The sequence below is a fragment of the Nicotiana sylvestris genome, chromosome 12 (genome assembly GCF_000393655.2).
Source record: "Nicotiana sylvestris chromosome 12, ASM39365v2, whole genome shotgun sequence".
Lineage (NCBI taxonomy): Eukaryota > Viridiplantae > Streptophyta > Magnoliopsida > Solanales > Solanaceae > Nicotiana > Nicotiana sylvestris.
In genome coordinates this window covers 108,557,831-108,629,919 of record NC_091068.1, presented here as the reverse complement: position 1 = coordinate 108,629,919, position 72,089 = coordinate 108,557,831, and the positions used below count along the sequence as shown (strand labels likewise).

The 72,089-nt window shown below is 37.5% G+C and overlaps 2 protein-coding genes and 2 pseudogenes across 2 annotated transcripts; all 4 read left to right on the top strand.

Moving 5' to 3' along the window:
• The first annotated feature begins 33,276 nt into the window (after window positions 1–33,276).
• On the top strand, window positions 33,277–37,822 carry LOC104239082 (myosin-binding protein 7). Its single transcript, XM_009793610.2, has 4 exons — window positions 33,277–33,578; window positions 34,120–35,720; window positions 37,169–37,215; window positions 37,399–37,822. The coding sequence occupies exons 2-4, from the start codon at window positions 34,323–34,325 to the stop codon at window positions 37,499–37,501; spliced, it is 1,548 nt and encodes a 515-aa protein (XP_009791912.1). The 5' UTR covers window positions 33,277–33,578; window positions 34,120–34,322; the 3' UTR covers window positions 37,502–37,822.
• Window positions 37,823–42,695: 4,873 nt separating this feature from the next.
• On the top strand, window positions 42,696–45,985 carry LOC104239083 (arginine-specific demethylase JMJ22). Its single transcript, XM_009793611.2, has 2 exons — window positions 42,696–44,076; window positions 45,633–45,985. Exons 1-2 carry the CDS (start codon window positions 42,791–42,793, stop codon window positions 45,871–45,873), a joined length of 1,527 nt encoding a protein of 508 aa, XP_009791913.1. The 5' UTR covers window positions 42,696–42,790; the 3' UTR covers window positions 45,874–45,985.
• A 1,478-nt stretch (window positions 45,986–47,463) lies between these two features.
• LOC138884495 (U2 spliceosomal RNA) lies at window positions 47,464–47,570 on the top strand (annotated as a pseudogene).
• Window positions 47,571–48,077: 507 nt separating this feature from the next.
• Window positions 48,078–48,222, top strand: LOC138884496 (U2 spliceosomal RNA; annotated as a pseudogene).
• The last annotated feature ends 23,867 nt before the right edge of the window (window positions 48,223–72,089 follow it).

Sequence of the window (72,089 nt, the reverse complement as noted above, 5' to 3'; positions counted from 1 at the left end):
TAAAAGAACTCTCAAAGTATGATATACTTAATCAATAATGTAGTCCCTTATGAATGAGAAGAACTCCTTATTTATAGGAGTAAAAAACCCTTAAAATAATGTAGGGGGTTGCTAAAGAGTCATCTAAATTAGGTAGGGGCTGCTAAGGGGTCACAATAGCCATCAAACTTAGGTAGAGGGCTCCTAAGGGGTAACAAAAGCCATCAAAATTAGGTGAGGGGCGGCCAAGACCCTTTGAGGCAGATTTGGGCCTTAAAACAACTAGTTTGGGCCATTGGTTTGGACTCCAATTGGGATCCTTTTGAAACACCTCCTTTTGGACCTCTTTTAAACTTATTTTGAGCCCTTTTTGGTGGACTTCAAGGGCTGATTTGGTGACCCAATCTTCCTCCTCTTGGACTTCAATTTGGACCACCAAATAATTGTAAAACTTGGACAATTCATCTCCTTTGGTCTTGAGCTCTTCCTCTACAATTAAAAGCTTCTTTATTTGCCATTGAAGTCTAGCAAACTTAGTTTGCAACTCTTTAACTTGAGATCTTGTACGTGGCCTTGGAGCTTCCAAAACTCTATCCTTGTTCTTAATGCTATCACCTAGCCAATTCACATACTTTATCCTTGAGCTCTTCCTACCAATTAATAGCTTCTTTATTTTCACTTGAAGTCTAATGACCTTGTTTTGTAATTCTTTAGCTTGGCATCTTGTTAAAGGCCATCTTTGAGATTCGAAAGTTTCATCCTTGTCCTTTAATAGAGTTGAGCATCCTAGGATGCTATCAGAATGTTTGTTTAAGAGGGGGAGGATGTGATGACCCGGCCAGTCATCTCATGAGTTACTGCTCTATTTCCCCCATTTCTGCTTCTTATTGCTTTGTCTATCGGTTCTATATATGATCATATTGGTCGGCTCGGGTCCGGAGAGGTTTTGAGAAGGTTTGAGACGCTTAGTCTCTTTTGAGGAAGCTTAAGTTGGAAAAGTTAACTGGATGTTTACTTATGAGTTAGAGGGATCGGATGTGAGTTCCGATAGTTCGGATAGCTTCGAAAGGTAACTTGAGACTTAGGAGCGTGATCGAAATGTGTTTTGGAGGTCCGGAGTAGACTTAGACTTGAATTGGCAAAATTGGAATTTTGGCATTTTCAGGTTGATAGGTGAGATTGTGCAAAATTTTAGGTCATTCGGACGTAGTTTGGTATACTTTTTGATCAAAAGTGTAATTCGGGAGATTTTGGGAACTTAGGTCATTTGAAGTTTTCCCATTGCTCCTGCGGCTAGGGGACTGTAGGTGCGGTCTCGCAGAAGCGAGATTTGAGTCACGAAACGGAAAAGGCCTAGGAAGGCAGAAACCGCAGAAGCGGTTGAAGAGCCGCACCTGCGATGGCGCAGGTGCGGATTGGGCATCGCAGATGCAAAAGTGGAGGACTTAAGTGAAAACCGCAGAAGCGGTTCATGGACCGCAAAAGCGGTACCGCAGAAGCGGGGAATTGGCCGCAGGTGCGGAATCCCTGGGCTAGAAGGTATAAAATAAATCCTTCGTGATTTTTGAGTTGTTCTTCACAATTTCAAGTCGGTTTTGGAGCTTTTTGGGAGATTTTGAAGAGGGAATCAAGGGATATCGTCTGGAGGTAAAATTTTGAGTTTAATAATAGATCATATGGCATTATTTCACGGATTAGAGCGGTAGTTAATGGAAATTAAGGGTTAAAATTGGAAAAATTAGGGCTTGGTATTGGAGACCTAGACTTGAGGATTTGAGGGGCCATTGTTGGTCGGATTTTTGGGTCTTTTGATATGTATGAACTCGTGGGGAGATGAGGAATCTATTGATGTGAATTTTATCGAATTCCGAGACGTGGGCTCGGAGGTCGGGTTTTGGTAATTTCCGGATTTGTGTTGTAAATTGATTATTTTTGCATGGGCTTCGTTCCATTAGCATATTTTGACGTCGTGATTCTGATTTTGGATATATTTGATGCGAGTTGAGGACGATTCGAGGGGAAAAGGTGTCGCGGGCTAGAGTTTGGACCGGATTGAGGTGAGTAATGATTTTAAATGTTGTCCTGAGGGTATGAAACCCTGGATTGCACATCGTGGTGCTATATTGAGGTGGCATACACGCTAGATAACGAGCGTGGGGTCGGGCACCGTTGGGGATTGCGACTTAGTCCATCCCGAATGATTGTTTTATCGCGTATTTGATTGCAAACTATTTGCTATCATCATGTTTTGGGCTGAATGCCATATTTGGGCCTCGTGCCAACTATTTGGACCCTCAGGGAATTTTTACAGATATTTTCTCACTGTTTTGACTTTATACTTGAATTCAGTCATGCTATATTCTACTATTTTCATAACTCACCCATGTTTACTCTGCTTTTACACTTAAAATGATATTTTAAATGATATTTTGGGATGAGCATCATATTTTACTATTGCTCGAGTTGCTTATGAGATTCTGACTGAGTAAGGCCGAGGGCTTATGTTGTGAGGAAACACTGATTATGATTATGAGTCTGAGGGCCTGAGATTTGTACGCCATGAGGTGGCTTGTTGATATGAGGCCAAGAGTCTATGTGATTATGCCACGAGATGGCTTGATATTGCGCTTGGGCCATAAGGGGACCCTCCAGGAGTCTGCACACCCCTAGAGAGTGCGGGTACCCATTGAGATGTGAGATATAGCTCGAGGGGCTGGTGTTATCTATAATATTACCCGAGGGGCGGATTTTGTTGACATTGTGCCCGAGGGGAGGATTTTGTTGACATTGTGCCCGAGGGGCGGTTCTTTATGTATTTATCTTTCCTAGTTGCCTGTCATTTACCTTCTTAATTATTAAAAGGCATTTTCAAGGAGTTTGAACTGAACTAAAGTGACTTCACATATTTTTATTGCTTCATTGTTTTTACTGGCTTTTACTGCTTCTTTATAGCCTGTTGATGTGCATTTATGTGATTTCTTATTACTCAGTCTGCATTTATTATTATTACTCACTGAGTTGGAGTACTCACTTTACTTCCTGCACCCCGTGTGCAGATTCAGGCGTTTCAGGTCCTACTTGCGAGGGTTGAGAGCTTCCAGCAGATTTCGGAGTTCAGGAGGTAGCTGCTCGGCGTTCGCAGCCCCGTGCTTCTCCCCCTATCTCATTTATTTTCTCTTGTTAGTGTTCTGTAATAAATTATGTAGACTCTTTCAGACTTGTAGTTTCTATGATAGATGCTCATGACTGGTGATACCCCGATGTCGGGCTGTGTTGGTTTTGTTTTTGCAAAAATGTACTGTTTCACTACTTAATTGATGATTTAAATCGAGTTAAAGACTTAATTGTGTATTTTAGATTGTTAAAAGGAATTGGGTGTTGTGTCGGCTGACCTTGTCTTTACGAGAGGCGCCATCATGACTGGGTCCGGGTTTAGGGTCGTGACATCCTTCTAAGTTGGCACCAAGACCTTTGAAGAGAAAACGTGAAGCCAATCAAGATGATTGATAGAATTCTCCATCACTGCTATTTTTCCACCCTCTCATGATTGACTCTGTTTCATGTACTTTTGTTAAAATTTTGTATGAACTACTTCAGACCTGATTCCTACGGGATAAGTAGGCAGCCCATTATTGAGTTCGGTTTCATCATAATAAAATTTTTAGTTTCTCCCATTGCCAAAACTGGGGCAAGCATCTAGAAACCAGCAAAGTTCAACAACTTATAAGTTGATGGTCCGCGCCAAATACTTGTTGCATTCGCATCCTGCCATGACAACAAGAAATGCAGATTCAAAGCCAAAACTGTGATGTTCAATGCAAGCCAACCATTTTATATTATACTAACTAATTTTCTTTGAGTAAATCATGGGCAAGCTCTAGCCATTCTCGATCAAGACCATCTGCGTGATGGTCCAAAGCTAAACATCAAGCCTAAATCGCAAAACTCAGACAAAGAAAAGATGAAGCCAAGCAAGCATGAAGATAATTTTGTAACTCACAATTTTCCTTTGAGTGCAGGAATTTAATAATATTCGCTACTACAAAGGCATTTCATCAAGGTCTCTTCATCGCACCATTTGCTATTACAAAATCATTGCACCAAGCTTTTTGCGTTCCACTAATTTTCTATGAATCAGGCATCGCACCAAGCTCTTCGCACTGCACCAATTTTGTAATTTTAAATCAAGCATCGCATTTAGGCTTGTCCGTCTTTAATAGAAAATTTAGGCTCATCCGCCTTTAATAGGACATTAGGCACATTTGCCTTTAATTAAATATTTAGGCTCATCCGCCTTCAATAAGATATTTAGGCTTATCTGCCTTTAATTGGATTTTTAAGCATGTCTGCCTTTAATATGACATAGGCTCGTCCGCCTTAAATAGGACATTTATGCACATTTGTCTTTAATTAAATATTTTAGGCTCATCCGCCTTGAATAAGATATTTAGGCTTGTCTGTCTTTAATTAAATTTTTAAGCGAGTTTGCCTTTAATATAATATTTAGGCTTGTCTGCCTTCAACAGGACATTTATGCATGAAATATTTAGGCTTATCCGTCTTTATTTGGATATTTAAGCATGCTTGCTTTTATGATATTTAGGCTTGTCCGCCTTGAATAGGAAGTTTAGGCACATTTTGCCTTTAATTAAATATTTAGGCTTATTCGCCTTTAATTGGATATTTATGCACATTTATCTTTAATTAAACATTTAGGCTTGTCCGCCTTTAATAGGACACTTAGGCTCGTCCACCTTTAATAGGACGTGTAGGCACATTTTGCCTTTAGGATATTTAGGCTTATCCGCCTTTAATTGGATTTTTAAGCATGTTTTCCTTTAATATGATATTTAAGCTTGTCCGCCTTTAATAGGACAGTTATGCACATTTGTCTTTAATCGAATATTTAGGCTCATCTGCCTTAAATAAGATATTTACGCTTATCCGCCTTTAATTGGATTTTTAAGCAAGTTTGCCTTTAATATGATATTTAGGATTGTTCGCCTTCAACAAGACACATTAGCACATATTCACATGCTTTTCATCAATTTATTTCTGTAACGACCCGAACGGTTGTTTTGAGCTTTTGCACTTCGCTCTCCAGTTTTCGGGCATGACTAGCCCTGTGTGATGTATTATGACTTATGCAAATCGTCGGTTTTGGTTTTTAGGGTAAAAAGAATGGATTTGGAAGAACAATTCTCAGTTTGAAGCTTAAAATTTGAAAGGTTTGACTTGTTAGTATATGATCTCGGATTTGAATTTTTATGATTCGGTTAGATCCGTTAGGTGATTTGGGACGTAGGAGCATGATCAGAATGTGTTTTGGAGGTCCGGAGTAAATTTAGGCTTGAATTGGCAAAAATAGAATTTTGGCGTCTTCCGATTGATAGGTGAGATTTTGATATCAGGGTCGGAATGGAATTCTAGAAATTGGAGTAGGTCCGTTGTGTCATTTGTGACATGTGTGCAAAATTTCAGGTTATTCGGACGAGCTTTGATAGACTTTTTGATCGAAATCAAAATTCGGAAGTTTTTGGAGTTCTTAGGCTTGAATCCGATGGTGATTTGATATTTTGATGTTGTTTTGAGTGTTCCGAAGGTTGGAACAAGTTTGAATGATGTTATGGGATATGTTGGCATGTGTGGTTGAGGTCCTGAGGGCCTCGGGTGTATTTTGGATGCTCAACGGGACATATTTGGACTTGAAGACTTAGAAGATTTTGCTGGTTTTCTGTTGCATAAGATTTGTTCATCGCGATCATGAAGGGGAGTCCGCGATCGCATACGCTTGTGATGTTGTACTTCGCGAACGCGTGGGTAAGGCCGCATTCGCGTAGAAGAAAGTGAGCTGGTGAGAAGTGGAAAGTATTGTTCTATGCGATCACGTGGGGATGGTCGCGATCGCGTGAGTTGGCTAGGTAGTGCTTCATGATCGCGTTTGTTGTTCTGCGATCGTGTAAGGTTGATATGAGGGGAGGTCCTTTTTGTTCTTCGCGATCGCGAGGCAATTTCTACAATCACGATGAAGGAAATAACTGGGCAGAATATTTAAGTTCAAAATCGAGGGTTTAAGTCCAATATCACAAAACCATTAGAGAGCTCGGGAGAAGGTGAAATTTGAGGAGATTTTCAGTGGAGCAACTGTGGTAAGTATTCTTACTCATATTTGGTTTGATTCTATAATTTAGTCTTGAATTTCATCATTTAATTTGAGAAATTAGAGTGGAAATTGGGGGAAAATGGAAGAAAAGTTTGAGAATTTCTTTTGGGGATTTGAGGGGCCATTTGAGGTCCGATTTTGATGTTCTTGGTATGTACGAACTCGTGAGAAGATAAGGATTCTATTGATGTGATTTTTATCGGATTCCGAGATGTGTGCCCAGGGTCGGGTTTGGCCAATTTCGGCATTTTTTATATAAATTGGTTATTTGTGAGTGGGCTTTGTTCCCTTATCATATTTTGATGGTATAAATCTGTATTTAGTTAGATCTGGATCATTTGGAGACCGAGTCGAGAGGCAAAGGCATCACGGGCTAGAGTTTGGACCGGATAGAGGTAAGTAATGATTGTAAATGTTTGTCCTGAGGGTATGAAACCCCAGATTTTACATCGTTGTGGTACAGGAGCAGAAGCTAACATGTGTAGACATAATTGTTTACCAGAAAGTAAATGGGAAAAGCTAAAAACCCCTATAGTAGTAACAGGATTCAATAATGAGGGAAGTATGATAACATACAAAGCAAGGAATATAAAAATACAAATATGGGATAAAATACTGACCATAGAAGAAATATATAGTTATGAATTTACAAATAAAGATATATTATTAGGAATGCCATTTTTAGATAAATTATACCCACATATAATAACAAAAACACATTGGTGGTTTACTACCCCGTGTAAACAAAAATTAGGAGCAAAAAGAGTAAATAATAAAGTAAGAAAAACAACACCCTGGATTAAAGGAAGTGAAAAGATTACCCAAAAATTAGAAAATGTAATACAAAGCAACCATAATATAGAAATAATCATTTTCTCAATAAATAAAATAAAATTACTACAAGATAAATTAGAATTACTATATAATGATAATCCACTCCGAGGATGGGAAAAACATAAAACAAAAATAAAGATTGAACTAATAGATGAAAGTAGCATAATAACACAAAAACCTTTAAAATACAATTTTAATGATTTAACAGAATTTAAAATGCATATAAAGGAATTATTAGACAATAAGTACATACAAGAAAGTAATAGTAAACATACTAGCCCGGCATTTATAGTAAATAAGCATAGTGAGCAAAAACGAGGAAAAAGCCGTATGGTTATAGATTATAGAAACTTAAATGCAAAAACAAAAACATATAATTATCCGATACCAAATAAAATACTAAAAATCAGACAAATACAAGGATATAACTATTTTAGTAAGTTTGACTGTAAATCGGGATTTTACCATTTAAAACTAGAAGATGAATCTAAAAAGTTAACAGCATTCACAGTACCACAAGGATTTTACGAATGGAACGTATTACCTTTTGGATATAAAAATGCACCAGGTAGGTATCAACATTTTATGGATAATTACTTCAACCAATTAGAAAATTGTATAATATATATAGATGATATATTGCTATATTCTAGAACAGAGAACGAACATATAAAACTACTAGAAAAATTCATACACATTGTAGAAATATCAGGAATAAGTTTAAGTAAAAAGAAAGCAGAAGTAATGAAAAATCAAATAGAATTTTTAGGTATACAAATAGACAAAAACGGAATAAAAATGCAAACCCATATAGTACAAAAAATAATTAACTTAGATGAAACACTTGATACAAAAAAGAAGTTACAATCATTTTTAGGATTGGTTAACCAAGTAAGAGAATATATTCCTAAATTAGCAGAAAACTTAAAACCATTACAGAAAAAATTAAAAAAGGATATAGAATATCATTTTGACGAAAAAGATAAAATACATATACAGAAGATAAAAAATATGTGTAAAAAATTACCAAAACTATATTTTCCAGATGAAAAGAAACAGTTTACATATATTGTAGAAACTGATTCTAGTGATCACAGCTACGGAGGAGTTCTAAAATATAAATATGATAATGAAAAAATTGAACACCATTGTAGATATTATTCCGGATCATACACGGAACCACAATTAAAATGGGAGATAAATAGGAAAGAACTATTTGGATTATATAAATGTTTGTTAGCATTTGAGCCATATATTGTTTATAACAAATTTATAGTAAGAACAGATAATACACAAGTAAAATGGTGGATAACACGGAAAGTACAGGATTCAGTAACTACAAAGGAAATAAGGAGACTTGTATTGAATATACAAAATTTTACATTTACAATTGAAGTAATACGAACTGACAAGAATGTTATTGCAGACTACCTATCAAGACAAAGGTACCCAAACAGATGAAAGCCAAGAATCAAAAGACATATTTACAATCCTTACTACTCTATCTTTACAGATGGATGGTATGGGAAAAAGATTACAACAGCTAGAGGAAAGCAAGCTAAGTCAGCAGCATGACTATAAAAATGCGGAACTAAGTCAATCGGAAGACTCTAAACTTCCAGAGTTAAAAGGAGACGTTGGGAAACTCCAAAAAACCCATAACACAGTTGCTTTATATACAGCTGCAGGTACAAGCAAACAAGTTAACAAAAAGCCACATATCAATGTAAACCTAAACAACGTATTTGATAAGCCATTTACATCAAAAAAGCCAAGAGAAGCAATAGTTATAGCCCCACAAACTACAACCTATGCCAATAGCCTACACCACAACAAAAAGGTATATAACCATATTACTCAAACATATATTGAGAATATATATAAAATTCAGACATTCTTGAACCTAAACCCTAGATCAACTACTACTACAGATCCAACACAGGATTATGTAACCCAAAAACTACAGGGATATAATAGGCTTATAGCCCAGCCAAAAACAAAAGCAAACCTAGTAAAGACATGTTACAACTACGGACTACTTAGCACAGTATATACCCACGACGGAGAAGAAATAATTGGAATACCAGAGCTATACAAAGCATTTGTCACCTTCAAGAGAATTACAAAAGGCAACCTATTCTTCATCAAATTCTATACAGCACCAGCGGAAATACTATATGATGAAATAAAACCCATAATACAGGTGATAAAGATAGGACTAACACGAGATATGATAATACCGGAAGAGATAGAGAAACAACCGGAGATACAGAAAATGGAGATACCAAGTTTCTATGCCAATAAAAGAATAATTGGTATAGCAACTATTATTCAAGAACTAGCTAACAATTATCTACAAGGAAATGCTATCTGGAGCTACTATTCCAGAGACCAGTTAATGATATATGCCAACTCAAAGGAACTACGACAAGGAGATATGGATGAAGTCCAGAAATGGATTTTATCATTATTAAAGCCAGAAATGCAACCAACTACCAGAGCATTGAAAAAAGAATTTATTTCAAACGAGTTATTAACAAGATACTGCAAACTAGTAGGACACAAATATCCAGACCACATATGTTCAAAGTGCAACGGAGATGATAACTATGTACCAGAAGTCCAACTAGAATGAAGGTATCAACAAGAAGACAAAAGAAGAAGACAGCTACTGGAAACACATAATGTAAAGTAAATAGTACTAGTCACATTCATGAACAGTAAAGGTCGTTCATGAATAGTAAGAGTCATGTAAAAAAGTCGTAAAGTAAATAGTACTAGTCACATTCATGAACAGTAAAGGTCGTTCATGAATAGTAAGAGTCATGTAAAAAAGTCGTAAAGTAAATAGTACGAGTCACATTCATGAACAGTAAAGGTCGTTCATGAACAGTAGGAGTCGTTTAAATTTTCTATATATTTTGTAAATCAGAGGAAGGGAGGACAGCCTCAGACATCCTCACTCTCTCTCTCTTATCTTCTCTCAATAAAATATCTGATTATATACAAACTTCTGAAAGCTATGGAGCATTCAAACGAGTTACAAAACCAGGTAAGTTTATTCATAATCATGTTTAACTAAACTCATATATTCCTTATAATCTCTTGAATATCATAATTGTTTATCATGTTATAGTACTGTTATAAAGAACATCTTGAGAAAGTTTGCCTGTCTAATAATGCTGAGAGTAGTTAAGCCCAGACTATGCCATCCTAAAGTGGAAACCAGTAGGCAAGGAAGCCATTTAGGGGAGTACACAGAGTTGAGGCGCTGTTAGGGTAAATGATTGAAGCATGAAAAACATGGTAGTGACCAGAAAAGATTGTTCAGTATAACTTATTAAAATATGATAAACTCTATGATAAACAAAGAGGTTAGAGGGAATATGTTTAGTAAATACATGATAAGGATAAATAGTAAATCTGAATGAACAACCACAACCACACGTATTTATTAGAAGAAAATATTGAGTACAAAATACTTATATTATATATCTTTAACAGACTTAATAACGATGTTAAAAGAAAAATTTATGATATTTTAGTTACTTTTGAAATAATATATGTAATGGAACAAGCATTTACAGAACTAATTGTATCACAAGAAATAGATATATTAGATCTATATGAACTAGATTTATATTCAGATTAATGATCACATATCAAGTTAATAAAATCTGTTTATAAATGAAACATAACACTTTTCATTATATAAGATTCTATAACACCCAGAAATGGAAACTTCTTAAAACCCTCAGTAACATAAATAGAAAAATAGATTGTGTTAAACACAATATTAAAACCTGCAAAGACATAATTAGATATAATAGATTGCGTAATAAAGCTTTATTAACTATAGAAAATGAAATTGAATTCTATGAAGATAAACTTGAAAGTTATCAACACAGAAAAGAAATAAATCTGAGAAATATAGAAACCATGGATATATGTATCAACAGGTATACATCTCAGTATTAAACATGACCCCTCAAATTGCCAATTAGATGACACTTAAATAAATTTCATATACTACATACAAGTATCTGCTCAAAATAAACCAAAATTATAGAATTAACCCAATAGTAATATACTATAAATTTGTTTTTGCTCTCATAAAAAGGGATAATATCTAAATTAGTCATTAGAATAATGGTCTTTTGATGAATTATGCTTATTTTAAAAACGCGCGAAGTGCGGGCAAATTTACTAGTATAATAATAAGTTGATCTTTTGCGATGTGGTATTAAATTAAAGACTTGTTTAGCAATTTTAATTCTAATTTTGAGAGGTTTTCTAGGCTGACGCCCCAAAGAAAAAACTCACCCAATGCTTGTGCGTACACCAAAATAGTGGAGTTGACTCACGATACAAATCTTGGAGCAACGGTAAAGTTATTTCTGTGTGACATATAGGTCACGAGTTCGAGTTAAACAGCTCCTAATGCTTGCACTAGGGTACGTTGTTTATATCACACCCATTAGAATGCAATATTTTCCCGTACCATGCATAAATATGGAATATTTTGTGCACCTTTTTAAGTGTGGCATATATTAGATGACAAAACGAAGATCAATATAAACAAAAAAGAGATAAGACGTAAACATACTAACCACGGATAAAACACATTTTGAAGTAGCTATTAGAGCATATACAACAACACGTAAGTATCATTACTATGTGTAGTTTTAATTTTATCGAATATCCCTTTAATGAAAACTAGTATTAGTATCCGAACGCGCGGATACAAATATCAAATCATTATTTGAGTTATTAGAATCACCTTAAAATTTAAAATTTTCAGATAATATGTTTCTTTTTATTTATATTTTTATTTTATATCCGTAACAATCCAACTCCTTCGTTTAGTACTTGTATTTTATTTTGTGGTCAATATTAAATAATACTAAACATATCATGTTTGTGACATGTCTTGTTTGAGCATATTATTTAACAAAATTCTTACTACCACTTTATGTTTCACCGCAACAAAATTATTACTACCACTTTATGTTTCACCGCAACAAAATTCTTACTACCACTTTATGTTTCACCGCAAAATCGAATAAGTCTTATCCTTCTACATTTTCACCCAAAACAACTCTCTCTTTAATCTTGGCTTATAGTTATTGCATTATCTATTACTTAACAATGTTATATTCATCTGATCTTTTATTAGCTTACCAATTGACTTGATATCTTGCCTATTACTCTTTTGATAAACATATATAAATATATATTTTTTTATTCATAAAATTTAATTTATTTTGTACTTTTATCCTCTTACATGGAACTCTTTTTTCATTTAAATCTTGCAATAATATTTTTGAGTATTATTTAAATATTTAATATACTTATACTTAATTAATTCAAAGTACAAATATTCTCACATTATCTCTATTTTCCTCTTTATACATCCTCTTCCCTACTATAAATTTTTAATTAGTTTTTTATATTAATATTTTAACAATAAATAAAATATATAATATCACATTTTATTTTAAGTTATAACTTTAAATTAGTTTAAAATATTAATAGATAAGTTTTTTATTATTATATTTTAAATCTATTGAATTTTCTTATAATTGTTTTTTGTATCACGTGTAACTAAATTTTTATTTCTCTTTTAACGTTAGGATACAAGTTAGACTTTAATTTTCATTCATAAAATTACCCACATGAGACATTTATTTTGTATTTCCTTAGTTTTAATTTGTTGTTCAATTTTTATTTTTTTTATCTAGTAAAACTTAATTTTGTAGTCCTATCCATAGTTTGAGCGTTTTCACCATAATTTTAATCTAAATCTCAAGTTCAAATCGTTTTTCCCTTCTATTTCTAATATTAAATATTTTTAAATTTTTTGCTATTAAATTACCTAATATATAGTATTTTATTTTCTTATGTGGCTTTCATTAACATGCCTCTTTATTTAATATTATAATCTATTTATATCCTTTATTATTATTATATAAATCGATGTATGATTTTTTAATCTTGAAATAAATATTTATTTTATTTAAAATTAATACTCAAAATTATTAAATTGTTTAAATTTATTAATAATATCTTTTAAGAAATTATATATTTACTTTATTTTATTTTTTAAACTAATTCTTAGTATAAATAACCTCGCATATCTCTAATTTATTAATATTTTGATTTTTTAAATTTTTTAATCTATTAAACTTCAGTTATGTGGCCTTATCCACATCATGACCTTTTTTATCATACTTAAAAAAACTTTTTTATATCAAATTTAAATAAGTTTTATCCTTCTTTGTTCTTTATGATAGAAATTTTGATTTTTTTCTCTGTTTGTTTCTTATTTTGCTACTGTATATTCAATACTGAATATTATTAACGTTGTCATGTGCTTTTTATTAGTTTACTTGAATTTAATATCCACTTTTATCACATTCATTTTAATATAATACAAATAATAAATAAAAATTATTTCAATAGTAACATTCACTCTATTGCTCGTATTCTTAAATATGATTTTTCTTATCATATTTTAAAACAAAAAGTCCCATCTCAAATTCAAATATATCTTATTCTTCTATATTCTCCATTGGACCACATTTTCAAAAATCATCTTATACTTTCAAACTTAACCTACCAATACTCAATTCAAATATTAATCGTAAAAACTCTAATTGTTGTAACAATATTTTCACTATTATTTTAAGAAATATTTATTTATGTATAAAATATTTATTTGTCCGAATTGTCAACATTAATATAACCTCATTAATTATATATATTATTTAATATATATATATATATATATTATTTAATTATTTTTCCTACCATAACTGAATTATACACAAAATTTAATTAAAAATACCTATAGTAATGTATATTGTTCACAAATAAGGTCAGATACAAAGTTTGTACTAAATAAAGAATTATTATTTCAACTTAAAATTAATATGTAAGATACAAAACGAAAATTTAATTGATTCTTTCTCAAAAAAGGATACATACCATAACTGAATTATACATAAAATTTTAATTAAAGATACCTACAGTAATGTTTATTGTATCAAAATAAGGTTAGTTACAAAGCTTGATCAATTAATTAAAGTTCGTACCTACCATAATTTATTTCGTCTCTACCATAATTATACAAAAAAAAATGTTAACTAAATTATACAACTAATAGAGATTTGTATCATAATTAAAAAAACAATTCTTATTGAACTACTACTTCCATTAATTATGTTTTCATTTATAATTTAAATTTTTAATGTTATCTTAAAATTATCAAGTGGCTTTTTTTTAGCTTGCCACTTGGCTTAACCTCATGCTTCACTACTCTCCTTTTAATATAATATAAATATTTAATTATTTTTCCTACTATAACTGAATTATACACAAAATTTAATTAAAAATACCTATAGTAATGTATATTGTTCACAAATAATGTCAGATACAAAGTTTGTACTAAATAAAGAATTATTATTTCAATTTAAAATTAATATGTAAGATACAAAACGAAAATTTAATTGATTCTTTCTCAAAAAAGGATACATACCATAACTGAATTATACATAAAATTTTAATTAAAGATACCTACAATAATGTTTATTGTATCAAAATAAGGTCAGTTACAAAGCTTGATCAATTAATTAAAGTTCGTACCTACCATAATTTATTTCGTCTCTACCATAATTATACAAAAAAAATGTTAACTAAATTATACAACTAATAGAGATTTGTATCATAATAAAAAAAACAATTCTTATTGAACTACTACTTCCAATAATTATGTTTTCATTTATAATTTAAATTTTTAATGTTGTCTTAAAATTACCAAGTGGCTTTTTTTTAGCTTGCCACTTGGCTTAACCTCATGCTTCACTACTCTCCTTTTAATATAATGTAGATATTTAATTATTTTTCCTACCATAACTGAATTATACACAAAATTTAATTAAAAATACCTATATTAATGTATATTATTCACAAATAAGGTCAGATACAAAGTTTGTACTAAATAAAGAATTATTATTTCAACTTAAAATTAATGTGTAAGATACAAAACGAAAATCTAATTGATTCTTTCTCAAAAAAGGATACATACCATAACTGAATTATACATAAAATTTTAATTAAAGATACCTACAGTAATGTATATTATATCAAAATAAGGTCAGTTACAAAGCTTGATCAATTAATTAAAATTCATATCTACCATAATTTATTTCGTCCCTACCATAATTATACAAAAAAATGTTAACTAAATTATACTACTAATAGAGATTTGTATCATAATTAAAAAAAACAATTCTTATTGAACTACTACTTCCATTAATTATGTTTCCATTTATAATTTAAATTTTTAATGTTGTCTTAAAAATATCAAGTGGCTTTTTTTTAGTTTGCCACTTGGTTTAACCTCATGCTTCACTACTCTCCTTTTAATATAACTAGTATTAGTACATGTGCGATGCACAGATAAAATCTTAAATATATTACTCATCAAACTTGTGAAATATCTTATTAAGGTACATTAGACATTTTTCTTAAATTTCAATTGTCAACGCAATGAACCTAATAACAACCTTTCTAATAAAAGGAAAAAAAATCATTTAGTCACAAAATAACTTGTTTGTAATCTTCTCTTTTCGCCGGAGCTTCATAAATATTGCCATTTTCCATTTTCCCCCTTCTTCAATTGATATTTGGATATGAGCTATACTTCGCTTATTTTTCTTTATTATATTGTTTTATCAAAGTTGATGCAGTGTTTTATGAACTAATTGTTCTCCTTTTTCATAATTGTCAAACTTGATACAAATTTTCTCTTCAACATCGAAACCCTCTTGGCAAGCTAATTGACAACTCATATGTTCTTCATTTAAAAGTCACTCACTCAAACTTATAAGAAAATAATATTTTATCCATTCTTATATTTGTCCAAATGGGTGGAAAAGGCTAGTTTGGGTTAACTGAAGTCTAGGAAAATGAATCATATTCTAATGTAATTTCTATGAATCATTTTTTTATAAGAACGAATAAAAGAGATAAATTTGGGTTTTGTGAAGAAAAGAGATAAAATTTATTACCTCACATCAAAGGGCAATATTCCTGAAGGCATTGATCGAAATTTTTTATCATGATTCTTATTTAAATATAATTTGATAACCACCTTCACTGTCAAAATTGAAGAAAATATTAATAATGTCAGAAATAACATATGTTTTTCTCTCTTTCTCTGACGCTGTTCCATAAATCAACTACTTTCTACTCCAAGTTCCTATAAGATTTGCAATATGACAAACTAATTGTCGTTCATTTGTATCCCTATACTAATTTAGTATTACAAAGGTACTAAACTAAGTAAGAAAAACACTGATGAGAAGGCAAGGGAAAAAAAGTATCAATACTGCATTTTTTTCTCTCGAAACACTCTTATACGATTGTTTAATTATATTTGTTGAAAATGGGGATTCTAACTCACCATGCCACAATGATCTTTTTCTTTTAATTTTTATTATTGGACTTTTGGTCCAAAACGCGTTCGGAAAGGATTTTTCCCTTCCACTTTTACCACAATGTCAATAAAATATTTCATACCTTTTCTCTTACCTATATTAACTCAAAGCATTAACTTAAAAATTTGGAACATCTGTCTAAAAGGAAAAGGTATTTGCATAGATTGTACTTAAAACAATAATAAAGAAGATAAATTATTTTAATATAATACAAATCTATATTATATTAGGTTTAATACTATTTGCTTATGTTCTTTTTTTCTTTAATTAATACTTGCTTTATTTTCTCACTTTGAAGGAAACCATGAATATTCATTTCCTTATATTCTTTTCGCTAATTAATGGTTAATTTATCTATTTACTTTAAAGGAAATCGTGAATATTATTTGTCATATAATATTACTCTAAATATAGTCACGGACACTCTAATATGCAATTCCTAAGGAAATATTTTCTTTTCAATTATTAATTAAATACAAAAGAATATCAATTAGTAATTTTTTAATATTATACAAATAGAATATAGATATAGATTTTTATTATTTTTTATTTTTCATAAATAAAACTTCAATTTCGTGATATTATCGATAGTTTGAGCATTCTCATCATAGTTTTAAGAAATTTCTAATCTCAAACTCAAATAGTCTGTCCCTTTCATTTCTAATAGTAAATTCTTAATAATTTAACGTAATTTTGCTATTTTTTAAAATCTAATATACAGTCTTATTACGTTTTGTGTGACTTTTCGTTACTTGTAACTTTATTTAATATCATTATCAACTACTATTCTTTAATATAATATAGATAAATATATAATTTTTTTAATCACAAAATAAATATTTATTTTAAAAATATTGCTTGAAAATTTTAAATTATTTAAATTTTAATAATATTTTTAAGTATTGTATATTTACTTTATTTTATTTTCTAAATGTATGATTTATAAATATCCTCATATTATCTCTAATTTATTTTATTATTCAATATTTTTAGTTTTTAATTTTATCTATTAGACTTGAGTTACGTGAACTTATCCATATTATGACTTTTTTATCAAAATATAAAAAAATCTCTCATATCAAATTTAAATTAGTGTTACCCTTTTTCTCTATGATAAAAAATCTGAATTTTTATTTTTTTTTCTATTTATTTTTTATTTTTAATATTATAATATTCAATTCCTAATATTATTACACTGTGATGTGGATCTTTATTAGCTTGTTTGAATTTAATATCTATTTATACCACACTCATTCTATATAATATATATAAAAATTAAATAACTTTCTCATCTCAAATTCAAGTAATTTTTATTATTCTATTTTCTAAATTGGATCGTATTTTCAAAAAATTATGTCATGCTTTCAAACTTAAACTAACTGCACTCAATTATACAAAAATATTTTCTTAATTGCTTGAACAAATTATATCTTGATGTTGTCATAATATTTACGTATAAAATATTTGTTTGCCCGATTTATCAATATTAATATGACTTTATTATTCTTGTTGTTAAAATAATTTTTGCTAATTATTTAATTTTTTCTTACCTTATAAATAATTTGCATACTTTATGTAAGATCTTATTTTGCTTCTTGAATTTATTTAATTTTAGACATAATAAATCTTCAAAATTTTAAGTAAATTTTAGTTTTATTTTATATTTTAACTTACTCCAAAATATAAATAGGCATAGGTTATCTCAATTTACGTATTTTTATATTTTTTATTATAGTTTTAATTAATTTTTTACCTCGATATTTCTAACTAACATAGAAGAAAATCTATGACTGGATCAATATATAGATATAGATATAGATACAAATATACATATAAATACAAATATAGATATGGATATATAAATTAGATTTGTCTAAGATATATTTAGATTATGTATAAGATTCATTAAAATACTTCTATTAATTATGTTTCCATTTATAATTTCTAATTATTAATGTTGTCCTAAAATTGCCAAGTGGCTTTATTTTAGCTTGCCACTTGGCTTAACCAAAATTCATACTACTCTCCTTTTAATATAACTAGTATTAGTACCCGCGCGATGTGCGGATAATCAAAAAGAATGATCTACACCGTAAAGTTTAATATGTTAGTGCTAATACCATCTTTACAACCAAACATTAAAAATATTTTAAGACTCCAGTGAAACTTTCATTCCATCTCCTAGTAAATGTTCTATAAAAAATAATGATACTATACAATTTGTTTGATATGAATGTTCCACGAAAAATAATGATGCTATACAATTTGATTGATATGAAACATGTGCTTAAGGGAATATTTTTGTAGCAACTGCTCATGATATATTGCAGTGCATTTTTCAAATGTTATCCTCTGTATTGAGTCAATGATGAAGGAACATGAATTATGTCAAACATTAGCTTATTCAGAATCAAAATGTACGCGGCAATGCATATGCAAAAACTGATTTCCTGCTAAGGCTCTCTCTTTATTATTGTCTGGCATTTGTGATAATTGAAACTTTTTACTCTTTCTACCATTTCACAGGCTTTGTCTATTAGCATAATGTGACGACCCAAAGGGTCATCACCTATTTTCTTACCCATTATGTGCTTCTGAGGCCTTGAAAACCTCATTTAGAGTCGCTTCGATTTGAGTGCGCAATCCGGGCACGTAGCCGGAAAGCTTAAATATGAAATTCTGTGAAAAATATTAAGTCTTGACTTTAAAATGAATAAATTTGACTTCGGTCAATATTTTGGGTAAACGGACCCGGACCCGTGATTTGATGGTCACGGAGGGTCCGTAGAAAATATGGGACTTGGGCGTATGCCCGGAACTGGAATCCAAGGTCCCTAGCCCGAGAAATGAATTTTTAAGTGAAACTGTTTTCAGAAACTGTTTAAGGAAATTTGAAGTGAAAACTGATTAGAAAGCAATGGTATCGGGCCCGTATTTTGGTTCCGGCGCCCGGTACAGGTCTTATATATGACTTGAGTCATTCCTGTGAAATTTGGTTAAAAGCAGACGTCGTTTGACGTGATCCGGACCTTAATTGGTAAATTTGATGTTTAAAAGAGTTTGGAGAAATTTTATTGATCTCGAGGTTTAATTCGACACTCGTGATGTTATTTTGGTCATTTGAGTACACGAATATGTCCGTAGGATATTTTTGAGGTTGTGTGTATACTTGGGTTAGAGTTTCGAGGGCTCGAGTGAGTTTCGAGTGGGCTCCGGAATGCCTTAGGCTTAGAAAGTCAAATGTTGCAGGTTCAGAAAGTTGTAGGCTCTGAACCCTCTAGTGCGGTCCGCGAGAAATCGCGTGCGACCGCGGAGGGACAAGCGCGGCTACGGTCGCCTTTGTGCAGTCCGCGATGGAAGCTGTGCGGCCGCAGTCGCCTTTGTGCGGTCCGCCCAGGGTGCTGAACTGCAGGTTTTCAGGGAGGGGCCAGCGCGGTCGCCTTTGTGCGGTCCGCGGTGGAGGATGTGCGGCCGCGGTCCATTTGATGCGGTCCACACTGGGGGTCTGAGAGGGGTATAAAAAAACGGGAATTTCAGTTATTTTTCACTTTTTCAAAACCCCAAAACATAAGAGACGATTTTTCAAACAACCTTTCTTCTCCAAAACGTTGGTAAGTGATTTCTAACTCATTTTCTTTACTCCTTAATATCTTTTATCATGATTTCAACTTCAAATCAAAGATTTTCATGAGGGAAATTGGGTGTTTTAGGTAGAACCTAGGTTTTTCTAAAACTGGGGATTTGGACCTCAATTTGAGATCCGATTTCAAAATAAATCATATATTTGGATTCGTGGGGGAATGGGTAATCGGGTTTTGGTCTGAACCTCGGGTTTCGACCATGTGGGCCCAGGGGGTGACTTCTGACTTTTGGGTAAAACTTTAAAAAACTCATTTTCATGCATTGGGGTTGATTCATTTAGCACTTATTGATGTAATTAAGTAACTTGTGACTAGATTCGAGCGGATTGGTGTTGGAATCAAGGGGTAAAGCTATAGTTGAGACTTGAGTGGTGATCAAGGCATCGAGGTAAGTGTTTGGTCTAACCCTAGCTTGAGGGATTAGGAGTTGAGTCATACTTGCTACTTGCTTCTTGTTGAGTACGATGTATAGGCATGGTGACGAGAATCTATACGTTAGTGTTAAGCATGACCGTGAGTCTTAAATTGAAAGTTGTTGTGTTCTTAAATGACACTTGGGTTCTTTACTTAATGATCTTCTATGATTGAGTATTTTCAATAATTGAACTGAGTACAAGTTGAGTTGAGGTTAGTTATAGCTGATTCTCCCTTGCCGGGATGACTAATTCAATATTGTTGTTCCCTTGCTGGGAAAATTATAACATTGTTGTGTTCCCTTGCAGGGAAGTTATTATATCATTTATGATCCCTTGCCGGGATTTCTTGTGATTGTGTGATGAAATGTAAAAGGGAGCGGGTGGTACGCCTACCACAAGATATAATGAAATGGGAGCGGGTGGTACGCCTACCACGAGATATAATGAAATGGGAGCGGGTGGTACGCCTACCACGAGATATAATAAAATGGGAGCGGGTGGTACGCCTACCACAAGATATACTGAAATGGGAGCGGGTGGTACGCCTACCACAAGATATGAGAAATGGGATCGGGTTGCACGCCTACAACAAGATGAAGCTGAAAGTGAACATTGCCTTATTCCTCTTTATCCGTGTTAGAAGTTAAACTGTAGTTTCCTTACTATTCTTTGGTATTCTGTTTTATCTGCTACCCCCGGAGCATGTTTCCCCTTTCCCAGCTTTGATTGCTTATTTACTGTTTACCTTTCCGCCATATAGTATATAACTGCACAGGTTTATCTGGAGTCTGGTCCTAGCCTCATCACTACCTCACCGGGGTTAGGCCAGACACTTACCAGCACATGGGGTCGGCTGTGCTGATACTACACTCTGTGCTCTTTTGCACAGATCCAGGTCTTGGATAGCAGCAGTAGCGCGGGAGCCAGCTTTCAGTCTAGTGAGACACCGAGGTAGCCTTGCAAGCGTCCGTTGGCCCGGCGTCTCCTCTATCATTATTTCAGTCTGTTATCTCATGTATTCGAGACAAACAGTTTATATTTTTCTTTCAAACGGTTGTATTTAGTACTCTTAGAAGTTCGTGAGTAATGTGACACCAGTTCTTGGGTAGAGGCATATGTTGATTTCTGTATTATTGTTCAGTTTCTTTAATTTAAGTCTTCCGTACATTTATTAAATTCCGCTGTTTTCATGCTATCACTGATAATCGTTAAAAGAAGTGATTTGTTATTGAAGTAAGCTGTTAAGGATTGGCTTGCCTAGCTCACATTAGTAGGCACCATCACGACTCCCGAGGGTGGGAAATCTGGGTCGTGACAAGTTGGTATCAGAGCTCTAGGTTATATAGGTCTCACAACTCAAGGACAAGCTCAGTAGAGTCTGAGGGATCGGTACGGAGACGTCTGTATTTATCCCCCAAAGGCTACAGAGTTAGGAAAATCTCACATTTGTTCTTTCTTGTCGTGCAGATTTGCTCCTCAAATGCTAATTGGATTTCTACTCTGTTCTTTCGCAGATAGTGAGAACACGCGCTTTTTCATCTACTGCTCAGCAGCCCGAGCCCCCAGCAGCAGCTCCCACTAGGGGTAGAGGCCGAGGCTGTGCTAGAGGCCGAGGTAGGGGCAGAGTTCAGCTCCGAGCAGCAGCACCAGTGGCGGAGCCTCAGGTTGATTTTGAGGAGGAGGTTAGTTCTGGTGGGCCCAGCTCAGGTCCCCGAGGGGTTTATTGCTACCCCCAGTTCTTCAGGACGCACTGGTCTGATTGGTGGGCCTCATGGAGAGTGTCACCCGAGCAGGTTTGCTTCCTGTAGCCCCAGCCACTTCTCAAGCTGGAGGAGGGGCTCAGACTCCTACTACACGCACTCCGAAGCAGGTAGCTCCTCAGATTCAGACTCCAGCGGTTCAGCCAGTGGAGCAGTTCAGCCGGGTGTAGTAGCTCAGACCGGTGATGGAGCGGCTATGTCTGCCGATGCTTTGTGGAGGCTGGATAGGTTCACCAAGATCTTCACTACTACTTTCAATGGTGCTTCTTCTGAGGATCCCCAAGATTTTCTATATAGCTGTCACGAGGTTCTTAGGAACATGGGAATTGTTGAGACAAATGGGGTCGATTTTGCTACATTACGCTTGTCTAGATCTGCCAAGACTTGGTGGAGGGATTATTGCTTAGCTAGGCCAGCCAGGTCGCCATCTTTGACTTGGGAGCAGTTTGCAGTATTGTTTTTGGAGAAGTTTCTCCCCGTTACTCAGAGAGAGGCCTATCGGAGGCAGTTCGAGTGCCTCCAGCAGGGTTCTATGACGGTCACCCAGTATGAGACCAGGTTCATCGACTTAACTCGCCATGTTATTGTCATACTTCCTACCGAGAGAGAGAGGGTGAGGAGGTTTATCGATGGTCTTATTCAGCCGATTCGTCTTCAGATGGCCAAGGAGGCCGGGAGTGAGATCACTTTTCAGGAAGCAGCCAATATGGCCCGTAGAGTTGAGATGGTTCTGTCGTAGGGAGGTGGTCAGGGGTCGGATAAGAGGCCCCGTCATTCAGGCAGATTCAGTGGTACCTCATCTAGAGGTAGAGATTCATATGGTAGAGGCCATCCTCCTAGGCCCTTTCAGTCAGCTCTTCAGGCTTTATACGGTGCTTTAGGTGGCCGTGGTCCTCCGATTTAGTATTCTAATCAGCAGTCCTTCAGTGCACCACCAACGCCTATCAATGCACCGCCGCTTCAAGTTTTCAGGGTTGTCAGCCCCAGCAGCCGAGGGCTTGTTTTACTTGTGGTGACACGAGGCACATTGCTAGGTATTGCCCTCGGGCTTCGAGCAGTTCTCCGCATCAGGGTTCCCGTGCTATGGTTCAGCCACCAAATGTTCCACAGCCCACCCAGCCAGTTAGAGGTGGGGGGTAGAGGTGCTAGAGGTGGAGGTAGAGGTCCTAGAGGTGGAGCTCAAGCGGCCAGAGGTGGAGGCCAGCCAGTTGCAGGTCGTCCCAGAGAGGTAGTTCAAGGGTGGTGGGCCCCAACCCCGATGTTATGTTCTCCCAGCCAGGCCCAAGGTTGAGGCTTCAGATGTAGTTATTACAGGTACAGTTCTGGTTTGTGATAGAGATGCTTCAGTGTTATTTGATCCAGGGTCTACATACTCATATGTGTCATCTTATTTTGCACTGTATCTGGTCATGCCTAGTGATTCGTTGAGTATTCCTGTTTATGTGTCTACACCGGTGGGTGATTCTATTGTGGTAGATCGAGTCCATCGCTCTTGTGTAGTCATGATTGGAGGTCTTGAGGCTCGTGTGGATTTGTTGCTTCTAGACATGGTCGATTTCGATGTCATATTGGGGATGGACTGGCTATCACCTTACCACGCTATCTTGGACTGTCACGCCAAGACCGTGACCTTAGCTTTACCGGGTATGCCTCGTTTAGAGTGGAGAGGGACTCTTGGATATTCTACCCGTAGCGTCATTTCTTATGTGAAGGCTCGGCGTATGGTCAAGAAGGGGTGCTTGGCCTATTTAGCTTATGTTCGTGATTCTAGTGCGGGGGTTTCCTCTATTGATTATGTGCCTGTGGTTCGTGAGTTTCCTAAGGTATTCCCTTCAGACTTGTCGGGTATGTCGCCCGACAGGGATATTGACTTTTGTATTGATTTGGCTCCGGGCACTCAGCCCATTTCTATTCCGCCGTATTGCATGGCCCCGCTTGAGTTGAAAGAGTTGAAGGAGAAGTTGCAAGACTTTCTTGAGAAGGGTTTCATTAGACCCAGTGTTTCGCCTTGGGGTGCGCCGGTGTTGTTTGTTAAGAAAAAGGATGGTTCGATGAGAATGTGCATTGATTACCGGCAGTTGAACAAGGTCACCATCAAGAATAAGTATCCACTGCCGAGGATCGATGATTTGTTCGATCAGCTTCAGGGTGCCAGGTATTTTCAAAGATCGACTTGAGATCTGGCTACCATCAGTTGAGGATTAGGGCATCCGATGTCCCTAAGACAGCTTTCTACACTCGGTACGAGCATTATGAGTTCTTGGTCATGTCATTTGGGTTGACAAATGCCCCAGCGGCTTTTATGGATTTGATGAACCGAGTGTTCAGGCCTTATTTGGACTCGTTCATGATAGTCTTCATTGATGATATTTCGATATATTCCCGCAGCCAGGAGGAGCACGAGCAGCATCTCAGAGGGGTTCTTCAGACTCTGAAGGATAGTCAGTTATATGCTAAGTTCTCGAAGTGTAAGTTCTGGCTGAGTTCAGTTGCATTTATGGTTCATGTTGTATCAGCAGAGGGTATTCAGGTTGATCCGAAGAAGATTGAGGCAGTCAAGAACTGGCCTAGACCAATATCAGCTATAGAGATTCAGAGTTTCTTGGGATTGGCAGGCTACTATCGTTAGTTTGTGGAGGGGTTCTCATATATTGCAGCCCCGATGACCAGGTTGACCTAGAAGGGTGCCCAGTTCAGATGGTCGGACGAGTGTGAGGCGAGCTTTCAGAAGCTCAAGACAACTCTGACTACCGCACCGGTGTTGGTTTTGCCCACAGGTTCAGGGCCTTACACAGTTTATTGCGATGCTTCCCGTATTGGGCTTGGTGCAGTGTTGATGCAGGATGACAAGGTTTTAAGATTCATGAGAAGAACTATCGGGTCCATGATTTAGAGTTGGCAGCCATTGTTCATGCATTGAAGATTTGGAGGCATTATCTGTATGGCATGGCATGTGAGGTGTTCACTGATCACAAGAGTCTTCAGTATTTGTTCAAGCAAAAGGAGTTGAATTTGAGGCAGAGGAGATGGTTGGAGTTGTTGAAGGATTATGATATCACTATCTTATATCAGCCGGGAAAGGCCAACGTGGCCGATGCTCTGAGTAGAAAGTCAGCCAGCATGGGCAGTCTGGCTTATATTCTGGTTGGTGAGAGGCCGCTTGCGTTGGATGTTTAGGCTTTGGCCAATCGATTCATGAGATTGGATATCTCTAAGCTTAGTCGAGTATTATCTTGCACGATCGTTCGATCTTCATTATTGGAGCGTATCCGTGATCAACAGTTTGATGATCCCCATTTGCGTGTCCTTAGAGACACGGTGTAGTGTGGAGGTGCCAAGCAGGTTACCTTAGGTGATGATGGAGTTTTGAGATTGCAGGGGCGAGTTTGTGTGCCTAATGTGGATGGGCTTCGAGAGTTTATTTTAGAGGAGGCCCATAGTTCCCGGTACTCTATTCATCCAGGTGCCGCGAAGATCTATCAGGATTTGCGGCAGCATTATTGGTGGCATAGAATAAAGAAGGATATTATTGCATATGTGGCTCGATGTTTGAATTGTCAACAGGTTAAGTATGAGCATCAGAGGCCTGGTGGATTGTTTCAGAGGATTGAGCTTCCCGAGTGGAAGTGGGAGCGGATCACTATGGACTTCGTTACTGGACTTCTGCTGACTCGGAAGAAGTTCAACGTAGTTTGGGTCATTGTTGATAAGCTGACTAAGTCAGTGCATTTCATTCCTGTGGCAGTCTCCTAATCATCCGAGAGGTTAGCTGAGATCTATATTCGGGAGATTGTTCGCCTTCATGGTGTGCCTGTGTCTATCATTTCGGACCAAGGTATGCAGTTTATCTCGCGTTTCTGGAGAGCAGTTCAGCGAGAGTTGGGCACTCAGGTGGAGTTGAGTACAACCTTTCATCCCCAGACGGACGGCCAGTCCGAGCAGACTATTCAGATTCTGGAGGATATGCTCTGAGCTTGTATCATTGATTTTGGAGGTTCGTGGGATTAGTTTTTGCCTTTAGCAGAGTTTGCCTACAACAACAGCTACCAGTCGAGTATCCAAATGGCTCCTTATGAGGCTTTGTATGGTAGGCGATGTCGATCTCCGGTTGGATGGTTTGAGCCGGGGGAGGCTCGGTTGTTGGGTACGGATCTGGTTGAGGAGGCCTTGGACAAGGTCAGGATCATTCAGGAGAGGCTTCATACGGCTCAGTCTATGCAAAAGAGTTATGCAGACCGCAAAGTTCGAGATGTGGCTTTTATGGTTGGTGAGCGGGTATTGCTCCGAGTGTCGCCTATGAAGGGCGTGATGAGATTCGGGAAGAAGGGCAAGTTTAGCCCTAGGTTCATTCGTCCATTTGAGATTCTTGATCGAGTGGGAGAGGTGGCTTATAGACTTGCATTGCCACCTAGCTTATCAGTCGTGCATCCAGTATTTCATGTGTCCATGCTTCGGAAGTATCACGGCGATCCATCCCACGTGTTAGATTTCAGTACTGTCCAGTTGGACAAGAACTTGTCTTATGAGGAGGAGCCGGTGGCTATTCTAGACCGGCAGGTCCGTCAGTTGAGATCGAAGAGTTTACCTTCGGTTCGTGTTCAGTGGAGAGGTCAGCCTCCTGAGGCATCGACCTGGGAGTCCGAGTTCGATATATGGAGCCGTTATCCTCATTTATTCCTCGACTCAGGTACTTCCTTCTTCTGTCTGTTCGAGGACGAACAATTGTTTTAGAGGTGGAGAATGTGACGACCCAAAGGGTCATCACCTGTTTTCTTACCTATTATGTGCTTCCGAGGCCTTGAAAACCTCATTTAGAGTTGCTTCGATTTACGTGCGCAATTCAGGCGCATAGCCGGAAAGCTTAAATATGAAATTCTGTGAAAAATGTTAAGTCTTGACTTTAAAATGAATAAATTTGACTTCGGTTAACATTTTAGGTAAACAGACCTGAACCCGTGATTTGACGGTCCCGGAGGGTCCGTAGGAAAATATGAGACTTGGACGTATGCCCGGAATCAGAATCCGAGGTCCCTAGCCCGAGAAATGAATTTTTAAGTGAAACTGTTTTCAGAAATTGTTTAAGGAAATTTGAAGTGAAAACTGATTAGAAAGCAATGGTATAGGGCCCGTATTATGGTTCCGGTGCCCAGTACAGGTCTTATATATGACTTGAGTCATTCCTGTGAAATTTGGTTAAAACGGATGTCGTTTGACGTGATCCGGACCTTAATTGATAAATTTGATGTTTAAAAGAGTTTTGAGAAATTTTATTGATCTCGAGGTTTAATTCGACGCTCGTGATGTTATTTTGGTCATTTGAGTACACAAATATGTCCGTAGGATATTTTTGAGGTTGTGTGTATACTTGGGTTGGAGTTTCAAGGGCTTGGGTGAGTTTCGAGTGGGCTCCGGAATGCCTTAGGCTTAGAAAGCCAAATGTTGCAGGTTTAGGAAGTTGCAGTCTCTGAACCCTCTAGTGCGGTCCGCGAGAAATCGCGTGTGACCACGGAGGGGCCAGCGCGGCTGCGGTCGCCTTTGTGCGGTCCGCGCTGGAGGCTGTGCGGCCGCAGTCGCCTTTGTGCGGTCCGCCCAGGGTGTTGAACTGCAGGTCTTCAGGAAAGGGCCAGCACGGCCGCGGTCGCCTTTGTGCGGTCCGCGGTGGAGGCTGTGCAGCCGCGGTCCATTTGATGCGGTCCGCACTGGGGGTCTGAGAGGGATATAAAAAAATGGGAATTTTAGTTATTTTTCACTTTTTCAAAACCCCAAAACATAAGAGGCGATTTTTCAAGCAACCTTTCTTCTCCAAAACGTTGGTAAGTGAATTCTAACTCATTTTCTTCACTCTTTAATATCTTTTAACATGATTTCAACTTCAAAACAAAGATTTTCATGGGGGAAATTGGGTGTTTTGGGTAGAACCTAGGTTTTTCTAAAAGTGGGGATTTGGACCTCAATTTGAGGTCCGATTTTAAAATAAATTATATATTTGGATTCATGGGGGAATGGGTAATCGGGTTTTGGTCCGAACCTCGGGTTTCGACCACGTGGACCCGGGGGGGGGAAGGGGGTGATTTCTAACTTTTGGGTAAAACTTTAGAAAACTCATTTTCATGCATTTGGGTTGATTCATTTAGCACTTATTGATGTAATTAAGTAACTTGTGACTAGATTCGAGCGGATTGGTGTTGGAATCAAGGGGTAAAGCTATAGTTGAGACTTGAGTGGTGATCAAGGCATCGAGGTAAGTGTTTGGTCTAACCCTAGCTTGAGGGATTAGGAGTTGAGTCATACTTGCTACTTGCTTCTTGTTGAGTACGACGTATAGACATAGTGACAAGAATCTATACGTTGGTGTCAAGCATGAACGTGAGTCTTAAATTGATTGTTGTTGTGTTCTTATGGGTGCTTTACTTAATGATCTTCTATGATTGAGTATTTTCAATAATTGAACTGAGTATAAGTTGAGTTGAGGTTAGTTATAGCTGATTCTCCCTTGCCGGGATGACTAATTCAATATTGTTGTTCCCTTGCCGGAAAAATTATAATATTGTTGTGTTCTCTTGCAGGGAAGTTATTATAACATTTATGATCCATTGCCGAGATTTTTTGTGATTGTGTGATGAAATGTAAAAGGGAGCGGGTGGTACGCCTACCACAAGATATAATGAAATGGAAGCGGGTGGTACGCCTACCACGAGATATAATGAAATGGGAGCGGGTGGTACACCTACCACAAGATATAATGAAATGGGAGCGGGTGGTACGCCTACCACGAGATATAATAAAATGGGAGTGAGTGGTACGCCTACCACAAGATATACTGAAATGGGAGCGGGTGGTACGCCTACCACAAGATATGAGAAATGGGATCGGGTTGCACGCCTGCAACAAGATGAAACTGAAAGTTACCTTATTCCTCTTTATTCGTTTTAGAAGTTAAACTGTAGTTTCCTTACTATTCTTTGGTATTCTGTTTTATCTGCTACCCCCGGAGCATGTTTCCCCTTTTCCAGCTTTGATTGCTTATTAACTGTTTACTTTTCCACCATATAGTATATAACTGCACAGGTTTATCTGGAGTCTGGTCCTAGCCTCGTCACTACCTCACCGGGGTTAGGCCAGACACTTACCAGCACATGGGGTCGGCTGTGCTGATACTACACTCTGTGCTCTTTTGCACAGATCCAGGTCTTGGACAGCAGCAGTAGCGCGGGAGCCAACTTTCAGTCCAGTGAGACACTGAGGTAGCCTTGCAAGCGTCCGCAGGCCTGACGTCTCCTCTATCTTTATTTCAGTCTGTTATCTCATGTATTCGAGACAAACAATTTATATTTTTCTTTCAAACGGTTGTATTTAGTACTCTTAGAAGTTCGTGAGTAATGTGATACCACTTCTTGGGTAGAGACATATGTTGATTTCCGTATTATTGTTCAGTTTCTTTAATTTAAGTCTTCCGTACATTTATTAAATTCCGCTGTTTTCATGCTATCACTAATAATCGTTAAAAGAAGTGATTTGTTATTGAAGTAAGCTTTTAAGGATTGGCTTGCCTAGCTCACATTAGTAGGTGCCATCACGACTCCCGAGGGTGAAAAATCCAGGTCGTGACACCTAACACTGTCTATTGCGAAGAGCTGATAAATTTAGCTATTCAAACCATAAATGAAGCCGGTGGAAGGGTTGATTATGCTGAGGTGAGAACTTGAACAATAATAATATATTTCATATGGATATAAACAATAGAATACCAACTGGGAACTCAATCTGTTCCCAATATCAAAAATTGATGGAACCCATGTAATTTTCAGTTTCACTATATGCTTGATGGTCTTAATTTTCAGATTATTTGGTCCAACCACAATGTTTTTCATAACGTACAATCCCATTTCATGTATTTTTGTTTTGAAAATACGCATAACAGCTCTTCCAATAGTTGCATGAATTCGATCTCCCTAAAATAAAAAATGTGAAAAGAAATTTAAGTTAGTAAGGCGCATAAGTTGAAGAAAATACATCACAACTCGAAAAAAATAACAACATGTAAAAGAGTATGCACCTTTTCATCTTGAATAATTAATTCAATTGAATTAAAATTTTCTGGTTTCTCGCGGTCTGGAATGTTCCATAATCTAACAACACGAACCTTCAAATTCCAACTCATTTTGGACATTGATATTTCGCTGATATAGTTATAGTTTGGAGTCAAACTTTGCAAAAGTTTGCGTGGAAGCTAAACCCTAAGCAATGTAGAGAAGCCAACCCTAAAAAAAAGTTGCTTAAATAAAAATTTCTAAGGAAAGAGTAAACCAATTTTTATGTATATGAAATCCTAATATTTAAAAAACATGTATAAATCAATTTGTATATGTGAGTTCTAAAGAAATGATATGAATCTTTTATTTTTTAGCTTTTGGCATTTTTTTAAATTTTCAACGTTTTTTTGTGGTTAATTAAAATTTGTTAACCACCAAACCTTAATTTTTCTTGTCTTTTTCCTTTGTTCGTGTTTTTAATACTATTTCCTTTAATATAATATAAATGTAAGATACAAAATGTTTATTTAATTATTTCATTCTTAAAAAAAAATACATACCATAACTGAATTATACACAAAATATAATTAAAGATACATATAATAATGTATATTGTTCGCAAATAAGATCAGATACAAAGCTTGTACTAAATATAGAATTATTATTTCAACTTAAAATTAATGTGTAAGATACAAAATGAAAATTTAGTTGATTCTTTCTCAAAAAAGGATACCTACCATAATTGAATTATACACAAATTTAAGTAAAAATACCTATAGCTATAATATATTTGTTTGCTTAATGAAAGTTGCATCCCTCTTTGTGTATGTCCAACAGATTCTCAAAAATAGAATATTTTTAGTTTAAATATTCAAATAATTGGCTTTGATTTATTAAAGAATGAAATTCATTTTACAAAAAATCTTGGACTACTACTTTCATTAAATATTTTTCCATTTATAATCCAATTTTTTTTTTTGTCTTAAAATTTCCAAGTGGCTTCATTTTAGCTTGCCACTTGGTTTAACCACATTGCAAACTACTCTCCTTTTAATATAATATAGATATAGATTTCTAAATTGGATCGTATTTTCAAAAATTTATGTCATGCTTTCAAACTTAAACTAACTGCACTCAATTCAAATATTAATCATACAAAAATATTTTCTTAATTGTTTGAACACATTATATATTGATGTTGTCGTAATATTTACCTATAAAATATTTGTTTGCCCGATTTATCAATATTAATATGACTTTATTATTCTTGTTATTAAAATAATTTTTGCTAATTATTTAATTTTTTCTTACCTTATAAATAATTTGCATACTTTATGTAAGATCTTATTTTGCTTCTTGAATTTATTTAATTTTAAACATAATAAATCTTTAAAATTTTAAGTAAATTTTAGTTTTATTTTATATTTTAACTTACTCCAATATATAAATAGTCATAGGTTATCTCAATTTACGTTTTTTAATATTTTTTATTATAGTTTTTAATTAATTTTTTACCTCGATATTCTAACTAACATAGAAGAAAATCTATGACTAGATATATTTATAGATATAGATTATATATATATATATATATATATATATATATATATAGAGAGAGAGAGAGAGAGAGAGAGAGAGAGATATATCTATCTATCTATCTATCTATCTATCTATCTATCTCTCTCTCTCTCTCTCTCTCTCTCTCTCTCTCTCTCTCTCTATATATATATATATATATATATATATATATATATATATATAGAGAGAGAGAGAGAGAGAGAGAGAGAGAGAGAGAGAGAGAGAGAGAGAGAGAGATAGATAGATAGATAGATAGATAGATATATAAATTAGATTTGTCTAAGATATATTTAGATTATGTATAAGATTCATTAAACTACTTCTATTAATTATGTTCCCATTTATAATTTCTAATTATTAATATTGTCCTAAAATTGCCAAGTGGCTTCATTTTAACTTGCCACTTGGCTTAACCAAAATGCATACTACTCTTCTTTTAATATAATATAGATTTCTAAATTGGATCGTATTTTCAAAAATTTATGTCATGCTTTCAAACTTAAACTAACTGCACTCAATTCAAATATTAATCATACAAAAATATTTTCTTAATTGTTTGAACACATTATATCTTGATGTTGTCGTAATATTTACGTATAAAATATTTGTTTGCCCGATTTATCAATATTAATATGACTTTATTATTCTTGTTATTAAAATAATTTTTGCTAATTATTTAATTTTTTCTTACCTTATAAATAATTTGCATACTTTATGTAAGATCTTATTTTGCTTCTTGAATTTATTTAATTTTAAACATAATAAATCTTTAAAATCTTAAGTAAACTTTAGTTTTATTTTATATTTTAACTTACTCCAAAATATAAATAGTCATAGGTTATCTCAATTTACGTATTTTTATATTTTTTATTATAGTTTTTAATTAATTTTTTACCTCGATATTTCTAACTAACATAGTAGAAAATTTATGACTAGATCAATATACAAATATAGATATAGATACAAATATACATATAAATATAAATATAGATATATATATATATATATATAAATTAGATTTGTCTAAGATATATTTAGATTATGTATAAGATTCATTAAACTACTTCTATTAATTATGTTCTCATTTATAATTTCTAATTATTAATGTAGTCCTAAAATTGCCAAGTGATTTTATTTTAGCTTGCCACTTGACTTAATCAAAATAGATACTACTCTCCTTTTAATATAATATAGACAGATATAGATATTACTACGACTTATCTAATGATAAAATGCTAATCAAACATTAGCACGCGGTTTCAGTTGTACTATCCGAAGAAAACTCTCGACCAAAATTTCCCCTTGCAGTTAAAATTCCATTTTCACCCCTTTTTCTTTTCCTCTCTAAATCATCCCACATTTTCCCTTGCAAAAGAAATAGAGAGAAAAGAAAAAGAAAATTAGAACACATCAGTCTTATCAATTTCTACATTACAAATTGGAAAAAAAAAATCAAGGGGTTTTAAAATTCCCTTTCTTTTCTCTCTCCCACGTTTGATTTCGTTTCTCTCCTCTATCTCTCCCCCCTTCCCCCTCTGTATTTTCGTTTCCCTCGTTTCCCTTAATATCTCCAATTCTCCGGGAAGCTGGAATTATAGTTTCCATTTTCCCGGGAGAAATTCATCTCCAATTCTCAGCGACGCTACACATGTTCATTTTCTCTTTTTTCTCCAGGTACCTTAATTAATTTTATGATGCTTTTATTTTTTTATGCGCATTTTATTATGGATATTTTGTTCGTATATGTGCATGGATATGCATTTGGTGGATGTTTTATTATTTTTGTTTGGTGTGTCTTATAAGGAAAAATAATCTCGACGTAAGGTGCTGTATTATTGATTTATTACATTTTGTTTCGGGTATAGAACTCTGAATAATTTATGGGAACGATGTATTTTTGGTGTCTGATCAGCTTGTATGTACCTTGATTATTTCACCAGCCACCTGCTAACTCCTACCAGCACAAATACATTGTGTAATTGTGTTTTTCCTTTTTTTTTATAACGGTGGTGATGTAGTATTATTTTGTACAACATAAAATGTGGAAAAAGATGTATCAACATTGCCAGTATAAAGGTATTGCACATAGCAATCCATGTAAATTACGTATTATTCATCTCCATCCATTTTTTTTTTTTGGAGTACAACATTGTAAACCTAACTTAAGGTACTGTGCCTAGGCTTACAATTGAGAAATTTTGGTTGTTTTTTGTAGGAATTTGCATTCTGTCTGGCAACTGAGGAAAGGGGGAATTCATCATATTTGAATTCGAGGGATATACTTGCACATACATGAACAATCTATCAAAGAGGGAGGGATTGAGAGCTTGTTGTACAGGATTAATCAACCTTTTCGTTTGTGAAATTTCTGTTTTTGGTTTTTCAATTGAGGCTGTTGATTTGAATGTGCATTAGAATATGGATTCTCAAAATTCGCCCCCAACGACCAGCCAGGTCAACTGCTGTGATTGCGGGTGCAGTTGTTCTGTGATGAATAGGTCCTACACGGGGACTTGGCTCCGGTCTGTGAAGCGAAAATTTGATGAATATAATGAGAATAAGTTCATGATCCCAGGATTTGTCTTACCTCTAAATGCTCGTATTGAAATCGAAAATGAATGTACAGCACTTAGGGAAATGGTAGGTAAGCAACAACAGACAATTCAGGATTTAAGTGCTGAGTTGGAGGAAGAAAGAAACGCGTCCTCCTCGGCCGCGAACGAGGCAATGTCAATGATTTTGAGGCTGCAAGGAGAAAAGGCAGAGGTTCAGATGGAATTTAAACAATTCAAGAGGTACACTGAGGAGAAAACGGCGCATGATCAACAGGAGATAATGGCGTTGGAGGATTTATTATACAAGAGGGAACAAACAATTCAATCATTGACTTGTGAGGTGCAAATGTATAAGCATAGAATGATGAGTTATGGACTCACAGAATCTGAGGCTGATGGTGATTGTGAGACGGAAAAGGGCCATTTTAGTCGGAACAATAGTATGTCCGAGACTATCAATGGACAATTCGAAGTTCCTCCATTTGATTACCCGCCATTGAAATGCATTATTAATGAGAATCAAGTATACACAGAGGTTGATAATGAGGTTGTTGATGTTGAGAAATATGCATTTGAAGAGACCCCTCGTTCATGCGATCAATTGCGCGATTTGGAGCATAGGATCAATCAGTTGGAGAGGACGCCAAGAAGTACCGATGGGGATCTTTTCAAGACCAACATACTTGAAAAAGTGATAGTTGGTCATTCCCCAAGGAGGACTAGACATCTTAGAAAGTTTTCAACTGACAGTTTAGGTTCTCCCTTTGTTACAACTAAAGAAATTAACTCAGATTTCATCTCAGATTCTCCAAGGTTTGGTGGAAGTATTAGAAAAGCAGAATTTTCACAAACAGAAGAGCGTTCAAACTTGAGGAAGGTGGATAATTCATCAGAAGTTGGAGATGACATGAGTGACCGAGTTTACACAATTGATTCTGTACATCAGAGGGCTGGATATGATGGTGTGCCAGAGCCCAAGGCTTCAGTTGGAATGGTTGACGATTATACCCCGAGGGATTCATTGAATCATACAGATTTTGGAGATCCAGAGGTCACGAAGTTGTACCTTAGGCTTCAGGCACTTGAGGCTGATCGGGAATCAATGAGACAGGCTATGATTGCTGTGCGAACTGATAAAGCACAGGTGATATTGCTCAAGGAGATTGCTCATCAATTATGCAAAGAAATGTCCCCAGCCGTGAGAAGACCTTCGAGAAAGCCATCTGTAATTGCCAGCTTTTCTTTCATATCCGTATTCAAGGTATGATATTAATCTTTGATCAACTTTTTCGGTTTTCCAGTAACTACATTTTCACATTTATAATGATGCCTAAGGTCGTTGTCCTGCTTGAAAAAACAAATTTTGGGTCATTGCAAGCACAGTAGTAGCAACTATTTGACTGTAAACATATATTGATTCCATTTGATTGAGTCTGTAAATTAATTACCCCATTCATGGCGATGACTAAATACTGTAATTACTTTCTTTGGTAATAATCTTGAGATTCTTAAAAACGATTATTTTCCTGTACATTTTCTGCTGAGCATGAGCCGACAAACCTGAGTTTGGGTCGCTTAAAAAGAGAAAAATGAGAATGGGTTGGATTGTCTCTTTTCAAAACCTCTACTAGACCTTGAGTTAGCTTCTGTGGGCATTGTTTTTTTCTCTTGGACCAATTATGGGTGAGGTCTAGTATGGCTGAGAGCTGGTATATTGGAGTAATTTATGGTTAAGATTCAATAATATTTCCATCTTCCAAGTACACTTAAATCTTCAGTCAAGTCGTCCGATGATATCAGTGGATTAGTGTCTCGTGCTTATGTCTAAATAAGATGTTGAGCCCATCACAATGGGAAGAGCTGGTGCAAACCCATGTAAACCCAGAAGAATCACATTTCAAATGGTATGTTAGACAAGGTTACTTGTGATGTCAATTTGAGACTACTTAAATCTTGATGCATTTTCACAGGCATCTTCCTTTATATCCATGTTTGTCCATATTGACATGGACGATGAAACACAGGTCCCTTCTTTAGTTCCTTTTGATGGGCATCTTGGACAATAACAGATGTGCTAGGACTAATTCCCTTTTTTGGATTATTTTTTCTTATTTCTTACGGAGAGAAGGGGTTCTAGGGACAACAAATCATTAGTACCATGTGAATTTTCCTCTATTATATTGATGACACTAAAAGCAAACAAGGTAGACGTAAAGTCATGTAGTTAAGCTGTCTCAAAAGAACTACAATCCCTAAAGCTAATGCAGACCTAGCTTAGAATAGACACAATGGTACAAAATGAACCATATATTAGTATAAACTAGTAGGACTCATGCTGTTACACACATTTGGTTTGGTTTAACGTTAAGTGGGAGATTGAGAGAACCTCCTAGTTTATAGAACTTCCTGTTTTGCCTTAAAAGGATAAAATATTTACCTGCACTGGATGACTTTGGTCCGAATATAGTGGAATGGATATAGAGGATTCATCAAGCCGATCTCAATTAGTTTGGGATTGAGACATTGATTGATTCTCGAGCTGCTCTTTCCTTTACCTTTTTAAGGGAGAGGACGGATGAGGTGAAAATTAGCAAAATGATTTGTTTTATTCTTACATCAAAATTTCTCACCTGCCTTACTCCCCCCGGTTTCTTTTGTGTTCTGAGTTATAACTTAAGCTGATTTATTTTTGTATTCTTTTTTATGCAGTGGATCGAATCTTTTGTTTTGTGGAGAAGAAAAGCACGCAGATGCAAGTGAGTTGCTCAATACAATTTGGTTTCTTATCAAGAAATTGTTTCTATACTAATTCAACTTCTTATAATTCCCTTACCATATAAAAGAAAACAATCAACCTATTTCCCTTTTTGCCTGCTTGAGTTAGTTTCTTGTTTGGGCAAGTTCTAGTTGGCACTCGATTAAATCTTGATACTTGTCAGGTACATGTTTGGATCGTCGGCCAGCAATGCAGGCTTGCTAATGCTTTTAGACAAGGGACCTCGTGTGGGGCAGTGGAGATGTCTGTCGAGTACACAGGTGTAAAACCAGCTCCTAGTTAGTCCACATCGATTACTGAAGACTGTATCAGAAACGTCAGTGCGAAATGGATTGTAGTCAGAGTAATTGCTTTTTCATGTTATTTTCTTTTCCTCCCTATATTCCTTGCTGCTGCAAATTTGGGTTCACTGTGCGTCGTAAACAATTAGCTGAACCAGTGGCATCGAAAATATAGATGTTCCACTGCCAGGTTGGGACTTGTGAATAACTGTGATCATATATGGCTTGTTTGGATTCTCTCAAGTTTTTTTTTTCTTTTTTCTGTATATTACAATTTGTGAATGAATTTTTTCTTTTGTTACTTTTTCTTTTTGTCAATCAGATGTTAGTGCTACTGGACTTTTGTAATCGTGGTCGAAGAACTTCCTTCTTATTCATGTAGACTTAGTCCAAGACTGACTAAGGTTAATAAAGCCTAGCCGGAACCTTCTATGTTTACATAATGTTGTTTTAGTTTCTGGTGAAATAGGGCGAATCCTCAAAAATGGAATTGGAAATTCTTGGAATTTCACTTCGCGAAATGCACTCTGGTGTTTTACCTTCAAGTGAATTTTTTATTTTCTTTTTCTTTACCTTGATGTTGTACTACAATTACAGTTACAAATTGGAGTACTACGTAGTAGCCTTTACTCTTTAGCACCTATCTCATGCCAATTATTCAATCATTTCCTTCCACATAAAGTAACCAAGGACTTGGAAAAAATAGAACCTGAGAAGGCCTCAACATAATAAATCTACCACTAGACTCGAAACATCCAACCAACTGTGATGAATAGGACTAATAAGTAACATGTGTTAATACATTTTTTTGGTTTTCCATTCGGCGTTCGGTATCCATATTGCGGTCCGATTAAATCTGGATTCGTGCCGAGAAGTCCCACATTGGGGTAAAGCGCTTCCTAACAAAGGCGACTCCCTACCCAGAAACTCAAACTCGAGACCTCTGATTAAGGATTGCTCCTGCTAGAGGAAGAACTCATAATCAAAGGCCTATTTATCCTTATTATTCCGAAAGGAATTAGGATTTGGAATATCTAAATTTAAGGTAGCCGTGTATATAATCTCATGAAGATGAATTTGACCACCAAATTATCCATGACGATCTCATCCTTAATCTGAGAGACCAGGTTTGGCTGCATGAAAGTGTCGTCGGAAAGGCGAGAAAATGACAAAAATGCTAACTTATGTTTTGGGGTAGGTTTGAAATAATAATTCCTTAAATATACTACTAGAGGTAGCAAAATAGTTAAAAGAAAACAGTTAACCACTCATATTATTCACTAAAAAATGAGTTGGATAATAAAATTTTTAAAAACGGATTAAATATGGATAAAACCCATATTATCAATTTAAAAAATGGATAACCAATGGATAATTCATGGGTCTAACTTTTACATTTGTAAAGCCTTAAATGGGGGGTTCCTCAAGTTAGGGAGACTAAGAATTCTCCAAAAAGTGATTATATGCAAGAAATCATGGATAATAAGGTTACCCATAGTATCCACCAGTTAACTCTTTTTTATCCGTATTAAATATGGGTCGGGTCGAATAATTTACCCATTTTTCACCTGAACCATATCTGACCCGACCCGCCCGTTTGTCACTCCAATATACTACTGAGCATTTTGTGATCATTTTGGTCTCCTTTAAATATTTAAAAGCCTATGGTTGTTAAATATTATTATATACCTCTAAAACCTAAGGGTGGTCAATTGACCATTCTTGCCAGAGCGTAGCTTCGCCCCTGGTTGTTGGGTGGAACTACGATTTTTTTTAACCAAAACAAAAGTCAAGAATTTCATAAAGGCTGAATGACCTAAATGACATCTATATTTGTCCCATTTTGTCATGCCGGTCCCCAAACTTCACTTGTTTTCATCCAGACACTTGAACTTGATTAAAACTTATTATTTAAACCCCTCTGACCGTTGACCAAACACATGAGGCAAAATAATGGTTGAGCTGGACAAAGTGGGTGTAATTCACACGGATAATGAGCGTGAATATGAGCATTTTGAACCAGAAATAATTAAAATAAGAAGAAAAAATCGTTAAAATAAGAATGAAAAATAAAATAAGTAAAAAACAAAAAAACAAACGGGTAGATCCAAATAACCGAAGAAAACGGGTAGATCGAAATGAGTAATCCGTTCTTTCCCATACCCACCTTTCTCTTTATCCTTATTACTCATATCATTCAAGAATTTGTACCAGAAAGACCTCTGAAAGCTCAAGACTTCCAAACTTCCGTCATATGTTACTAAAATCTAGCCAGATCTAGATCTACAAAATAACAGTACTAACAATAGGGAAATTAAAAGGAAAAGAAATAATTCATATCCCCTTCAGGGACCAAACCACCATTAAGCGGGTAATTCCATGTGTCACGACCAATTTTCTGAACAAGCCGGGACCGGTACTAGATCACTAAATATAATCGAGCGAACCATCTCTGCTTATCAAATCTATTATAACCTCAAACTTTATATGCCACAAGGCACTACTGTAACCAAACACTTTTAAATAATTTAAATATCTAAAATAAGCCTACTTCAAAACTTTATTCGTAGTAACCAATAAAATGCTGCTAAGTTATTATCAAAAATATCTGAATCTTAACTCAACGACTATGTCTATGAAGCCTCTACTGATAAATTGACGCACTGCTCAAGACATGAGTTTTCCTGGCCAGTTCTCTAAGTAACAAAGAAATAACTAAATAAAGATGACTCTAAGGAATACTCCACGAACAAAAGCGGAGCTCACCAATAGCACTGGAAGAGAGGAAGTCCTAACTCGGAGCCTGCTCGCCTGCAAATCCGGTTCCTATGTTGTACCGCAGACCAACGTAGGTTCCTAAAAGAGAACGTCAGTGCCATCCATTGTACTCGATGGGTCTCAACAACAGGGGGCGAGACTTTAATAACATACACATTATGAGCAAAGGTTCTAAATGCATGTAAAACATAAAACTTATAAGAATAATTCTAAATACTTGCATAATAGCAGTTTATGAATATTCCAAAAGAAATTCTTTTCTTTTTCTTTCTTTAAAATAAATACTTCACTTTATAGTTTGGAGGTTCCAACTATCCTGACTTAATTCTGTCTCAGTCACCGTGTGATCGGCACAGGTTCGATCCCAACCTGATCGAATAGGCCCAATCCACGAGGTTCCACTCGCTTCATGGTTCTCAACGCTCATGTATCATACCGTAGGATGACTAAGTAATTTCTCAGCAACGAGACCCTCGGCTCGTGTGCTCCCTACTTTGGCACAAGTAGTTTCAGGAAGTCAACGCCTTGGTCAGGACCCTCAGCTTGGACGATGACCCCTTCTCAGAATAAAGGATACTCCCAAAAATCTTTTCTTTCAAAAACTTCTTCTTGTGACTTTTCAAGTCTAAATCTTTCGAACATACTTATTCTAAAATTCTTGAATGTAAGGTATGGAATAAGAATGAAATAAACATTCAAAATTATTTCTAAATATTCTTGCTTTTTCATGAATTTTCAACATGAAAATGGCATATAAGAATAACACAAAAATCTGAAAATTTATGCACATATATCAAAATAATTCATCTAACCTTAAAAAAAATAATTCTAAGCTAATAGGAACTCACTCACTTCAATTAAGCACATATTCATTTTTTAGCCAATTCATCAAACACCTTGTATGCATACTTTTGTGAGTTAAACCACTTTGGTAAAGGGTTATATCAACTCACCTCAATACTCCTTGAGCCAATACGTAGACCCCAGTCCAATTTACACCCGTCAAACAATCGATTCTACAACAACCAATGCATTTTAATCAATTTTAAAGTTTCACACCTAAACATGAAATTTACTGTTGATATTGAGGAAGAAGGGAATTAACTATTCAATTATTACCTGTTACTACTTTAGGATAATTGACAATAGGGAATTTTATATACTTGAGTTCAAGAATAAATGAGTTATAATGAACCCTAGAATTTTCCGTGCGTGAGCAATTCCTGGCTGCCTCTGTTCGTTTTCTATGCCTGGCGTGAATAAACAGAACTTTTGTTCTGTATTGCTTTAAGGCTTTAAGCTTTTGCTTTTTAAGTGACACACGTTTCTTACCCTTTCCAAGGCTTTAAGCCCTTTTATTATTATTATTTTGTCCTTTTGTTTCGTTTTGCCTTAACTAATAATTATTTATACCCACTTTTAAATATTACTAATTATTACTGATATTAAAATTATAAATATTCCCCTAATTGTATATGCAATCACTTAAGTGTGTATATATATATATATATATATATCACTATAGGCAAGATAAAAAATAATAGTAATAATAATAATTCAGTTCTATAAGTAGCGTATCTTGAAATTTTTATAAATTTGAGGAGTGTTACACCATGAGATTCTTGCGGAACTGGATCGAGAGCGGCAAGCTCGAGTAGCCGAATAGAATTCTAAATCGGCATTGCAAATTTAACAGATTGAGCGTTCTCGCTCATGAAGCAATCAAAAAACGCGATGAGCACTCGAGACAACGTAATGAAGCATTACGAGAAAAGGAAGAATTTTTTGGAACAACGAAAAAAGCGAAAGAATCAATGAGAACTGAGATGGAAACTTCTAGTTCAATGTTAGGTATCTAGCCGACCTAAGTCGTCGCCTTCATCAGAGACCAAACCACCATTAAGCGGGTAAGTGTAAAATGAGGGGAAAATTTGGGTTTAGGGGGGTTAACAATGGTATCCTTTTCTTGACGTTGCTTTTATTATAGACGGGTTGAGAGAGTGCAAGTGCTCAATTGCCAAATTATTAAAATTGGGGACCGACGTGACAAAGTGGGACAAATATAAATGTCATTTAGACTATTCCACCAAAATCGGAAGTTGCAACACAAAAAACCGCACTAAACACCAAATATTTTTTAAAAAAACTATAGCAAATAAGCTGCACGGACACCAGAAATAGATCTAAAATAGCAAAACTTGCAAAAGACTATACCTCCGATTGTAAATATTATTATTTTCAAAGTTTCGTTAAATCAAGTAACTAGAATTTATAATATATTTGATAATTAACCAAAAGTAATTATTTTCCACAATTTAAAATGCCAAAATCGTTAAGGAGTAGTATATTTTAAACATATTTTTAAACATAAGGGACAATTTAGCCTTTCTCCAGCAGAACAAAAAATGACACACTAGTGAACAGTAAACACACACCAGGCCTTGGCGGCTCAAACCACCCTTCCCAACTCCTCTTCCTCCTGCTTCAGCCGAAACAATGCTGGGTTCCAAGACTTTGATATTCAAGAAGCAAAAACGAAAGAGAAAAAATGGGAAGAGCATAAAATCAAAGAAAATTTCAGTTTCCACAAAAGAAGAAAAGGTTACCAAATCACACCAAATAACACCACAAGAAGAAGAAGATGGCGAGGGTTTCAGCTTGAAAGCATCAGCACAATCAGATTCTCATGGAGTTCAGCCACTTGGGAATCTTTATTTCAACCCATCATCTCATAATTCAAGAAATACTGGCCTAGGTAATCTCAAGACTTTAACTGATGAGCTTGTTCTTGATATTTTAGGCCTTTTAGAAGGTACCCATTTAGGTATTTTGTCAAATGTAAGCAAAGGTTTCTATATTTTTTGTAACCATGAACCCCTTTGGAGGAATCTTGTATTAGAGACTTGTAAAGGTGGGTTCTCTTTTAAGGGTTCTTGGAAGTCTACTTTTGTTAGTGCATATAAGCAGCCTTCATTTCCAGTTTTGAGTTCTGGTTTGAAAGTTAGAGACTTTTATTCTGATTACTTGTTTCAGAGTTGGTTATGTGCTAATCTTGAAATGAAACCTGAATGGCTAGAAAAGGATAATATTGTAAGGAGGAGAGGAATCTCTGTGGATGAGTTTGTTATGAATTTTGAGGAACCGAATAAGCCGGTTTTGTTAGAAGGGTGCTTGGAAAGTTGGCCTGCATTGGAGAAATGGAATAGGGATTATTTAGTTGAGGAGTGTGGAGATGTGAAATTTTCAGTTGGGCTGGTGGAAATGAAACTTGAGGACTATTTTAGCTACTCTGATCAAGCGAGGGAAGAAAGGCCATTGTATTTGTTTGATCCAAAGTTTGCGGAGAAAGTTCCTCAGTTAGGAAAGGATTATGATGCCCCTATGTACTTCAACGAGGATTTGTTTAGTGTATTGGGTAGTGAGAGGCCGGATTATAGGTGGATTATAATTGGACCTGCAGGCTCTGGCTCGTCATTCCACATTGATCCGAATTCTACCTCTGCTTGGAATGCGGTAATCAAAGGATCCAAGAAATGGGTGTTGTTTCCACCTGATGTGGTTCCACCCGGGGTTCATCCGAGCCCTGACGGCGCAGAAGTAGCAAGTCCTGTTTCGATAATAGAATGGTTCATGAACTTTTATAATGCAACCAAGAATTGGAAAAAGAGACCTATTGAGTGTGTCTGCAAGGCCGGGGAAGTAATCTTTGTACCTAATGGATGGTGGCATTTGGTCATCAATTTAGAGGATTCAATTGCCATTACCCAGAACTTTGTTAGCAGGTATGCTACTTTTGTCTCTCATATATCCGGCACTTGATATTGTTTTCATGCTTGGTGAGAAATTACCAGTACTACTTTCCATAATGGTATACAATGATTCTGTTTTATAAGGAGATGGACACCAGTGGTAAATAAATGCAAAAGTTCACAATTGATTAAATAGCTGTAACTCCATATCACATATATTCTCAGGTTAATGTTCTATGTTCTGGTTATCCACTTGAGTCATTGTTCTACATAATCTTCATGTAACTAGAACTATCATATGAGAGGAAAGGGTTTATAGTGCTTTTATATCGTGCAGGGAGGGTGTTGTTGGAGATGTAACATAAAAGTCTTCTTGAGTGAACTTTACTTTGAGTAGTAATTTTTTCTTTTATGACCTCACTCTCTTGTCAAGGTTTAGGAAGTGATCAAGAAAGGCAAACCCTGATAAGATGGAATGCTGGTTATTACCATGAAACTCTGAAACACTAAATAGGGAATATATATGCCAATAGTTGGAAGCATGCAGACTAGAAAATGTCTAAAAGATTGAAAATAATTACTTGATCTGTTTGTTTGGAGTAATCTTTTAGAGCATATTTTGCTCTCTCCTACAATCATGGCTTCAAAAGATTTTATGGTGACTCTACGTGTTGATACAAATTCTTCAAGATGCAACGGAGCGTATGGTGTCTTTGCTTTACATCTAATCCTGGCATGTATATTGAGCTTTAAGATTTAGGATAAGCCACTTTTAAGCTGGATATTCTTTTAGTGATAAAAAGAATTATATCTATTAAGCTTTAAGGTGGTTTATCCTAGACAAGCAAACTTTATTGAGTTGTTAAGCTACTTTACATTTTGTGTTTTATCATGGTTTTCTGGAAGCTAATGATGACACATTTTTGTACTTAGAACTATGGGATCGAATGTTTGTTGTGGCCTTTTTTTCAACAAAAGATGTATCTTTAATGTTCTATTCTTTCTCCTTTTTTTTTTTTTTTTCTTATCCCTTTAACCATAGCCTGATTAATTCCGTTAAACCACAATAGCCTTAGTAGTTGAAGCGTTGTACTCAAACACAGATATGCATAGTCATGCGTAACTGAATTCTGCTTTGCTTCATAAGGAAAGAGTTCTGAAGTTGATGCCAATCTGAGATAGAAAGTTGTATCCTTGGTTTTGCAGCCTTGGTTGTGGGGTTTTTGTTGTGCTATGGATAAGAAGACATCTTCCCTAGATATGTCAAAGTAGTATTAGTTGAGTGCACTTAGTTCGAACATAGCATGAGAATCTTTCAGGGCAACTCTCTCCCTCCACTTGAGTGTCTGTTTAGGATCTCCACCGATATTTTCCGGACGACTCTCTTCCTCCCTTGTGCATCTGTTTAGGATTTCCCCTGAAATTTTCGGGACAACTCTCGCCCTCCCGGTGTGTCTGTTTAGGATCTCCCATGAGTTTGGAGAGGATAACTTGTTTCAAAACTCACCTGGCGAATATTAAAATTCCTTGCTCTGGCCAATATGTATTTTACTATGGATATTTACCAACTGTTATTTCTCTTCTTGCAGAAGGAATTTACTGAATGTTCTGGAATTTCTAAAAAAGCCAAATGCTTGCACTCTTGTGTCGGGAACAAGTGACAGAGTCAATTTGCACGACAAATTTAAGAATGCCATTGAAGCATATCTTCCCGGTACTATTGGTGAGTTGACTCTGAAGGACGAGGAGAAAAAAGCCCAGCAGAAGAAACCTTCCTTCTGGGAATCGGTCACTGATTCAAAAGCAGGCGCTTTCAAATTTTCTTTTTGATGAAAGGCCAGTGATGAAATCTTCACCAGTTAGTTTCCAGGCAGTAGACTTTTACTAATCTTTTGCGCCAACAAATGAAGCTGCATGATCAAACTCAGTCATTCTTTACTTGACAAGAGGGATTAGTAAGACAGTTATTGACATTTTGGCATCAGTTATTCATCATTTACTGTTGTAAGCTCTGTTCCATTTGCTGTATCAACTACATTTGCTGTCTGATTTGCAGACACAAGGAGCAAAGGAAACCAAAAAAAATCTCTTTTTTTTTTCTTCAGAATTATTTACTAATCTAACTACATCGTGTGTTGTACTAGGGGTGTTCGTCTGTCGGTATGGTATGGTATTTAGACATTTCGGTTCGGTATTTTCGGTATTCGGTTTCTTAAAATGTTATACCAATACCGTACCTAATTAAATTTGGTATGGTTCGGTTTTTCTCCTTTCGGTTTCGGTTAATTCGGTTCGGTAACTCCGGTTTGAATACTAACTAGTGCATAGAGTCATAGCCTATAATATTCTTAATTAAAGTGCTCAAAAGTACAAAACTAAAAATGTTTGTTGACAAAAGTTTTGTTCAAAACTAGCAAATATCAACCTAGAGAGAGAAAATTGTACATAAAAGAATAAATTTGATCATTAGAAATGTATTGTTACTTGCTTAGAGTTAATTGATGAACTTAGAGAATAAAGGAAAGTAAAATTTTAGATTTTTATATTTATGTTATAATTAATAATATGTGTATTGTGTAATATAATATGTATTTTGGTACGGTATCGGTATTTCATATTAAAATACGAAATACCATACCTAATACCAATATTTTTTTAAAACTTAAACCAAATACCATACCGAATACCAAATACCAAATACCAAAATTTTCGATTTCGATATGGTAATTTGGTATTTACCAAATTATGCACAGCCCTATGTTGTACCTATTCTAGAATCAAAAAGCAAAATAAAAGTATAATATCAAAATATAAAAAGTTGAAGAGTTTGTCTGTTATTGCTTTTTAGTTGGTGAATTTCTAATGTTGATAATTTAAGTAACAAATACTCCTATATTAACAGTATGTTGATTGACAATCTTCAATGTTAATGTCAAACAACATCTAATACTAAAATTTGAGACCTTTTCTTTCTTCAATTATTTCATTAATATTTGAATTGACTGATTCAAATGGCAACAGTAAAGACTGAAGCATGAATTCAGTGTCTAACACTAAGCAAAAGACGTTATTAATACTATACGACTAGCTATCTGTGTTACAAAATATTTTACTGAATTTATAGACTATCGAGAGAAATTATTACGAAGTAACAAGTACTTATAAAATTTTCTAACTTGGTTCTATAACCTCTATATTAGAAATCTTAATAGAAAAAGGTGTTAATACATTAAAATATGATATATGATAGATTATACTGTGTCTCAAGTTATATTGCCTATGCTCCTTTTGTTAGTTTTTTACACGAAGAAAACGGAGAAAATGTGGTTTGTGCGGTTCGGTAGTCCCACACCGGAAGAAGGTAAGAAGTAGACAACAGAGATGTGCTATTAAAACGAAGGCCCTTAACCTTGTTAAAGCATACCTTTCTCGGCCTTTTGGGTAAGATTAAGTGTAGTATCTAGTCTTATTAGTTTAATATCGTAAAAATAACACGGTATAGTTAGTTTTTGGATTGGTTATTTAAAAATAGTTAGTGTTTATCAAGTCAATGAAAAATAGTCATTATTTTGTTGAAATAGGAATCAGTTCAGCATAATATTATGTTGGAGTTCAGTGCATTTGCGTATGAATTATAGCATATTATGTTGGATCAGTATACTTTGCTGGCTCCAGTATATTATGCTGTACTAGTATACTTGCCAGAACTTTAGTATATTATGTTGTAGTTCTAGTGTACTTGTGCTGAAATTCTATTATATTATGCTGGAGTTCCAGCATACTTATCTTGGAACTCTGGTATAATACGCTGGAGTTCAAGTATACTTATATACTTATCTTGGAACTCTGATATAATATGCTGGAGTTCAAGTATACTTATGTTGGAGTTCCAACATAATATATTGATGTATTTTTCGGGTTTTGAACAGTATTTTTGCTCAAATTTATCTTTACATGAAAAGTGGCTAAATTTTGATTACTTTTTAAATTGAGCTATTTTTTATAAATCTGGCTATACAACTGACTATTTTTGAATTTCTCCCTAACTGATATGTGGGCCATCGACCCACACGATATTAACTTAATTTTTAAGGGGAAGACTCATTAAGGTAGCTTGCTATCTGGGTCTTCGCGTGTCGTCTTGGCGTTACACTACAGCCCAGGCCTGGCGCACCCCACCAAATCTAGTTTAACATTTTCGGGCTTTTGAGGCCCAATAGTATATAGTGAAACACTTTGTAAACATAATAAGAATTTTTTCCGAGCTCTGTGGCCCAATAAATAGTGAGCCACTTTTTTTCTTTCTTTCGTTAGTGTAAAACCATCACTTATATAATCCGGGAGTGTTTTTTCCAGGTTTTTATTGTTTTCCCTTTGCCACCAAAAAGTAGGAAGTGTGGTTTCAAATTTGCTTCTAAAATATTTAAATGAACAAATTGAACTAGTTTTATGTTGGTTAAATTAATAAGTTTGGTGCATGTAAAGGAGAGAAGTAATAAGAGGCAATACCAATTAATCCTTTCTTAGCCATATTCTTGAATTTGAAATGAGAAGAAAAATAATACTAATAAGCAAGGCCACTTAAATCAGAATAACACAAAGATGTTTGACATACAGTAGAATCGAAGTAAGTTTTTTACCTTAAATTTTGTATTCTTAGTAACTTATACGTCCAAAAATGAAGATACCCGATTTTAGTAATTAAGAAAAGGGCTATGATTCGTAAGTGAGTCGTGGGAAGGGAATACCAAGATTTTAGCTACACAATAAGTAATGTCTCCTCGCTAGTAACAGAATATACAAAGTAGATGCAAGAGCTTCTCGGAAATGATTTCTGTCGTTTTCTTTTTTCTAAGCCTTACTTTGGGCGATCTTTTTTTAGAAGTTTAAATGTTTCAATCTAATACTTTTGAGTTAAATATTATTATTCTATTGTAAGATATGACTGTATTGGTTAAAATTTGGACTAGACTTAATGACTGTAAATGGACGTGGTCGAGGATTAAGTCGACCACGGCATAATGGCAAGTTGTCGTCTCAAGAAAGATTAGTGCCGAGGTCAAGTAAATGGTGTATGAAAGTAATGGTAGGATATATTTAGAAGAGAAAGAAGGAATTCAGCTGTACTTTTTAGGGTTTATTAGGGATCCCTTATAAATAGCAAGAGATAAAGAACAAAAGGGGAATCTTTACTTTTTTGATAAGAGCACAATATAAAGGGTTGACTGCAAAGAATACACAAAAAGCTTGTCTTGTCCACTGATTACATTGTTCGATATACTCTTTTTGTTTACATGATCCAAAGATTCCTTGTCCATCTTCACTTTCTATTATTCCACATTGTTGTCAGGAAAGAGAATCATCCAAGTCATCTAACATTTGGGTGATAAGTTCCTTCTTATTACATTTATTGTCATTATTAATATTTTTTATTGCATGCTTTTATTACCATATTCATTGACAATCATTGAGCATTTGTAGTTGATATACAACACTTTCGGATTCAACCCTACATCATCGATACATCTAAACGTTAGATCTAGCAGTTATTATATTTAATTAGGATTCACCCTCTATTCTCTCATTAATTCGTTTTAAGAAAAGGTTAAGCATTTTTTTGGTAAAACAATTTGGCGCCGTCTGTGGGAAGTTTCTAGTTAAAATTTTAATTCCTTCTAGATTAAAAAAATATCCATCTTTTTCTCGTTTGCACGAACTAACAATGACATGAAAAGGAGATGAAAAACTAAAAGCAGTAGTGGACTCACTGCCAACCGATTGAACACCATCAACGAGGTTGACAGAAGAAGACGAGGAGAATGTGACGCCGAGTGCTACATCCAGGTGGAGAGACTCACCTCTCCCTCATGGAAGTGTAACCGCTTTACGCGAAAGGGGAGCCTCCACGTCCATAACTGAGGAAGCGCCACGAGTAATAAAAAAACTATTGGAGACGTGCTTGACAAGTACTATAACAACATACTCAAAAAACCCGTTCAAGGGGCGAGTAGAAGCGTCGCATGAGCGGATACCACATCAACCGCCAACGAGCAACTTGCTCGCGCTCCTCTCCCAACAAGTAACACTCACACCGTTGTTGGTGCAGGTAATGCCACACTTGCGGCCATTCTGAAGAAAATGGAAGAAATGGAGAACGAGAATAAAACGTTCCGTGACCAAATGAGAGAGCATCAAAAAAGGGTTGATAAGATACCGGGCGCCCCAAAACTGCTACTAAAATGGGACGTCGGTCGGTTCGTCGAACAATAGTACAACGAGGAGGCAATCCCACATGCCATACCCAAAACCTTCAAAATGCCACCATATTTAAAGATATACAATGGCACAACAAACCCCGAAGATCACATCATTCATTACGTCACAACACTGAAAGGCAACGACCTCTCAAAAGAGCAGGTACCATCAATGTTGCTGAAGAAGTTCGGAGAAACCCTAACAGGGGGAGCCTTAACTTGGTACTCGTAATTACCAGTATGATCTATAACAACGTTCGAAGAAATGGCCGACAAGTTCGTCACCGCCCATATCGCGGCTAAGAAGGCGGAGGCCAGGGTGAATGATATATTCGCCGTCAGACAATTGCTTGGCGAGGGACTCAAGGACTTCCTCGCTAGAAGATGCAGCAGAGTAAGAATGAGCTTGCCTAATGTATCAGAAGGGATGAGGTGACAACTTTCCAAAATTGGTTGAACAGGAATGGGTCAAGGGTGACCATAAAGTTGTTGAGCAGACTTATGAAATACCTTCCCACCACTTGCGAAGAAATTCACAATGCCTACTGCGCCGAGGTGAGAGCAGACGAGGATGACCTCAACGGTCCAACCCAACGGCTAACGTCAATCCAAACGGAGTCGAGGAAAGACCGCCGTAATGATGGCTGAAGAGACCAGTTTGGCCCACGCCCCAACCAGGACAGGCACCAACAATATGTCAGAACAGCCATCCCACCCTCTCCTCTCCATCTCGAAGGGCCGTCCAGGCCACATATAGGGACCCAGCGAAACGAAAGAGGCATGCCTCCACTCTTATCTGCTCACAATTTTTGTGTTTCCCCTTCAGAAATAGTGTACACACTAGAGAAGCTTGGCCCCAAAGTGAAGTGGCCACAAAGGATGAAGTCCGACTCAAGTACTAGAAAGTCGAACGCCCTCTGTGAGTTTCATCAGGATCGAGGTCACAAGACTGAAGAATGCATAGCCCTACGGCAAGAAGTGGTGAACATGCTTCACCAAGGACACCTAAGGGAGCTGATGAGCGACCGAGGAAGAGCCAATTTCGGCCGTGGATGAGAGCAAAACCAGGGCCTTCCAAAGCCACCCTTCTCCTCCTACACCATCCAAATGATCATCGGCGGAGGTGATGAAATAGCAATCAATCATGTGAAGTTCACCACCACACATAAACTGAAGCGGTCGATCACCCATAAATGGTATGATGATCTCGAAGACAGTATCATCTTCGATAAGTCAGATACCCATGATTTGACCTTTCCTCACTTTGACGCTCTTGCCATTACTTTACGTATTTCAGATACTGATATAAAAAGAATAATGGTAGATGACGGAAGCGGCACGTGACCCTCGAGTTCTTGCACAAATGGGGCTTGAGGACAAGATAGTATCACGCTGCATAATGCTAACAGGTTTTAGCAATGTAGTTGAGCGAACCTCAGGAGAGATAACGCTGCCCGTTATGGCCGGGGGAGTCACCCTAGAGACAACGAATGTCATGAACCAGGACACAGCTTACAACGCCATAATAGGGCAACCCTGGATACACGCCATGAGAGCCATCCCGTCCAACTTATATCAAGTAATCAAGCTTCCTACTCCGTGGGGAAAATTCAGCATCCAAGGCGAACAACGCACAACCTAAGAATGCTACCGCATCGCCCAAGATTGTACATACACTCAACAACTAAAGGTAATAGGCTCGGAATCATAGCAATTATCGAAGTCAGGGCCCAAACTCGGCAAACAAAAAGACGTCATCAAGGATCCCGACATCGTGGATGCCACAGGGTCAACGGTAGAAGACCTCGACCCTGTCCAAATAGACGACATCGACCACAACAAAAAGGCTTACATCGGCCATAAACTCTCAGAACCAGGTAAATTTCATAAGTTTTTAATTGACAATGCCGATCTGTTTGCTTTATCCCACGCAGGTATGCCAAGTATCCCAAGAGACATTGCCATGCACAAGTTGAATGTTGAACCACTCTACCCGCCATTGCGACAAGTAAGAAGAAAACTCAACGCCGTAATCAACGAGGCTGTCAGTGATGAGGTGGATAAACTACTCACTAACAGCTCCACCCGAGAATCGAAATACCCCCTATGGGTCGCCAATGTAATCATGGTGAAAACGAAAAATGGAAAGGGGCGGATGTGCGTGTATTTCACGGACCTAAAAAAGGCCTGCCCGAAAGACTCCTTTCCGTTGCCTCACATTGATTAACTCATCGACGCAACGACAGTGCACGAGTTATTAAGCTTTTTGGACACCTACTCAGGTTACAACCAAATCCTCATGGAGGAGGAGGACCAGGAAAAGACCACTTTCATCACCCATCAAGGGACGTACTGCTACAGAGTCATGCCATTCGGGATGAAAAACACAGGGGCGATTATCAAAGGTTGGTCACCAAGATGTTCAAGGACCAACTCGGCAAAACAATAGAAGTTTACATAGACGATATGTTGGTCAAATAAGAAAGGAAGGAAGACAACATCGACCACTTGAAGGAAGCCTTCAGTATTCTAAGGCAATACGGTATGAAGCTAAACCCTGAAAAGTGTGCATTCGGCGTAACCTCGAGCAAGTTACTCAGCTTTTTGGTGTCACAAAAAGGCATCGAGGTCAACCCCGACCAGATCAAAGCCATCGAGGAAATACCCGAAGTATTGACCAGCAAGAAACATGTACAAAAACTGACAGGTCGTATAGCTACCCTATCGAGGTTAATCTCATGATCCTCTGACAGATGCCACAAATTCTTCAACATGCTTAAAAAGGACAACGGTCTCCAATAGAATTCAGAATGCATCGATGCCTTAAGAGAACTAAAGGCATACTTGTCCTCGCCCCTGCTACTCGCTAAAGCAGAACCCCGCGAGCGCCTCCTGATATACTTGGTCGTATCAGAGGTCGCAATAAGTGCTGTACTGGTCCGTGAAAACAAAGGTATGTAATCTCCAATCTGTTACATTAGCAAAACCCTGGTCGACATCGAAAAAAGTACCCCCACCTCGAAAAATTGGCCTTTGCATTAGTCATAGCTTCACGAAAGCTTAGACCCTATTTTCAATACCACCACATATCGGTAGTCACGACCTTCCCCCTAGGGAGCATCCTACATAAACTCGAGCTGTCAGGGAGATTGGCCAAGTGGGCCATAGAATTGAGCGAGCACGATATAACTTATCAGCCGCGAACAACGACAAAATCGCAGGTACTCGCCGACTTCGTCGCCGATTTTAGTTCCAAAATAATGCTCGAGGTCGAGCAGGAAACTTTTCGTGCCTCTCCCAGGTTACCCGACCTATGGGTCCTATACACCGATGGCACCTCCAACGCGTCAAGATCTGGACTGGGACTCGTACTCGAGGTCCCAACAGGCAGAATTTATCCATCAATCCATACGGTACCCCGATATGACTAACAATGAGGCCGAGTACGAGGTCGTAATTGCAGGACTTAAGCTAGATCTCAAGTACGAAGCACGGCGAGTCGTCCCCCAATGTGACTCACAACTCGTTGTCAACCAAGTCACAGGGACTTTCCAAATCAAAGAGCAGAGGCTACAAAAGTACAAGGTAGAAATTCATAAACTACTGCCGGAATTCGACGAATGTCAACTCGACCAGATATCTCGAGCACAAAACATTGAGGCAGATGGCCTCACCAAGTTAGCAACAGCCACCAAAAACATTACAAAAGAAAACGTGATTACCCTCCTCCACTCGTCAATAGACCAACTTGAGGTACACTATGTAAATTTAACTTGGGACTGGCGGAACCGTATAACATATTTGCATAAGGGAATACGCCCATCAGACAATAAAGAAGCCAAAAAGCTTCGAATGCAGCCACCCAGATACAACATCATAAACCATAACCTATACAAAAGAACATTTGGCGGCCCTTTGGCGAAATGCCTAGGGCCAAACCAAACAAGAGGTATCCTCAATTAAGTATACGGAGGCCACTGCGGTGCCCATACCGGCAACCGAGCCCTTGTTAGATGCCTCATACAAGCAAGCTATTATTGGCCCACCATGAAAAAGGAAATTGCCGACTTCGTCAAGAAGTGCAAGCAGTGCCAGAAATATGCTCCTATGATACACCAAGCATGCGAGCACCTATACTCGGTCACATCGCCAAGGCCATTCATCCAATGGGGAGTGGACATCGTCGGACCATGTGGGTAGAAGCAGGTGCATTCTCCCAAATATGCGTACAAGAAGTTATCACGTTCATATGGGGGAACATCATATGCCCGCTTTGGCATCCCCAAAGAAATTAGTTGTGACAACGAACCCCAATTCACCGAAAAAAAGATTGCCGAATTCTTCGAGAAATAGCACATCAAGTGAATACTCTCCATGCCATATCACCCTGCAGGCAACGACCAAACCGAATCCTCCAATAAGACAATACTAAACATCTTGAAGAAGCAGCTTGAGGACGCCAAGGGACTATGGCCGGAATTGCTACCGGAAGTGTTATGGGCATACCACACCACGCCAAAAACAAGCACAGGAGAAACACCATATTTACTAGTTTATGAAACTGATGCCATGATACCAGTCGAGGTCGGGGAATCAAGTTTGAGATACTCCAATGAGAGCAGACCTAGCAATGACGAGAATAGGAAACAAGACCTCGACGAAGAGGATGAGTGAAGAGACATGGCTTACATTAGAATGATAGCCCAAAAACAACAAGCAAAACGGTATTACAACAAAAGGGCAAAAGTACGACTACTCAAAGTCAGGGACTATGTAATCAAAGCCAAAATACAGGCGAGCAAAGACCCAAGAGAAGGTAAACTAGGAACCAATTGGGACCGGCCATACAAAATCACGACAACAGCAAACAAAGGATCATTTCAACTAGAACAATGGAGGAAAAACTACTACCAAACAATTGGAACGTCGCCCACCTCAAATACTTCAACTTCTGAGAACGGACGCCCTCCAAGTTATACTCGTTTTCCCTCACCCGGGTTTTATCCCAATTGGGTTTTATTGGGGAAAATTTAACGAGGCGACGAAGGGTATGCCTCGAAGTTCAAGTGTAATTCATCTCCCCGCCTGTCGACTACTTCTCCAGGACGAACGATGAAGAGACTAGGTAGACTGAAACTTCTCAAATGTATGTATGGAACAAACAGAAACATGTAATACTCTCCAATTAATTAAATAAACAAAGCAGCATGCAGTGTATTTGCACAACTCTACCAAGTCATTTTATATTCTACATTCTACCTCGTTCGAATTATTTTACATTCGACCTCGCTCGAATTACTTTACATTTGACTCGATCGAATTACTCAATATTCGACTCAATCAAATTATCTTACATTCGACTTAATCGAATTATTTTACATTTGACTCGCTCGAATTACTCGACATTCGACTCAGTCGAATTATCTTACATTCGACTCGCTCGAATTACTCGACATTCGACCTCGCTTGAATTACTTTGTATACGACCTCGCTCGAATTATTTTACCTTCGACCTCGCTCGAATTATTTAATTTTCGACCTCATCAAACCTTGACCATATTCGAGCTAATTAATACTCGGCCTCAAGTCGGTCTATGTTCGACTCCACCAAAATTAACATCACATACAAATGGCCAAAAAATCAGGGACTGGAATTGAAAAAGCTTCAAGAAATCGGAAGTGGAGATCGGAGAAGAAGATCAAAGAAGAACAATATGCATACGGAATGAGAAATGCTGAAAACTTTCAAAAATTAAGCCCTCCTCATCTATTTATAGGGTTGGGTGACACCAGAATCGAGGCAAAATACCATCAATGGCACCAAAATCGAAGCAACAAAAGCACAGACATTGCATTGAGAAGACACGTAATGATGGCGCGTGTGGCCATGACGTCATCCTACGTTAACCACACCAACTGCAGCCCCGCTGGCATGCCATCTTTTCGACCTCGGCCGATTCGATTCAATCAACACGACCAAATTTCTTCTGAAAGGTTGCAGACCGGATCCGCTCATCGAGGACGTCCAAGATCACGACCTCAACAAGCGGAGAGACTAATTGTATTGGTCAAAATTTGGACCTGATTTAATGACTGCAAATGGATGTGGTTGAGGATTAAGTCGACCACGGCATAATGGCAAGGAGTCGTCTCAAGAGAGATTAGTGCCGAGGTCAAGTAAAGGGTGTATGAAAGTAACAGTATGATATGTTTAGAAGAGAAAGAAGGTATATCCCATTGAATATTCCTTCAATTGTGCTTTTTAGGGTTTCTTAGGAAATTCCCTATAAACATGAAGAGATAAAGAACAAAAGTGGGATCTTCACTTTTCTGATTAGAGCGCATTGTAAAGGGTTGACTACAAAGAATACGCAAAAAGTTTGTCTTGTCCACTGATTACATTGTTCGATATACTCTTTTTGGTTACATGATCTAAAGATTCCTTGTTCATCTTCACTTTCTATTATTCTACGTTGTTATACCCCATTTTAACATGGGTCAAATTAGAGTATAACCTATTGGAGAAAAACAAAGGTTTAATTAGTTCCCCAGCAACGACGCCAAAATTTGATCACGCCCAACAATGCCTTATAAAAAGGACTAAGCTGTCGTGCAAATATAATCTAATTTACAAGCCCGGAGTTGAATCTCACAGAGAACCAAGGCTTAGCTACAACTGTTCAATATTGCTAAGAAGACAAGCTCGAACAATTCCTAAGTAACAAATATTATTATTCTTATATCTAATTAACTAAATAATTAAAGCAGTAGATTAACAACTAAAGATACTACAGGTTGGAGAAAAAATTAAGGAGGTCGAGAGTTATGATTTCCCCAATTGTCGGAATCGTTCCCACTATGTTTCTATAAATTTGCCTAAGTCTTCTCTATCGATCATGAGCACTATGACTGTCGTAACTCTCTTCCGAGTAATTACAATAATATACTAGACATATTCTCCCGAATTACGCTAGCTAACGTTAATTGCAGCTCACTTAGATCGCACCCAAGGTTTCATTATCCCTAATCCCACCTTTAAACCCTTCGTATTGATCCCTCATGTACGTTAGGAGTGATGATATTCAACAACTACCTAAATATACACTCTCTCCCGAGTAATGCACACTAAATAGGAACAACTAGTTGAGGGCCCTTCAATCAACAACAATAAGCATATAGTTGAACAAATAGAGATAATACGATGGCAAATCTATATTAACATAATGAGAAAATTATCCTTCAACAAGTTCCATCAAAACCCTAGATAACAAATTAGTTATTCATAATAGTATGCATAACTACAATACTAGAATTCATGACTAATAATGAAAATAGGAAGAAGGAAGTGAAAAACTCGTAAAAGAATTCTCCGCCTTGCTTCTAGTGTGTTCTTGCCTCCTTAGGTTGAATCTCCGGTCTCCATGATAGTTTCTGTGCTATTCCTAGGTCTAAAGTGTGTCCAGAGAATGTCCAACTTCTCAAAATAACATTTTTACATGTATTTATACCAAGTAGGGTCGGGCCTAGATGAAAATAACTTCTCCCGCGCAAAATAGGACACTCACTCTGTAAAATTTGCACTACCGCACCGCATGGGGCGACGCACCATGCAGGGCAACAGTGGAAAAGCTCAGATTGCTAATTCTGACAGGCTGCAGAAAATTTCCACAGGCGCGCCGCACCTCGCGCCGCACCACGCGCTGCGGTTTTAGGAATTTGCAAAAATGCAAAACATGAAAGTTGTAGACCTTTCAAATATCTTTCCAACAATATATTGTGGATCGCAAACGGAGTTCTGAGTGAAATATTATGTGCATTTTACTAGACAATGCACCGTATGCCTGCTCGATTCTTTGTTTCGTTCTTAACTATCATTCGCCGATTCCCGAACACGACCTTGGCTTGATTCCTTGGGCTTTTTCTCAGACTTCAAAGCTCCAAATCACTTGAATTCATTCCATAATATCTACATAGCTCGAAATCACTCCTACAAGGCATAAAATACACAATTAGTGCAAAACACCAGCGATTAAAGTTCAAACTCAATTAAAGTGCAGTAAATTAGAGTGTAATAAGCGACTCAAATACGTAATTATAGCCTATCATCATCCATCCTTTCCTTGGTTGTACAAGTCCTTTTTCTTTCAATCTCTCAAATATGCTTGTCAATGACTCTTTCAGAGGGATAAAAGTGCAAAATTTCAGGTTCTCTAATTGACGATAGCTAGATTGTGCTTGATGAGCTGGATGTTGAATGCTTTGCTGAGTAGCCTGGAGTTGTATATGAGTTTGTGTCAGTAGGCTATTTTGTTGAGATTGTGGCTGATAAGCGGGCATGCGAGCCGAATCTATCTTCCTCTTTTTGCCATGTAAATTCTCGAATGCCTCGCCTTGGGAAGTGGCTTGTAATTTTGAATTATCAACAATTCTTCCTGCTCAAATGCTTGCTTCTATCAGTTTTCCAACTCTAATCAAATCCGATAAGTCACGTAGTCGAGCACATAGCAACTTTTCATAATATATGCCTTTTTGCATTTCGATGAAGGTGGAAATCAACTCATTCTTGGGCAATTGAGGGCGTATTTTTGAAGCTTCCAATCTCCATCGCATAGCATATTCTGGAAAAGACTCGTGTTGGTGTCACGACCCTGATTTCCCACCCTCGGGAGTCGTGATGACGCCTACTAATGTGAGCTAGGCAAGCCAATTATTAGAACAATTTACCATTTTTACCCATTTTATATTCTTTAACAATTATGAAGTAATAACATTTGAACAACGAAATTTAACATAAGCGGAAGAAAAGCAATAAGCTATCTGAACATAAATCCAATACAACTATTTGAACCTCGACCACCCAGATGAGGCTAGGACCAGACTACCAAATAAACTTGTGCAATTCAACTATATACAGCGGAAAAGAAGAACAGTAATATACAGTCAAGTATGGGAGGGGTAACATGCTGCGGGGGAGCTATCAATATAGAATAGACAGATAACAGGTAATTGAAAGAAACAACATATCTCAGATATCAATAAAGAATTAGAAACCAATAAGTGCACGACATCACCCTTCATGCTTTTACTCTCGTCCTCACCAAAGCAATCAAGTAATGAAAATATGCACGACATCACCCTTCGTGCTTTTACTCTCGTCCTTACCATATAATTAATATAATCGGCATGGAATGGTACATCGTGTGGCACGACATCACCCTTCGTGCTTCACACTCTTTCCTCACAAATCATACACGACATCACCCTTCATACTTTAACACTCTCTCACCAAAACAATACATGGCGTCACCCTTCGTGCTTTAACACTCTTTCTTACCCAAACAACAATCAGAAATAATAGAGCAAGGGAATAACTAAAATTACAATAAGAATCCCGGCAAGGGAACAACAGTTCAACAATCAAGTCTCGGCAAGGGAATAACATCAAAAGAAGCATCAACATCCCGGCTAGAGAGATAACATCAAAAACAACAAATTCCCGGCAAGGGAGATAATATAATGATTCTCTTCTCTTTTTCACTTTTACTTCACAACTCACTTCACAACTTTGAGTCAATGCTCTAAAAGGTTCAATTTCCACTTATATTTTCACATTTCATTGTACAACTTGATCCAGCGCTCCTCAATGATCAAATGTCACAATTACTTCCACAAACTTTGCCCAATAATAGAAATCATCATCAAAGCATGAATAATACAACGAAGCCATAATAATCACAATATAAGACTCACGGTCATGCTTGACACCAACGTATAGATACTCGTCACCATGCCTATACGTCGTACTCGACAAATACCACATAGCAAATAGGACTCGACTCCTAATCCCTCAAGCTAAGGTTAGACCAAACACTTACCTCGAACTTCCACGACCAACTCAAGCCTCAAACACCGCTTTTCCTTTTGAATTTGGCTCCAAATCAATTGTATCTAGACATAATCGACTTAATAACATCAATAAACGCTAAACAAATGCAATTCCAATGCTTAATTACAGATTTCCTATCATTCTTCCCAAAAGTCAAAAATCGACCCCGGGCCCGCTTGGTCAAAACATGAGGTTCGGACCAAAACCCGATCACCTATTCACCCACGAGCCCGAATATGTAATTAGTTTCGAAATCCGACCCTAAAACGAGGTTTAAATTCCATTTATACAAAAAGCCCTAGCTCTACCCAATTCTCTAATTTTTCTACCTTTAAGAACATGATTTAGGCCTAGAATTCTAATAGGTTTTAATGGAAATTGAAGAAAATGAGTCTAAGATTACATACCTATGAATTTGTGGTGAAGTTCTCTTTCAAAAATGCCCAATTTGGGGCTTGGAAGAAGAAGTTATGAAATTTGGGTTTAATCCCGTATGTGTTCTGTTCTGTTTAAATGACCGGGCAAATTTGGCCTCTGTGATCGCGGGCAAGGGAATGCGATCGCATAGGGTAAAGGGAACTGGGCATTGCGATCGTGGAGTAGGCTATGCGATCACATAGAGGAAAATGGATTCCCTTCCCAGGCTTGGTCTAACACATTGCGATTGCGGAAGAAACAATGCAATCGCATAGAACAATTTGTGATTTCCCAGAATTTACTCTATGCGATCACGGAGGGACCTATGCGATCGCATAGTACAAAAATGGACCCCTGAAATTTAAACTATGCGATCGCGAACCTTCCTATGCGATCACATAGCACAAACACCTGGACACCAACAGACAGCAAATTCTGCAACTTTTCCTAAGTTCAAAAACCTCCCGAGACCTATCCGAAACTCACCCGAGCCCTCGGGGCTCCAAACCAAACATGCACACTACCTCAAAAATACCCTACGGACTTACTCGTGCATTCAAATCACTAAAATAACATCAACAACTATGAATTTAGCATTAAAATCATGAAATTTCTCAAGAACTTCAAATTTTCCATTTTTTTCAAAAAAGATCCGATTCACGTCGTTTCAAGTCCGTTTCTTACCAAATTTCACAGACTTATCTTAAATCACATATAAGACCTGTACCGGGCGCCGGAACCAAAATACGGGCCCGATACCATCACGTTTTAATCACAATTCATTTCCAAATCTCATAAATAATTCATTTCTTGGGCTTGGGACCTCGGAATTTGATTTCGGCATACGCCCAAGTCCCATATTTTCCTACGGACCCTCCGGGACCATCAAATCACTGGTCCGGATCTGTTTACCCAAAATATTGACCGAAGTCAACTTAAATCATTTTATAGTCAAAATTTATTATTTTTCACAGATTTTCACATAATGGTTTTATGGCTACGCGCCCGGACTGTGCACGCAAATCAAGGTGATGTTGAAAGAGGTTTTTAAGGCCTCAGAACGTAAAATTTATTTTTTAAAACATTCTCCACCTCTAAAATAACCGTTCGTCCTCGAACGGACAGAAGAAGGAAGTACCTGATTCGGGGAAAAGATGGGGATAACGGCTCCGCATATTGGACTCAGACTCCCAGGTCGATGCCTCATCGGGTTGACCTCTCCACTGTACACGAACAGAAGGAAAACTCTTCGATCTCAACTGACAAACCTACCGGTCTAGAATAGCTACCGGCTCCTCCTCATAAGACAAGTCCTTGTCCAACTGGACAGTGCTGAAATCTAACATGTGGGATGGATCGCCGTGATACTTCCGAAGCATGGACACATGAAACACTGGATGCACGACTAATAAGCTCGGCGACAACGCAAGTTTATAAGCCACATCTCCCACTCGATCAAGAATATCAAACGGGCCAATGAACCTAGGGCTAAGCTTGCCCTTATTCCCAAATCTCATCACGCCCTTCATAGGCAACACTCGAAGCAATACCCGCTCACCGACCATGAATGCCAAATCACGAACCTTGCTGTCGGCATAACTCTTTTACCGGGATTGAGCTGTACAAAGCCTATCCTAAATAATCCTGACCTTGTCCAAGGCATCCTGAACCATATCCATACCCAACAACCGAGCCTCTCCTGGCTCAAACCATCCAACTGGCGACCGACATCGCCTACCATACAAAGCCTCATAAGGAGCCATCTAGATACTCGACTGGTAGCTGTTGTTGTAGGCAAACTCCGCTAAAGGCAAAACTGATCCCACGAGCCTCCAAAGTCAATGACACAAGCTCAGAGCATATCCTCCAAAATCTGAATGGTCCGCTCGGACTGCCCGTCCGTCTGAGGATAAAACGTTGTGTTCAACTCAACCCGTGTGCCCAACTCTTGCTGAACTGCTCTCCAGAAATGGGAGGTAAACTGCGTACCTCAGTCCGAAATGATAGACCCAGGCACACCATGAAGGCGAACTATCTCCCGGATATAGATCTCAGCTAACCTCTCGAAAGAATAGGAGACTGCCACATGAATGAAATGTGCTGACTTGGTCAGCCTATCAACAATAACCCACACTGCGTCGAAATTCCTCTGAGTCCGTGGGAGCCCAACAACAAAGTCCATAGTGATACGCTCCCACTTCCACTCAAGAATCTCGATCTTTTGAAATGAACCACCAGACCTCTGATGCTCGTACTTAACCTGTTGACAATTCAAACACTAAGCCACATACGCAACGATATCCTTCTTCATTCTTCTCCACCAATAATGCTGCCGCAGATCCTGATACATCTTAGCGGCGCCTAGATGAATGGAGTACCGGGAACTATGGGCCTCCTCTAAAATCAACTCTCGAAGCCCATCCACATTAGGCACACAAACTCGACCCTGCAACCTCAAAACTCCATCATCTCCTAAGGTGACCTACTTGGCACCTCCATGTTGCACCGTGTCTCTAAGGACACACAAATGAGGATCATCATACTATCGATCTCGGATATGCTCCAATAAAGAAGAACGAGTGACTGTGTAAGCTAACACACGACTGGGCTCAGAAATATCCAACCTCACGAACTGATTGGCCAAAGCCGGAACATCCAAAGCAAGCGGCCTCTCACCGACTGGAATATAAGCAAGACTGCCCATACTGGCTGACTTCCTACTCAAAGCATCGGCCACCACATTGGCCTTTCCCGGATGATATAAGATGGTGATATCATAGTCTTTAAACAACTCCAACCACCTTCTTTGACTCAAATTCAACTCCTTTTGCTTGAACAAATACTGCAGACTCTTGCAATCCGTGAACACCTCACATGCCACGCCATACAGATAATGCCTCCAAATCTTCAATGCGTGAACAATGGATGGCAACTCCAAATCATGAACTGGATAGTTCTTCTCATGAATCTTCAACTGCCGCAAAGATTAGGCAATGACCTTGCCATCCTGCATCAACACCGCACCAAGTCCAATACGAGACGCATCACAATAAACTGTATAAGGCCCTGAACCTGTGGAAAAAACCAACACCGGTACCGTATTCAGAGCTATCTTGAGCTTCTGAAAGTTCGCCTCACACTCATCCGACCATTTGAACTAGGCACCCTTTTGGGTCAACCTGGTCATCGGGGTTGCGATAGTTGAAAACCCTCCACAAACCGACGATAGTAGCTTGCCAATCCCAAGAAACTCCGAATCTCTGTAGTTGATGCTGGTCTAGGCCAGTTCTTGACTGCCTCAATCTTCTTCGTATCAACCTGAATACCCTCTGCGGATAAAACATGACCCAGGAATGCAATTGAACTCAACTAGAACTCACATTTTGAAAACTTGGCATACAACTAACTATCCCTCAAAGTCTGAAGAACCACTCTAAGATGCTGCTCGTGCTCCTCCCAGCTGTGGGAATATATCAAAATATCATCAATGAAGACTATCACGAACGAATCCAAATAAGGCCCGGACACTCGGTTCATCAAATCCATAAAAGCTGTTGGGGCATTTGTCAATCCGAATGACATCACCAAGAACTCATAATGTCCGTACCGAGTGCGAAAAGCTGTCTTAGGGATATCGGAAGCCCTAATCCTCAACTGATGGTAGCCAGATATCAAGTCAATCTTCGAAAATACCTTGGCACCCTGAAGCAGATCAAACAAATCATCAATCCTCGGCAATGGGTACTTATTCTTGATTGTAACCTTGTTCAACTGCCGGTAATCAATACAAATTCTCATCGATCTGTCCTTCTTCTTAACAAACAACGCCGGCGCACCCCAAGGCGAAACACTCGGTCTAATGAAATCCTTCTCAAGCAAGTCTTGCAACTGCTCCTTTAACTCTTTCAACTCAGGCGGGGCCATTCGATACGGCGGGATAGAAATGGGCTGGGTGCCCGGAGCCAAATCAATACAAAAGTCAATATCCCTGTCGGGTGGCATACCCGGCAGGTCTGAAGAGAATACCTCAGGAAACTTACGAACAATGGGCACATAATTAATAGAAGGAACCTCAGCACTAGAATCACGAACATAGGCCAAATAGGCCAAACACCCCTTCTCGACCATACGCTGAGCCTTCATATAAGAGATAACACTGCGGGTAGAATGACTAGTGTAAGCACGTGATTTTTGCTTCACGGACAATCGCTCCAAAAGAAAACAAAAATAGTGACCAGTGACCTCGCTGTACAAATTTTCAATTTTTCATGACATGTACTGCTAGTCATTTGTGGTTCGTCCCATTTTGCATTTGATCTTATCAATCAAAATACAAAGTATGTCTGTCATAGTAATCAAACCGTAATTCGGTCGTTGAAAGAAAATTCAAAAAATATATATATGCATCGTTCGTTCTAGGTTGTGATTTAATTTACTTAAACATTTTAATATGGTGTGATAATTGTGTTGAAGTGTTACATTGTTGTTTGTTTTAATTTCATTTTTTTTATTATTTATTTATTTTATTATTTCATTTTGTTTTAAAATTAGAGAACAAAGAAAAGAGTGAGGAAAATCGGTTTGGGACCAAAAAATGAAACAAAAATAGGCCCAAAACCGGCACACAAGGAACCAGTCCAAGTCAGGCCTGCCCAAACACTGATTCAAACGACACCGTATCAGCGTCCTTATCAGAACCGTTGATCTGACTCAAACAAACGGTCCTGATCAGGTTGCTCACTTCACCTCAACGACGCCGTTTCAGGCAAGTTGATCTGAGCCGTCTAACTCTTTTGATCCAACGAACCCAGGCCTTCCCCCTAAACCCGTCAAATTTTGACCCGATCCAGCCTTACCCGGTCTTACCCACTATCAAACCCAAACGACACCGTCTTCCCTAAGTGAATAGATCCTGGCCATAGATCTCATTCGATCCAACGGCCAGGATCTAAACCCTTAGATCGTATATAAGCTTTCTATCGTACCCCACGCCCCCTATTCGAACCCCCCTCCACTCATCGTCTTCACCAAACACTGAAACCCCCAAACCCTAGCAGCCGCCCTGGTTTTCCTTCCACCAGAACCCGACGGCATGAACGCCGGTGACCACCTCCTGAACACCCTAGGACCACCTCACTGTCCTGAACATGGATCTGTTACCCCTAGCCTCGAATCACCTTCCTTCATCTCGAATCTTCATTTGAAGATTCGAGTCGAACTTTGACCTATACCAAACCTCACCATCTTCGTACCAGACACTCCCATGACCTCCCTCGTGACCAAACCAGGCTTGGTTTGGTCCGAATCTACCCGCAACTCCTAAAAAACCAGATCTGAAGATCCAGACCCTAGAACACAAGAGCCTGGGGAATCCGGCTAGTCTTAACAGGGGTTTGAGGTCTAATAGACCTTAATCAAGGTGTTCTCGTGTGAGAACACCCTGATTAAAGTTTGTTCGGCCTCAAATGGTCAAAGTTGAGTCAGACTTGGGTCAATTTTGTTTGGACATTTTTCGGTAAGTTTTTCTTTGCCTTTCTGTTTTATTCGAGTGGTAATTAAGTTGTTAGCATGCTTTGTTGTGTTTGCTTGTTATTTCTGGTATTTTTCTTAATTCCTTCCATCTTTGTAAGGCCTTTATTTGGTCGTTGGTTTGTCTGTGTGTGTTCTGAATGTATTCTGTGATATACATGATCGTCAATTAGATTAATCGTCAAATAAGTTAATTCATATAGGTTCCCAGTAATTGAACAAAGTTGTCTGAAGTCATTCGGGACTCTGTACGTGTTGTTTATATGAACGACTGATTATTATGTGTTACGATTAATATAGTTGAGTCGATGTATGTCGTCAATTAGTTTCAGTCATTAATGGTAACAACTTGATTCATGTTGTTTATTTCTGTTGTGATCGTATTTGAATCCCATTAGGAACTGAATTGTATTGCCTAATGGTTTTGTTCAATTTGAATCAAAAACATCTAGGGGGTAGGTTATAATGGCAGTTCAGACTTTGATCTTAAATGGATGCCATGTTTACTTGGTTCAGATTGTGGGCAGCATGTGTATGGTCAGCTGTTAAGGAATTAAAATAATTGGACAGCATGTGCTGTCAGATTATATTCCTGCTGCCCATACTTTGGCTAAATAAATAAGAGATTAGGACACTTTAACAACAAAAAATAGAGAGGGGCTGTCAGGGATCTCATGGGAGTTTTGTTATTTAAAATAACTGAGTGGAAAAACAACAGGGAGGGGGAATTTTGAGTTGTCACACAGACTGTAAAGTGCTGAATTCAGGCTATAAAAGAGGCAGACCTTCCATTTAGAAGGGAGGAGATTTTTTGAGAGATTTTTGGAGCCTGGGGAAAGGGTTTTCTTAAGGGTTGGACTTTTAGTCTTCAGAAAAGAAAAAACAAAAAGAAATTTTCAGAGCATTTTTACAAAACATTGTCCAAAACTGCAAAAAGAACTAAGTTGGTTAAGCTGTTCTGGCCAAGTCAGTTACTCGAACTGGGGCTGTTATTGTTCCATTAAGAGAAGTCTGTGTATCTTCTGCTGTGATTGTTACTACACTAAGTTTCTGTGTGTTGTGGATTGAGTTTCAGTCTTACTGATTATCGAAGCTGTGTTGGCTATTTGCTGAGCTTGCGTGACTATTGAATTTCTTTTGCTATTGCATCAAAATAGTCTGGTTTTCTCGACTGTCTCGTTATTCTGTTTCTGGGATCGATTGGTGGGTTCTCGACCACTGTGGGTTTTATCGTTTGAAATTGCTGTTGGGTCGTTTGTGAGCTGTTGGTTGTTGTTGCTGTGTTTGCTGTTTGGTTGCCTGTTGCTGATATCTTTCTTCTTCTCCTGTCTATTGTCCAAACATCCAGGTACACGACTAATACTGTCAATGTAATCTGAAGTTGAGCATGAATACAAAGAGAAGAGTTGAAGATAGTTTATTTTATGTATAGCATGTACACTGAATGATCTGTGATGTATGATAGCCTCATTTTTGTTTGGATAATAGAAGTAGCCTACATGCTTAGTGTATCAATGCAGGTTAATGCATGCTAGTCATGTATGTGTGCTGTTAGGTGAAAAAACATTCCCAGTGTAATAAGTTGTACCTTTAGACTTAGTCTGAGGGTGTAATATATTCTCTAATGTAAGCCAAATAGGAAAACTATCCACTTTAGTTAAAATTCTTTCTCCTTTTGCCAGATTGTCCCATATAAATTGATAAACTCATTTCACAGAACAAAGAATCAGTCCTAGGCCTCAATCTCATGAAGGCCGAGCCCAAATCGAAACAAATCAGTTAGGCCCATATCGAAAAAGGGGGCCTAAGTCTGGCCATCTCGCATGAGCTAGGTTTGGGCCCATAATTTTCGGCTAGTTATCCATAATCGCAGTCACATTTTATTATTCTGTAAAAGCATTTTAAATCCTGTTATAAGTAAACTCGCAATCATGTAATTAATTAGGACTGTCTACCGTTTTCAATTGATAGAGACGAACACGACAAGAAACGTAGTTGCTATAGGATATCCTTTTAAAATAAGAACGAGATGAGCCTCGATGAAAATAAACAAAACACGCAGATGCGGGGCCCTTGTTAAATGTAAATCATTGAAGCATTTAGTTTCCCGGACGGGTTGTTTAGCAAATCTCACAACCTTCCTAAAATGACAACACGTTAGTCTCTTTAGGATACGCTTTAATAAACTTTACCTTCTTAAACTCGGGTGCACATTTATGTGACCCAAATCCAAATCTCGACGGATTCGAAATGCCTCTCTAATCACGGGTACATTGACTGTGACGTGGTTCGAGATGCATGTCCATGACGTTGCAAATTCATTAGAAATAAAGAACGAGGTGAGCCTCGCCAAATAAAAATACAAATTGCGGGGCCCTCAATAAATATTGCTTTAAAAATTGTTTAGGCTTCGGGATGGACCGTTTAGTAAAATTCCACGGTCCTACCCAAAATAAATACGCTAGTCGCTTTAGGCGCGCCTTTAATAATTTAATTTCCTTAAACTCGGGTGCACATTGATGTGACCCAAATCCAAATCTCAACGGAGTCAAAGTGTGTCGACGACCACGGGTACATTGATTGTGACGTGGTTCGAGATACATTTTCACAACGTTGCAATTCTTGATAAAAACAGTAAATGATAAAAGCGGTTAAAAGTTAAATTTTGCACATAAGTTCACACTTGTATGAAATCAGATAATCAAGCCGAATATAACAGTTGAGCGACCGTGCTAGAACCACGGAACTCGGGAATGCCTAACACCTTCTCCCGGGTTAACAGAATTCCTTATCCGGATTTCTGGTACGCAGACTGTAATATGGAGTCATTCTTTTCCTCGATTCGGGATTAAAATTGGTGACTTGGGACACCCTAAATCTCCCAAGTGGCGACTCTGAAATAAACAAACCAATCCCGTTTCGATTGTCCTTTAATTGGAAAAACTCCCTTGCACCTATCGGGTGCGGAAAAAGGAGGTGTGACAGCTCTGGCGACTCCGCTGGGGACTATTCCCAGAAACACTGGTTCAGGGTTAAGAATTCGAGCTTAAAATAATTGTTATTATTTGGCTTTATTTATTATCTGATTTTTACGTGTTTGAGCCTAATGTGCTAAGTGCTGCTTTTACTGCTTTGATATTATTTGAATTGTACATATAAACTGTGCCGAAACCCCTCTCTTCTCTCTCTTGAGGAGTGCACGCTGGTCGTGGCTTCTTTCTGTTAGTGTCATATACCAAAATAGAACGAGGATTCGGAGGAGTTGCAAAATCGGATGGCCTTTTGGTTACCGGTACACAGCTCCCATCCTTGGCTCGAGTTGTCCGCTCGGGTAAGCCAGGTCTAGAACAAACACCTAGGTTTTACAGCTTAGTATAACATGACTTCATGCCGGATCCCTAGTAGGAACGCTTATTTGCATCACGTTGCATTTAACTTAGAGGACTCAACACGGGGGTTGGGTCCGTCTAGGACAGGCAACCTGAAAATAAAAGACCATCCTGCTACATCTTATTTGCTGTATGCATTTACTTGTTTCAAGGCTTGCATGCTGACCGGCTTTTGAATATCGGGAATGTTGTGAAAAAGAGAGAGGGAAAAGAAAAGAAAAAAAAAGAAGAAATAACGGTTAGGCAATTAATTATTTTCGGAAAAACCAATACCCAGAAAACGGTTGAAACTCTGCCGGAATTTTGAGAAAATAAACAAAAGGTGTCTTATTAATTTGTTTTATTAAAGACCAAAGAAAATAGAAAAGAGAAAAATGGATTTTTGTTTCCTTTTGAACAGAAAAGGAAAAATAGTTTGTCATAAGAAACATGGTTCACAAAATTTGGTTTATGTTTTCCGCCCGAACTACGTCAGTTTGATTCTCGCGGGGTGCGAGATACGTAGGCAACCCCCATCGGGCTCAACTTATTTTTTCAAAATATAGGTACAATCCAAAAGAACAAAAGTTTTAAATAGTCAAGGTGACATCATGCTTTTCAGAAACAACCAAATTTCATTTTTTTTTCTTGGAAAGAAGGGTGTGTCAATTTGGTATTTGAGTCCAATGATTCTGGATCTTTGCTTAATCACCCCAATAAACATGCAGAATGAGCATAAGTCCAAGTTTGCCAATAACAGTTAGGAGCAAAATCCCTCTGGAGGTGCGATTATGGTGGGAGGATTTGGAGAAGTCAGAGCAAGGCAAGATCAAACTGCACCTGGGGGGTCTGGCTAGTCTGTTGAATATCAGGCCGCGATGCGACATCATAAAGGCTTTGGTTACATTTTGGAACCCGGCCCACAACGTATTCCGCTTCTCGGATTTTGAACTCACCCCAACCTTAGAAGAAGTGGCAGGTTACATGGACGTCACTGAAGGTTTGAGACACAAATACCTGATCGCTCCAAGAGCTGTGAATTCACACAAATTCATGGATCTGTTGAAGATAAGCAAGGGAGTCCCATACGCTGAACTGGATAGAGGTTTTTCTACCCTGCAATTCATATACCAGAGGTACGGGAACATATGAGGATTCAATGATCCAGAAAGTGGTGTCTGCAGTAGGGGAAATTTGGTAAAGTGGAATGAGCATAGGCGGTTCGCTTTCATGGTGGCATTTTTGGGCATTGTGGTGTTTCCCCGAAAAGACAGAAATATCGATCTGAAGGTGGCCGGAATCGTCAAAGTCCTGATCACCAACGATAAAAGCATCCTTGCTCCTATGGTAGTGTCGGAAATATACCGAGCCCTCACGGCTTGTAAGGCCGGGGCATATTTCTTCGAAGGGTGCAACTTGTTACTACAGATGTGGATGATCGAACACTTGTGCCGCCATCCTCAGTGTATGCTCTACATGTCTACAAACGAGGACTGCATCAAAGGTTATAACCTGAGGGTTTCAGGTTTCCGATTACCAGAAGGGTTCGAAGAATGGACATCCTATCTCCGGGCCGTCACTGCAGAACAAATAAACTGGACTTTGGGTTGGCTCCCTGTGAAAGAAATTATATACATGCCCGCCACTGGTCCTCACTTCCTCTTAATGAGACTCAGGGGTATTCAACCTTATGCCCCTTACAGGGTGATGAGGCAGTTAGGAAGGTGTCAGGTGATACACCCGGACGAAGATCTCAGCACCTATGCAATCGAGGTCAGCAGTGACGGCCAATTCCCTGAAAAGACAGTTCGTTGCATATGGAGTGAATGCCAGTACCTGACAGCAAATACTCGAGTAGGTGATGTGTCTAGGGGTGAAGTCTCGCCAGCCTATCTCGCTTGGCATGATAAGAAGAACATTGCAGAGCGGCCAACCAAACGGCCTCACCTCCAAGATTTTATTGGGTCATCACAAGAACAATGGGGCTGGCTCGCAAAGGAGGAAGGTTACCGGGTTGAAATCGGGAAGCTAAAGCGGCAAGTTAAAGGCTTGTATTCGAAAACAACGTGCAAGTCGCCCAGGAGCATGCTGAAAAAAACAAGCTAACCCAAGAGAACCAGACCCTAAAGGCCCGGCTTCGCCAAGCCAGTAAGAATAACATTGACCGACAGAGGCGTCGCTCCGACGAAAGATTGATAGCAAGTTTGAGAAATCAGGTCATCCAGAGCCAAGAAAAATTAGAACAATCGGAAGCTTGCATCGCAAGGATGAAGGTCAAATGGGCAAAAGGTACAATAGCCCGAAGGCAGCGTCTGCAACAGGTCATAAGGGATTATGAAATGAGCATCAGGATATTAAGAGAGACGAACTCCACTCTGCATGATCGGATCATCAAACAAGCACGAGATACCCAGGCTGACAGAAGACAGTGTTACGATGCAATGGCCTGCATGGAAAGACAAATGGAGTTGTTCCAGAATCGACTTGCCGACAATGCTCAGGCACTGGGATTGAAAAACCGACAAATCAGGCAGTTGTTCATTGAAAGGGATAGCATTCGAGCAAGGATTGACGAAATCGGGCATTACATCT

Excerpts from the sequence above, each read along its gene's own strand:
- LOC104239083 (XM_009793611.2), top strand. The coding sequence starts at position 42,791 with ATGCTGGGTTCCAAGACTTTGATATTCAAGAAGCAAAAACGAAAGAGA. Across the intron at positions 44,077-45,632 it reads ACCCAGAACTTTGTTAGCAG|AAGGAATTTACTGAATGTTC; the intron begins GTATGCTACTTT and ends CTCTTCTTGCAG.
- LOC104239082 (XM_009793610.2), top strand. The coding sequence starts at position 34,323 with ATGGATTCTCAAAATTCGCCCCCAACGACCAGCCAGGTCAACTGCTGT. Across the intron at positions 35,721-37,168 it reads CTTTCATATCCGTATTCAAG|TGGATCGAATCTTTTGTTTT; the intron begins GTATGATATTAA and ends TTTTTTATGCAG. Across the intron at positions 37,216-37,398 it reads AGAAAAGCACGCAGATGCAA|GTACATGTTTGGATCGTCGG; the intron begins GTGAGTTGCTCA and ends GATACTTGTCAG.